At 39.3% G+C, this 72,089-nt stretch overlaps 2 protein-coding genes across 5 annotated transcripts; one reads left to right on the top strand and one right to left on the bottom strand.

The window, feature by feature from the left end:
- The first annotated feature begins 1,060 nt into the window (after positions 1–1,060).
- CCNH (cyclin H) lies at positions 1,061–9,969 on the top strand. 2 transcript variants are annotated; one of them, XM_065656242.1, is made up of 9 exons: positions 1,061–1,201; positions 1,342–1,464; positions 3,469–3,542; positions 3,809–4,019; positions 4,300–4,463; positions 6,094–6,164; positions 7,974–8,085; positions 8,678–8,738; positions 9,779–9,969. In XM_065656242.1, exons 1-9 carry the CDS (start codon positions 1,085–1,087, stop codon positions 9,809–9,811), a joined length of 966 nt encoding a protein of 321 aa, XP_065512314.1. In that variant the 5' UTR covers positions 1,061–1,084; the 3' UTR covers positions 9,812–9,969. The 2 variants fall into 2 exon arrangements, with proteins under 2 accessions (XP_065512314.1, XP_065512313.1); XM_065656241.1 differs by lacking the exon at positions 8,678–8,738.
- A 1,695-nt stretch (positions 9,970–11,664) lies between these two features.
- RASA1 (RAS p21 protein activator 1) lies at positions 11,665–71,621 on the bottom strand. Of its 3 annotated transcripts, XM_065655703.1 has the most exons (25): positions 70,979–71,621; positions 55,451–55,600; positions 52,785–52,920; positions 51,876–51,946; positions 49,172–49,289; positions 48,614–48,645; positions 47,468–47,520; positions 46,612–46,762; positions 40,811–40,889; positions 38,065–38,185; positions 36,160–36,316; positions 33,745–33,832; positions 31,407–31,484; positions 29,993–30,150; positions 29,620–29,696; positions 25,328–25,500; positions 24,962–25,121; positions 24,664–24,806; positions 23,802–23,917; positions 22,511–22,597; positions 20,509–20,576; positions 17,564–17,652; positions 14,592–14,669; positions 13,212–13,346; positions 11,665–12,543 (listed from the first exon to the last, which is right to left on the bottom strand). In XM_065655703.1, the coding sequence occupies exons 1-25, from the start codon at positions 71,413–71,415 to the stop codon at positions 12,460–12,462; spliced, it is 3,039 nt and encodes a 1,012-aa protein (XP_065511775.1). In that variant the 5' UTR covers positions 71,416–71,621; the 3' UTR covers positions 11,665–12,459. The 3 variants fall into 3 exon arrangements, with proteins under 3 accessions (XP_065511775.1, XP_065511776.1, XP_065511777.1); XM_065655704.1 differs by lacking the exon at positions 22,511–22,597; XM_065655705.1 differs by lacking the exons at positions 11,665–12,543; positions 13,212–13,346; positions 14,592–14,669; positions 17,564–17,652 and having other exon boundaries at positions 22,511–22,566.
- Between the last annotated feature and the right edge of the window lie 468 nt (positions 71,622–72,089).

Here is a 72,089-nt window from a genome sequence, read left to right as displayed (position 1 = left end):
ATAAGAGCAGTATGAAGAAAGTTCTGACAACAGGGTATGTGCTGTCAAGAACAGACTGAACAGAAACCTAAGTGTCTGCACTTAATTGTCAACATCGCTGGCCTGCCTGTGTCTAAGATACTGAATTAACTATCAAAAATGAAAGTGTCAACAGGGAAAATATGCAAAAAATATTTCCTGCAGTGTTAGGTATTGATAAATTATGTGGTTTCATTGCTACACGGATGGAAGCTGAGCAGGGAATTTCTGGTTTGATGTCATTGTGCTTCACGATTTTTAAAAAAAAACTTGAAAAGAACCCCGTGAAGCGACGTTTTACAGCCAGGTGTTACTGCAACGTGAGGTTCAGTTCCAGAAGGACAGTGAACTGCTGGAGAGAGTCCAGCACAGGGCCACGAAGATGATGAAGGGAGTGGAGCATCTCCCGTGTGAGGAAAGGCTGAGGAGCTGGGGCTCTTGAGCCTGGAGGAGACTGAGGGGCGACCTCATTCATGGTTATCAATATGGAAAGGGTGAGTGTCAGGAGGATGGAGCCAGGCTCCTCTCGGTGACAACCGATGATAGGACAAGGGGCAATGGGTACAAACTGGAACACAGGAGGTTCCACTTAAATATGAGAAGAAACTTCTTCTCAGTGAGGGTAACAGAGCCTGGAACAGGCTGCCCAGGGAGATTGTGGAGTCTCCTTCTCTGCAGACATTCAAACCCGCCTGGACACCTTCCTGTGTAACCTCATCTGGGTGTTCCTGCTCCGGCGGGGGGATTGGCCTGGATGAGCTTTCGAGGTCCCCTCCGATCCCTGACATTCTGTGATTCTGTGTGTGATTCTGCGAGAGGCGAACCGGGCCCACCGTGCCCTAAAACCTCCGCACCTCCCGTGGGGGCCTTGGCGGTGCCCAGAGGCTGGTTGAACCCGTTCTCAGAGGAGCAGACATTTTGCCTCCGCGGGCACCGTGAGGCAACAGCTTATGGCGGGCGGCGCCCGCTTCCCGCCCAACTACAACTCCCGGCATGCCCCGCGCCGGCCGTGAGCGCGGACGGCGGGAGGAGGAGCAGCAGCCAGGGGGATGTCGCCGGCGCCATCATGTACCACAGCAGCACGCAGAGGCGGCACTGGATCTTCTGCGATGAGGAGGAGCTGGCGCGGAGCCGGGCCGAGGCCAACCGCAAGTTCCGCAGCAAAGCGGCGGCGAGCGGGAAGGTGCGGGGAGGCGGTGAGGGGGAGAGTGGCCCGGGCGCTCCCTGCGCCCCTGAGGGGAGGACGTGGCGGCAGCGGCGGGGACAGGCGGCCGTGCCCGAGCGCAGCCCGTCAGTCCGGCTCCGCTGGGCTTTCTCCTCAAGGTCCAGCCGACCGACCCCGTCCTCCTGGAGCCCCACGAGGAGCTGGCGATCTGCAAGTACTACGAGAAGCGGCTGCTGGATTTCTGCGCCGTGTTCAAGCCGGCCATGCCGAGATCCGTGGTGGTGAGCAGCCGGTCCTGCCCCCCGGGGGGTTCGGGTGGCTTTGGATGGGGCTGCAGGGCTGTCCCCCCTCCGTGTCTCTGGTTCCATCGCTTGCTGCTTGCGTGTCTAGTTCTTTTTTTTTTGAGGAGAAACTTCTTTACTTTGAGAGCGACAGAGCCCTGGAACAGGCTGCCCAGAGAGGTTGTGGAGTTTCCTTGTCTGGAAACATTCAAACCCGCCTGGACACGATCCTGTGTGATCTGCTCTGGTGAACCTGCTTTAGCAGGTGGGCTGGAATGGGTGATCTCCAGAGATCCCTTCCAACTCCAACCATTCAGTGATTCTTGAGAGCATGGGTATCTTTCCCAGTTTTTCGTCTTCCACTGCTGCAGTCTTTTTGTCTCTTTAATGTAACTGCAACCATTTCAAAAACAGGGAGTAATTTCTCAGTTTCATCTGTTTCTTGCGACTGTTACACTAGCATGGATGTGCCGCTCTACTCGGCACTGATGAGGCCCCACCTTGACTCCTGTGTTCAGTTTTGGGCCCCTCATCATACGAAGGACATTGAAGCACTAGAGAGAGTGCAGAGGAGGCGACAAAGCTGGTGAGGGGTCTGGAGCACAAGTCTGATGAGGAGCAGCTGAGGGAACTGGGGCTGTTCAGCCTGGAGAAAAGGAGCTGAGGGGAGACCTGATCGCTGTCTGCAACTACCTGAAAGGAGGTTGGAGCATGGAGGGTGTTGGTCTCTTCTCCCAAGTAGCAAGTGATAGAACGAGAGGAAATGGCCTCAAGTGGCACCAGAGGAGGTTTAGATTGGATATTAGGAAAAATTTCTTCCCGGAAAGGGTTGTCAGGCATTGGAACAGGCTGCCCAGGGAAGTGGTGGAGTCACCATCCCTGGAGGGGTTTAAAAGCCATTTAAACAAGGTTCTTAGGAACATGGTTTAGTGCTAGAGTTAGGTTAGGTTAGAGTTGGACTCAGTGATCCTGAGGGTCTCTTCAGACTGAAATGAGTCTGTGGCTTTTAACTGTTTTCTTTCCCTTAAGCAAAGAGTAGAAACAAACGTAGTGCTGTACGGATTGATGATACAGTAAAATGATCTCACTGTAGCTAAAGGAGGCAGTCCCAAAGCTGGGCTGTCATACAGTTGTTTCTCAAGCTTTGGTGCTTGTTTGGACACAGGGCAAGCTGCTTCAGGCATCTGTGCTGACAATAAACTAGCTTGCAAAGGAAAAAAAAATGAGCTGAGTTATCTTGAACGCAGAAGAGCGCATTTCAGGAGAGAGAGAGTGAGGACTTACAGTGGAAGCAGGGAATTAAATTGTGTTTCTTTTGTCGCCTACATCTGATGTGTAACCCTGATTGTCCCTTGTCAGCCTTTCCTTTTTCTGGCACATGTGGTCAGTCACAGAGATGAAGAGTATCTTCTCTGCAGATGTTTGAAACATAGCAGCAGGCTGACATTACATGCTCTGTGGAGCCACAGTTGTATTTCAGAAGTAGCCCCTGTGGAATGTGTGCGCTGGAGCAGACTCACCAAGTAGTGGTTTTGGAGGACATCTGTTTTCATGCTGATGGTGTTCAGATCAGCTTGAAAATTTGACACTGACTGCAGTAAAAAGTCAAATGTCTTGGCTGGGGTTACTCACAACTTTCAGGATAATTTTTTCAGCCTTCGTTTTTTAAGTTTCATTTAAATATCAGATTTTTCTTACAAAGATATCATAGTCTTTTTGAGCATTGTCTTCCTAAATATGTCTAAAAATGGAGGAAAAGATAACCAAGCCACCATTTTGTAAGGCTCTTGCAGGCATAAATGTATTAAACTTGGATTTTTTCTTGTATTAGAAATGGCATGGCATTGTCTGCATCTTGGTGCCTTAATGTGTTGTATATGTCCATAGTATGTCTTCAAACTTGCCTGTTCTGTTTTGTGGTTTAACTTTTGAAATTTATAAAATTTTTTTCTTAATCCGTTTTTGCTTTTATACTTACTTTTCCTTTCCCCTTTTTTAATTTAGGGAACAGCATGCATGTATTTCAAACGCTTTTATCTCAATAACTCAGTGATGGAGTATCATCCTCGGATAATAATGTGAGTTATCAACGTATCATAAGTTATTCTATCAAGCGGACATTGGAGCTATAATCTTGATATCTGTATAAAGACTTGAAAAAATAACAAAGGAACTCTGAGAGCTTAAAGATGAGTAAAGGCAACATATGGTCACTTTAAGTTTCCATTTGGAGGCTGGCTGTGTTCAAACATAGTGTTTTGAAGATATACATTTTCTGAACAAAATACTTGATAAAAAGATGGATGCTGCATAAGTCAACTATTTCCTTTTTTTCCTTCTCAAGGCTAACATGTGCATTTTTGGCCTGTAAAGTGGATGAATTTAATGTGTCCAGTGCCCAGTTTGTTGGTAACCTTCGAGAAAGCCCTCTTGGACAGGAAAAAGCTCTTGAACAAATACTGGAATATGAACTTCTGCTTATTCAGCAACTGAACTTCCATCTTATCGTCCACAATCCATACAGGCCATTTGAGGGATTTCTAATCGATTTGAAGGTAGTATTGTATTACGTGCTACATACTCCATATACTAATGTAATTCAAATCTCTCGTGGGTTGTGTTAGAAAACTGTATTTCTTTCTTAAAGATCTACTTTCTAAAGTGAAAAGCAAATAGCTGAAAGGAAATCAGTTTAATTGTGGTCTTTAAGCACCTTAGATTACTATTGGAATAAGAAGATGGCCTGCTATTTTTTAGCTTTACTAAATACTATTGAATTGTGAGCTCACGAACCAGAAGACAAGGAACTTAGTTTCCTAAATACTTATTTTTCAGACTCGTTATCCAATGCTGGAGAATCCTGAAGTTTTGAGGAAGACAGCTGATGACTTTCTCAATCGAGTGGCTCTGACAGATGCATATCTGCTCTTTGCTCCCTCACAGATAGCTCTCACTGCCATATTATCCAGTGGATCAAGAGCGGGAATTAATATGGAAAGGTAGTTTTTTCTTTTTTGTTATAGATATGATTTAAACAGTTTGTTTGCTTCTTGTATAGAATCATTTTGTTCTAGACTTTCTTAACTAGTAGAATTGTATTTACTCATTGTTAAGACTCTGATATGTTCTCTAAGTTTCAAAACTGAAGCAGTACTGTCTTTTTTTTTTTCATTTTCAACAAGTGGGCGATAAATGCAATGAGTTGGTGTCTGTTTTTTTATATTCCTTTGGAAGAAGGACAAAAAATTTTCAAACTGATGACTTTGCCCTAATTAGAACAGCATAAGACTTTCAGGTTCACCTTGAAGATAAGAGTGAAGAAAGTGGAAATACAGTAGAAACCAGGAGTATGAAACACGTAAAGAATCACTTAAAGGAAAAAAAAAATATTTTTGAGGTATCTAAAGTTACAGAATGAAATGAAACTACACTGAACTGACAGGTGCTATGCATGTGGAAACTAGGTGCTGCATTTGGTGGTACAACTGTTCAGTTTCCATGGAAACAGACTAATGATAAGGTGCTGTTTTAAATCAGTCCCTTCTTTCCTTTCTGTGGTCTAGCCACGGGTGTTTACAAAGGCATTATCCAGTGCTTTGGTATCATTGCTGAAATGTGTGGTTTGTTTGTTTATTTAAGGACAAAACATACTCTTCAGAAAAACAAAGGAGGTAGCTGCTGTAAGTATCTCTATCTGGAGTGTTTTAATCACATGACTCTCCATGTGAGCATTTTGTGTTTAGAGTGTAAAGGATTTGCTATTCTGAGAGGACAGTTAACCCTGGAGAGCAGGGGTGTCAAACTCATTTTCATCAGGGGTCACATCAGCCTGGCAGTTGCCTTGAAAGGGCCAGATGTAATTTTCAGGCTGTGTAAGTGTAGGAGTAGTTACATCTATACATCTGCTGTAGAGGATACTCCCACACTGTCTCGTTCTTGTGAAACAAGAGAGATTTGAGTATTCTTTGGATTTTTGTATTTTATCCATAAGTGCACTTCCAGGAATGCATAATACTACTTGGTTGTTGTAGATCTTGGTGAGGATTGTTGCTCATGTGTGTTGGAATTTTACCCAGGTGGTGTGTGTATGTGTTAATATTCTTTGAGGAGAGAGGAAGGGCCTGAGAGACTCTACAAGATGGAATTTAGGATTTGCTTTCAGCTGCCAAAGGACTCGGTTTCATCTTGCAAGCTTTGCTGTCTGTTGGTCTATCTGAAGACCACTCTTCTGTATGTAGTATTTGCTTTTCCAGCAGTCTTACTGTGCAATAGTGTGATGTTAGTATGACCCTTCATAAAATCCTAACTGTAAGTTGTCTTAACTCAGTAAGACTTACTTAAAAATGTTTAATTCTGCAGTGTTAGAACTTTGGTTCCATACGTAGCCGGGGGTACTTTTGTCATGTTCTTACAGAAGAAGAATGTTGCGAGTGACAGATTTGCTTTTTTATCACTTTATAGCATTTATGCAAACAGGGTGTTCTTGCTAAGTCTGATCGTAACACATGTAAGTAATAAATAATACACATTTTATTAACTAATGGTAGCTGCCACAAATAGTTATTTTAATAACTATAATAAGTTATAATAAGTTATTTTAATAACTTATTCTCCCATGTCTCTTTGCAGTTATTTATCAGAAACTCTTATGCTGAAAGAAAACAGAACATCCTTAGCCAAGCTACTAGATGGCATGAAATGTAAGTAAACATTGGAGAAATGTGATAAACAGTATCTCTAAAGGAAGAAAATCAGCTTTTTCCAAACAACAAAAGCTTTAAGCAGAAAGGTGTGCTTCAAGTGGTTTTATTCACCTCAGGGCACACACATAAGGTAAGTAAAATGTGGGCGTGTGGATGCAGGGGGAGAAAACACTGGGAGTTACTTTCCTGTGGTATGAACAAATGAAATTAAAAGACAAAAGGCCTGACGTTTTTCAGAACATAAGTGCTATAGTCAAGTGCTAGCAACTGACTCAAAAGTGAGAAATCTATTTTGGGAATGAGATAATGATTTTTGTAAGTCAGGGTGAAATTACTCTTTCATTGTGTCTTAGAAATCACAGCTTCAGGCACATAACTACTTCCACCACCAGAGGGTACTTTTCTAAGGTAAACAATTAGTGTTAAGTGATCTGCCAGGATTTATGCTTCACTTCTGTTTTGCAGCTATAAAGACGTTTGAAAAGATGTCTGGTTTTGCTACTGTGGCAAATATATGGTATCAAGAATGCTAGGATGGTTTAACTACGGTAATGGGGAATGTACTACACTGGTTACTACTTTTTTAATTAAATGAAAAGGCTGGGATATTAAATTACTAGTAAGCAGTAATTTAATGCTTTAATCTAACGCACACATAACGGGAGCGTGTTAGAGTTAAAAATGCAGTCCTGTGGCTTAGCTGACTTTAGTAGTGAATGTACCATACAAATCACAAGGTCTACAAATTCAATTTAAATTGAATTTATAAAACTTAAGATGCTCTTCCCTTTCTCTTCCTGCTAACAAGTCCATTCTTCAGGTTTCCATTGCTGAGATGCAAAGGGAACGCTGGGATCACTTACTCTTCACTTGCATTATTCTGGAAAGTAATGTTAGACCACAAGCAGCTCTCTTGTAAACATGTGATGGCTGGAAGGAAGTTTTGAAGCACCTGTAAATGAGTAGTTTTACAGACAACTGGTGGTAGGGGAAAAAGTCTTGTTTCTTGAGGGTAGCTGTAAATTTAACTTGCATTAACATGACTGAAACCAATCTTTCATCTTTTTTTTTTTTTTAAGTCAGAGATACAATGCTAAATGCAAAAATTACCTGTGTATTTTGAAGCTTGTTAGCAGAGTAATGTGAGTTCTACATTTGTTATAATTCACCTTGAGGAGATCCAGAATCAATGATGCCAGTGACTTGTTTCAGTGTAGTTCCTTGTGCTCAGCTTGTGCTGTACCTTGATGTTATCTAGAATAAATCCCTCAATGTAAGACAATAGTAAAATCTTACATATGTAATATTTGGTCCTCTAAAGCTTGAGTGCTATGTGGGATGAAAGTTTTGTAAGCAAGCATTTTGGGATGAGTTAATACTTTGAATGTCTAATGCTTGCTTTGACAAATATAAGGATTTTACTTTGTAAGCTTTCTGTCTCAACTGTTTGCAGTATGTTGCATGTTACCTTGTAGTGTGTTTTGAGTCTGTTTAAAAACTAGATACAGTGCTTTCAAAACCTTACTGAGATCTGGACTGCCAGATTTCTTAGATTCTGTTTTTTCTGTGTGTACCCTTTTTTTCTTTTTTTTAGTGTAGGTTGGTTTTTTTTTCCTAGTAGAAGCTGCTTGAAAATGTATACTGGGTGCCTGTTGTGATGAGGGAAGGGACGGTAAACTGTTGGCTCAAGCTAAATTATGCAGGATAAGCAATAATGGTAGCCGTACTATTGATTGATAAGCTTGAGTAATTCACAGGGTAGAGGAGAAATTATTTAATTTGCTGAGAGCTGTGTTGTTACTGTAGGCATGAAAAATCTCATAAAGAAATATGAGCTGCCAAGGCCTGAAGAGGTTGCTGCTCTAAAACAGAAATTGGAGAAGTGTCACAGCTCGGAGCTTTCACTTAACACAAACCCGTAAGTAGATACTTACTCTTCATGTTAAACTTCTGCCTTTTTTATTGCTGTAGAAACACTAATTTTCTTTGCTCTGTGCGAGTGATTGAAAACATCTGAATGTACACAGAAGGATGTCTGTTCACATGCTTCACTGTGTGAGCATCTGCTGGAAGCTGAGAACCAAGACTCAAGAGTAGTGCTTTCATTAATGTGTGAGGATGTTCTTTTGTGGTGATTTGCACTGCAAGCTGTAATATTGATTATTTTGTAACACAGAACTGGAATTGCAGGTGGCTTCTAGGGTCTGGCCACTTGTTGTCATATGCAAAAAGAATCACAAGCTTTAAAATCATGTGATTAAAACAAGAATTGTGTAAAGGGTTAATGTTTTCTTAAGTCTTATGCGGATGGCAAAGGACTTCCTGTTTATTTCTTTTCTGCCCTTTTCACTTTAGTACCCATGGTGAACTTCCAGCAAGCTGTTAGTTGAGGCTTCGGTTGTTTTTTATGTCACAAATATGTCCATAATCTAATCTTGTGGCTGAATAAGGAGACTCTGACTCTTAAAAAAAAGTACCTAAACATTTAACTTTTTCTGGCTGGGGGTTAGGAAGAAGAGGAAAGGTTATGAAGATGATGAGTATGTTGCAAAGAAATCTAAAATGGATGAGGTCAGTAAACCTGTTATACTTTTTTTTCATTTTGCCAAGACATAAGTGACATAGCTGCTGAGACAAACTTCTGCATCTGTTCAAATTCTTCTGTGTGATGTTCAGACAGAATCTTTTAAACTTTTCTTTAAAAATGAGCCAGGGCTTGTACTGGCCTGTGGTTTAAAGTGCTCTAAAAACCCCCATCTTTTTGGAGAGAGGGATTAATGCTATAATGCCAAGCTAGAATCTAAAAAATGATTTGAACAAAACTATAATAAAATTAGCATTGACAGTATGTTTTCATAATATGTGGAACCTCAAGCAAGACACTGAGCACACTGGGTAGTATTTCTTAGGAGGGGCATGCAAGACACATTTTAAATGAACCCAGGAATCAGAGTTTAATTGGAGTCTTACAACACACTAGGGCACACTTAAAGAAACTCCTTTAACTGTGCTCATGTTTAGCAGTGTGAGCAAAAATCCTGATCATGGGGAGCAGAAGGAAAGGAAATACTGTTTCACGCTGTTCAGCAGTTGTTTGCCATGACCTTATGTCAGGCAGGTCATGAGAAGCTGAAGGGGAACTTAACATGCGTTTCATCAAGTGATTTCTGTGTAGGCCTTGGGTGAATTCCTATTTTCAGTCTAAGCCAGCCTTTTAAGTCAGCCAGGCCTGACACTGCTCCTGGGTGTCAGAATGGGCTGTCCAGGGTAGGCATGATCCCCACTCTGCTCTGTGGTTTTTCCTCTGCAGATCATAGAATCACAGATTAGTCTGGGTTTGCCAGGGACCTTCGAAGCTCATCTAGTAGTATGGACAAGCAAATTAAATCAAATTAGATTTAAATTTATTACTGATAGCAGACACAGTTCAGAGATGTGAAAAGTCACCTATGTTACCTAAGTTCTCTTTAACTGGCATATGCAGCAGAAGTTACTGACAGCATGTGCAGTAGTAGCATCTACCTGCTGGTCACATGTTGCCTATCCCACCTCACTATAAGAACACCAGATTCACACATTGCCTAAAGCATTGCTTTTTTCCCTTCCCTTAGGAAGAGTGGACTGATGATGATCTGCTGGACTGAGTGTAACAGCGAAGGAAGATGGAATCCTACCGCTGCAGGAACTACTGTTCCATGTCAAGTGTGAATCTGTCTGCTACAGGTTCTTTACTCTGTGTCACAAGGTATTTATTCTGTCAGTTTTTGTTATCTTTGCAATAAAGCATGTGACTTCACTGAAATTTGTCTTAGTTCCATTAAACCTTCATCCAATGGCAAACATTAGAAACATTTCCATGAGAGATTTCATAAAGCAAGAGTTTTGATTCAGCAACAGTTTGAGATCTACCTTCAGCTGCTGCCATGCTGTAATTCCACAGTTATGTTAATCTGGGCAATTACTGACCTGGATAAATATGAGCAGGAGACAGACCGGGTAACAGACCTGCCTGTGTTCCACAGCAGGATCTGCTCCCCTCTGCTCAAGCTCGTCACTGAAGCAGCTGAAAGAACACAGCCATGCCTGTAACACTTGGTACATTTGGGAAGCTCTAATAGGCTGCAGCAACATATTTTACAATGCGGAAAGCAATGACGACACCTTTGTGACTTACTCTGCAGCTGTATCTCAGACTGGGTTGCTGTGACTAATGTACCAGGGGGCAACTGAAAAGAATGAGTCTTGCTAAGGAGGTAGATGTCTCCAAATGTACAGCAAATTCTCTTATCTTTCATACACTGGTTTAGAACATTAGCAATTCTACAATGCACAGACTTAAGTGCAACTTTGGGAGTTTCCTGGTTTCATTCTCAACAATGCGTTTCAAGTAGCCATCCAATTCTGTTCTCCCAAATTTATACTTTTACCATGTTACTCTAGGTACACCCAGCCAACTAAACCTATAAAATAGCCCACTTTATCCATTCTAGTTTTGACAAATCCTTTTACACAAATCAACACCATTTCAGTTAAGTTGTATAGTTAGGTTCTGAACTGTTTGGAAACTGTAAGCAGAGCATTCGGCAGGAGTTCATCACACAAAAAAAAATAGGAACTGGGACTGTGACTTGTGTGACTTAATGGTATACAGAGAGACAACTAAGTAGGGCAAGAAAAAAAAGATTAATTACCTTTTTCTCTGAGATGCAGTTTGATACAGGCTTGGCAGCAGTAGTTCAAGCAGTGGTTTTATAGGACAGTCTAAAAGAGAATTCAGTAATACCAAGTCGTAAACACATACATCTTAACTAAGAGCATCATCCCTGTCTACTAAGTGTAGTAGTCACAAAACTGGGAGCTCTCAGCTGTGGCACTGGGTACCCACCTTCAAACATGTTCCTCAACTGGAGAGACCACGGCAGCACAGCAAGAGCCAACTGCAAACCTCAAAAACATGCACTGATGTTACAGCAAAGACTCAAAGATCAAATCTGTACAATTTGGTGTGACAGTGAATGGGAAAAGCTGTTCTGACAGGCAGGAGATAGTGTGTAGGTGTAACCACCATTTTCATATTGCAATTACTTATTATCTCATTAGTCTTGTCAGTGAATCTCAGCATCCTTTTTTCCGTGTTAGATCACTGCCTAGAAAAGTTACAAATGGTGATGCTGAAATATCCTCTGAATCAACTGCATATTTTACTTTTAATTTTTTTAAGAGTTTTAACATCTACATTTCACCCTGTGAGAGATAATGTACAAATTAAGGCATATGGGCAAAGTAATGCTTTTCTGAGAATTCATGATGAAAAACTGTCAGCTCATCAACATTTCAAAGTACATCACATGTGCAGACACCATAAAAAATTTCCACAGCAGCCAGTTAAGCCAGTTTCCATGAAGAGTTGTTCTGCAGCTTGATTTATTTTAAAAACTTATTTTTCACTTATAAAAATAATATTTAGGTAGACTTACAGTACACAAAAGACCAAACAATACCTATTTTATAAAATGGTTTAATGAACGCATGCATGTCTGATACAATGATCAATAAATTTACTGAATTCAAATTATTTACTGTTGTAAACATTTTACAAAAGCATTGTGATTTATCTGGATATACAGTTCTTGACGGAAGAACTATTCAGACTGAATCAGTGGCACATCAAAAAATAAAGCTGACAAGACCCATTCTGCAATATTCTCTTTCAACATGATTCCAGCAAGAGAAACAGCATGGTATAAAAAGTGTACAGTAAAGATTGTTCCTACCATAACATCAAATTTTGGAAACTGTAAATACAAGTTAAAGTGGTTGAAACAGTCAAAAGTCATAATTATTGTAACCAGTCAGAAATTACAGTAAGAAATGTTATCCAGTTATATGTAGCTGTCAAAACAACACGTTTCTTTTCATGTCAGTTGATAACTCTTCTCCAACAGGACAGCAAAACTTTGGCAATCAGAGGTGCTGAAAAAAATTTTCAAAGTTCAAAACACAGTCACAGCATTTTCTTTGCGGAAGGTGAACTGTCCACCAAGGCTCAGAGGTTGTGAAATTGGTTTCCAAGTGGAAAAAAATGTGCAAATGTCCTGCACAAGTTAGCTTAAAAAAGCTGCTGGTACAATCATTCACCAACAGAATCTTTGTTTTCTTTTTGCATAGTTCACACATCACTGGGAATGTGACAGGGTGTGCTGTTTTTGGCAAGAGCAAGAAGAAAAGTGATACTGGTGTGAGTTGCCGTGTTGGGCATGCTGGATCCATGCAGAATTCAGGTAGAGGGCTGCTACCTGATGTTATTAGACACTGAATACTGATTTTGTTTTTGTTGAAGCAGTTCAGTAATAGCCAAAAGCTTCTTAAGAACATGCTGTAGAAAGAGAGTGAAAACATACATCAGCAACTGGAAAAAGAACAGTCCTGCCTGCTGAAGAAGCATTTTCAGCATTAGCCTATGCTACTAGGTAGTATATTCAAACAACAAAACGAAACGAAACAGCCAGTTCCCTAGTCAACAAGACATTACTGCAAAAGGGAAGTCTAAAGCAGTGTTATGAACTTTGCCTCGCCACCCATGGATCCTTTTGCTGTTTTGTGGTTTAACGGGCCAAGAAAGAGTCCTGCTAACAGACTGACGGGGTTTGCTAGATAAGTTTGCCAAGTTGGTTTACAAATGTACCAGCAAATTAGGAAGCAGAAATGAGGTATCGATAGAAAGCTAATGAAAGTAAATTTAGTTCTCAACCAACAACGAGATCCTAAAACCGATGACCCGGAGAGTCTGTCAGGAGACAGTAATTTTGGGGGTTTAGACTTCCTCTGTAAAACTAAAACTTCCTCTGGAAACTTTAAAAAACCCTCTTTGGCTTTGTTGCATGAAGAAACAAAACTATGGCTAAGTATTTACCTTTACAGCTAATAACCTCCTGGTGAAATACACGTCTTTTAAAAAGTTTATCAGTCATACTGCTAGCGAGAAATACTACAAAAGCATCCTGATAGGAAAGAGTAACTCAAGACACGCTGTCTGTTCTGTACCTGCATTACACCTCGCTCATTACTGAGCGTCCGCAGTTCGTCCGAGTGTGCCACGCATATCTCATGCAAGGCCGCCAGGTCACGGGAGAGGTCAGTTCTAGAGTGTTCTGTAGTGTCTGGAAGCTCCGGAACGTTCTTCAATGAAAAAGACAAGAGCAGATTCAGGATGCTGAGCACCCAGGAAGATAAATTACAGCTCTGCTGACACAACTGCTTTATACCGCCACCAAGTACAGCAACGTTAAGTCTTCCCAGCGGAGTCTCCAGTCCGTCTTTTTATTACAGATTTTGTATTTTCTCTGCAAGCCTGTGTTACGTGAGTATACTGCAATTTCTGCTCCTGCTAGAAGAGTTCTTCCTAAGAGATCTGGTGTTGCTACACTGCCACTGAGCTGACCAGAAAGCTACTGCATACAGAGACTTCCTCTAAATTAGGTGAAATCATCCCTCAGGTGTTTTCTTCCATTTAAATGAGAGAAAAGCAACAACAAAAATTCAGCAAAATCTGTAACTATAAAGTAACTCATTATACCAGTCATAAAATGGTAATGTTGTAATTAAAACAGTAGATTAATCCAAAAGTTATTTTTAAACCAGCAGTTTTCAGAGATCTCATGCAGAATCTGTCATTTAAAGAAAACTGACATTAATACAAACAATTTGCAATTTAAGCAGAAAAAGGTGACATATGGCCACCTGCCTGAATACCACACTCATTTTTATATCTTATAAAACTATTCTGAGATGTCTTGTAGGTCACTGTTACGGGATCAATTCAGGAAGCTCAGCACATCTTTTCCATCTTTGTTTTTAAAATGAATTCTTGGTTTAAAAGTACACATATATAACATGCCATCTTAACTCCTGTTACAGCCGTGACACACAGAACAGTGCCAGTTTGAAAGAACACAGTAACTGCAGTTCACTTTTGAACTACAATATCTAGAATGCATGCAGTGACACATGCGGTAACACATAACTGAATTGCAACGTAATATTTTTTAAAGCAAAAAATAATTTCAATCTGTGGTCAAAGCCATATGATGAATTATATATAGGAATTTTTACTTTAACACATATTTTTAAAGATTTGTATTTTGGACCAGATTTTCTAATCCTCATAGCTATAAAATCTGTTTAGGCCTCTCATATCTACTAAGGCACTAAATTAATAAAGTCTAAGGTAACATTGGATGTTTTTAATTCCATATGACAGGCCAGCAACCTGCCGTTTCTAAACATAAAAGATTTATTCAGTTACAAGCATTCAAACTTGTGTGAGTGCTGATGCATTTTTGAGCTAGTTAATAAGAAGTGCGAATAATTTTCTTTTACAATGTTGCTGTGTAACTTCCAGTAAAGATTTTTTTAACCACTTACCCCAAGCTCATCCAAGAACATGATCATGCGATGTTTGTTGCTCTTGATGAAAGGATTTACCCCTTCCATATATGGCTCCTGGTAATTTTTAAAAGTATTAATTAGAACAAATTAATGCCAATGTAATTGTCATACCTGAAGTGAACACAGTGCAGCCAGACAAATGACACTGCAACGCAAGCACGCCATCTGGAGTGATTTTTTCAGGTGAATTTCTACTATCAAGCGTGCAGCCAGTCAAAAGACTACAGAATTTGGTGTTGTCTTATATTCAGAAGATTCAGAATCTCTGATTCAGAAATTTTCTTGCAAGTGCGTACTGACATGAATTTGCATTAAGATGATCACCTCTCAGTACCTACCTGCAATTAAGAAATGCTCCATTTTCTAAAGGTATAATCAGGAATAAGTGCCCTCTTTCTTGTTCTTTCATTGATGCTCACATTCCAAGTTACATGTCAGACAAATAACTTTGTAATGCCAGCCTGAAGTCACTTTGATTATGCTTAAGTCAACAGATTTGTTTTTCAACCATGTTTTGGCCTGGGAACTGAGACAGACCAGTTGTTGCCAGCATTCTCTTGGTGTTATAATAGAATCTTTATTGAAAGCTGCGGCTTTTTCGTGCAATATATACACTTGATTTACAATGTTAATTACATCTGGCAATATGAAAATGAGTATAAATAGCTCTACTGCAGAAAACACCCCTCTAAGGAGTAAATGTGGGGTGAAAGCAGGTGAGGGGGAAGAGTCAGAGATTGGCAGTTCTTAATTTGTTTCAGAATTGGATAATCTACACCAAACTTGGAATTTAGGCCTCCTTAGTCTCAATCTGAGAGTTAATTACTATATACAGATAGAAGACGTGTGTGGAATGCATTTCAAGGTTGTGTACAGAAGCACACCAGTACTGATGTGGTTGCCAAGCAGTCAGGTGAAGTCTCTCGTGACTGGAAACATCGCACCCATTTTTAACAAGGGTAGGACAGCAGACCCCAGGAACTACCGACCTGTCAGCCTGCCTCTGTGCCTGGAGAGCTCACAGAACAGATCTCCTAGAAGCTGTGCTAAGGCACAGGGTGGACAGGGATGTGATTCACCAAGGGCAAGTCCTGCCTGACCAACCTAGCAGCACTTCTGAGGTGGAGCAACTACATCAGTGGACAAAGGAAGGGCTATGGATGTAGTCTATCTGGATTTCTGTAAAGCCTTTGACATGGTGCCCCCCAACATCCTTCTCTCTAAATTTTGAGAGATATGGATTTGATGGGTGGACTGTTCAGTGGATGAGGAACTGGCTGGACAGTCACACCCAGAGAGTGGTGGTCAATGGTTCAATGTCTGGATGGACACCGATGACAAGTGGTGTCCCTCGGGGGTCCGCACTGGGACCAGAACTGTTTAATATCTTAATCAATGACACAGACAGTGGGATTGAATAACACCAACCTGAATGGTGCAGTTCCCACAGCTGAGGGATGGGGATGCCATCCAGAGGGACCTGGACAAGCTCAAGAAGTGGCCCATGTGAACTTCATGAGGTTCAACAAGGCGAAGTGCAAGGTCCTGCACCTGCTCAGGGCAACCCCAAGTATCAGTCCAGGCTGAGGATGAAGGGAGAAGGACTTGGTGGTGCCGGTGGATGAAAGATTAGACATGAGCTGGCAAGCCCAGAAGGCCAATCATATCTTGGGCTGCCATCAAAAGGAGCGTGGGCAGCAGGTGAAAGGAGGTGATTCTGCCCCTCTGCTCTGCTCTGTGAGACCCCCCTGCAGTGCTGCTCCAGCTCTGGGGTCCTCGGCACAGGACACACATGGACCTGCTGGAAAAGGGCCAGAGGAGCCACAGAAATGATCTGAGGCTGGAACAGCTCTGCTGGGAGGACAGGCTGAGAGAGTTGGGGTGTTCAGCTGGAGAAGAGAAGCTCTGGGGAGACATTACAGCAGCCTTCCAGCACCTAAAGGAGACCTACAAGAAAGCTGGAGAGGTCTTTTTAGAGTGGGATGTAGAGATAAGACAAAGGGTGATGGCTTTAAACTGAAATAGGGGAGATTTAGATTAGATATAAGGAAAAAATGAGGGTAGTGAGTCCCTGGCCCAGGTTGCCCAGAGAGGTGGTGGATGCCCCATCCCTGGAGACATCCCAGGCCAGGCTGGACGGGGCTCTGAGCAACCTGAGCTGGTGAAGATGTCCCTGCTCATGGCAGGGGTGGCACTCGGGGAGCCTGGAAGGTCCCTTCAACCCAAACTATTCTAAGCTACCATCATCACTGTCAGATAGAGTATGTATCCTCCTGATTCTTTCCCGTCACCGAATCCCAGTCTAGCAGTTCTCAGTGGCCTTTTTCATACAGATACTCCAAAAGAAAATGTGCCCATTTTACCACCATGGACACTTCTGTTGCGGTGGGATTGCTGCCTGCCTTTCCTCTCCCACTTCTCCACCCTAACGCAGGAATACCAGGGTACAACTACCAGCTTTTCTGCTGCCAATGGAAAAAATTATGTTCCACATACTTCCACAGTAGGCTTTAGAAAGACATCTGATGAATTTGTCTGCGTTCTCATATTATCAATATATGGCTGCATCACACTCGGTGACACCTACTGGTGTGGTCATTCTCTCATCTGTTATTTTAAGACTGTTACTGGTGTTTTTACTACCCGACTGGAAATCTTGGAACCTACCAAGTCATTAGTACAGGTTTCTAGATAGTTAATGGCTCCTCTTCCCAATTTGCCCAGACTTCACACTACTGGGCTAGTTCAGACCAACACCCTGTTTAGCTCTAAATGAAGAGGGCAGAAGAAATCACAGTAATGAGGCCTTCTTTCTGATGAGGACAAACAGGTGGTTTCAGGCTTTGCACAAGAAAACAGCAACAGATTTTTGCCTGTATTAACAGGAACATTGAAATGTACTGGAAGCATAGTTCTAGGCTGTTCTCTGTGTGTAAAATGATATTCACCTTAGCTCCAAATTCAACCAGATTTGCTAAATTCTGCACAGACTTGGCGACCAGCGTCAGCGTTCTTGCAGCAGTGGGGGAAGGAGAATCTGGTGGGAATGAAAGCAGAGAGTTACTGGCCATTCCGTGTAAAACTAGCAGCAGTCACATGAAAGTAAAGCTCTTTTCCAATTCATGTTTTTTCACAGAATAAAATATTTTTAATATTATAAGAGTACTGCTTGTGGAAGATGTCACTTGGTCAAGTAAAACTTGTATTGCTTTAGTAATGTCTGCAAAAATATATTAGTATAAACATCTGATTTTCTGTAACAGTTGCATACAGAACAAGTATGCAGAATAAAGTGGTATCAGAGACAGGTGAAGTAAGAACCATTTTCGCAAAAATGAAATAGTTCTGTTGAAAGGAGGATTAATTGTTAGAATTAAAAAAAATAGAACTAAAAAAAAAAGGCAAGCTGACCTTCTTTCTTATTTGTGTATACCACGTAAGTGGGCTCTGACAAGTTATATGAATTATACTTCAAGTTAGTGGCATCAGGAGAACACAGTAAACATTACATGCAGTTGTGGCTTGTACTTCTATGGAATTACAGTCACCTGGTATACTTAACATTACACTGAACTCTTTACATTAAGTACTTCATTAAAACTTTCTTTTCCAGCAAGTTATATTACCCAGTAGTATCCTAAAAAATTATTTTTCTCTCCAATTACAGTAAATGGCCTGGGTGAAAGCCAGGTTTGAAGTGTTCCAAAATTGACATGGTTATTACGTAAGCTTTAAATTTTATAATTCTTCATAAGAATGCTATATGCTCTTCACTGTTCCTTCCTTCCCTTCTTCCCCAAAAATCCATTGAAAAATAAGTTATAATTTTTCTTGCATAGCCAGAGCTATGCAACTAATGCCAGTTGTTCATCATATCTAGTGCTAGGTACAGGAGAAACCTTTGAAGCAGCAGCGCTAGAAAACATTTTTAGCCTTGGAATCTGGAACTTCAGCAGAACTGACCTAAAGAAGTGAATTACTTTAAAAATCTCAAAGATGCTTGAAACAAAGGATTTAACTTTTGAAACAAAGATTTTTTTTTTTCTAGTCACTGTTGTCAAGGTGACAGGATTGCTGCTGATACTGAGCTGTATCTGTACACCCAGCCTTCAGGATACTTTTGTCCCTATTATGAGAAGAAGGTATGTTGGAAGCTTTGCTCCAAAAGGAGGAGCGCCTCATCCCTTCTTTTGAACAGCTCTAAAAGCCCTACGAGGAGTCTGTAAATTTACCTTAGCAGTAGTCAAGAATTTTAACTGGACGTACATGAGCAGGACTTTAACACTGACAGACAAGCCTAAAAGGGATCACTCAAATTTACAGGTAACACCTGCAGACACACTGCAACTGAAGTTAGGAAGTACCTAACTTGCAAATTATCTGAAGATAATATAATGGTAAAGAAAGGGTCGCTGTGTACCAGCTGTTTCTCAAATGCTTTCTCCAAAGCACGTATGGAAATGGTTACTAAGAGGAACTTTCTGTTTGACACAGCCCTTCTGATTTAGTGTAGCTTAACAGAAAACATGCTACATTGCCTTAAAAAAAAGCTTTTCTGAATCAGATTCCTGATTTCCTCCTGTTTCCAAATCAGCATTTTACTGGTAAGAATCAAGAAACTGCTAGGGAGGGAAGGAGCAGGAACAATGGCTTGTGCAACTAAATGCCCTCTAGCTTGAGATTATCTTTGCCAAGAAAAAAAAAATGAAAGCAAAAGGTGAAGCATACCACATGGAAACTTTTAAAACTAAGCAACTCAGATGTCAAAATATTTTAACTTCAGAGTTTTCAGTAGTTTATGCCTTTCCCTTTTTCCTCCCACAGAAATTAAAAATGCCCACAAACATTTCTAGGTGCATAAGGCAACTGCCATGGGATAATCCATGCCCAAGGAAAGCCCCATGCCAACAGCGTGTCACCATGGTCTCTGCTGCATGCCACCATCCTCGTCACCCCCAGAGCTGTTTTTGGGAGAACGATGCGACCTGACAGGGCCAGCACAGCTGCTCTGCAATCCTGTTCTCCCAAACTGGAGTGTTCCCTGGTGCAGTTCTAGCTGACCACTCCAGGTGCGCTCCATCAAGAGGGCAGCAAAGAACAGGGAAGGACTTTAGGTGGTGAGGCCGTTCGTTCAGGCCAGCCCATGGGAACTCTCCTGTGTGTGGTCTTTAAAACAACCACGATTGCCACCTCGTGTCTGCACAACCCATCCTTCCTAAATGCCACCCTGCTCTCTCATCCTTAAGATCCGTACCTGAGATTGACTGTACTTAGTGAGTCAACATAAAGATTTCTCCAACGGCTGGAAGCAATCTAAGCAGGACGTTTGAACAAGTTACTCAAGCGTAATTTTCTAGGTGGTGCACCAACGTACTCCAAGCTCTGCAGAAATGTTTTCAACTTTATAAATCTTGCTCATTTAAAACATACCATCGAATTTCAGCCATTAACTTTGGCACTGCATTGTATTCAAAGCGACACCTGAAGATCACGCACATTTTTCACACTGCCAGAATATATTCCACGCTGCTAGACTTCAACTCAAAACTGTATTATTAAATACTACAGTGTATATTTTTCTGACTTTAAAACGAAATTGGAGATAAACACAATCTAACCTTTGAGGGTGAAAACCATATGTGGGGTGCCTTATGGAGAAGTCAGTCAAGTTCTAGTTGAAGATGTCCCTGCTCACTGCAGGGGGATGGACTAGGTGACCCTTGAAGGTCCCTTCCAACGCAAGCCATGCTATGATTCTACGATAAGTGACGCGGATAACATGACTTTGGATGCAGCATTCAAAAAAACTTCATATTTTCCTACACTACACTCTACAGTAATTTCATGTCTCCTACAGCATACAGTAGGAATTGAATTTGAAGCAAACAGTTACCTGAGATGATATTAAACATCCTTGGGTTCAGGATAGCAGGACAAATCAGTCGAAGAAAAACAAAACCACTGAAATAGGAAGAAAATGGTGTTTTAAAAATAAAATTAGAGAATTAATGTAAAATTGTGTACTCATTAAGGATTAAAGTTGGTGTGGATTAGTGTGGAATCTTTTCTACACCAACCAACCAACCAGCCTGCACTCTGTGAATATGTTAACAAATTAACAATATCATGCTATGACTTCAGCTACGATAAGAGCTGAAAGAATAGGCATATTGATTTCCCAATTAAGGTGAATGATTGAAACCATATAGGAAGAACTTAATTGTAAAGTCATACTGAAGCCAGACACAGACCACACCAGCTTCAAAAAGCTCCTGTGCAACCTCATCTGGGTGTTCCTGCTCCAGCGGGGGGATTGGACTGGATGAGCTTTTGAGGTCCCTTCCAATCCCTGACATTCTGTGGTTCTGTGAAAAAGGAGGATCCCTGGTCCCCTTGTTTGCTACAGGAAGGCTTCCATCCCACAGCCACCTGCTCCCTCAGGGCAAGGTAAGGAGGAACACAGGAGCAGGGGGGCAAAGAGAACCTCTCTTTTGGCAGCGACACAGCCTTAGGTCAGCTTCAGCCAACCCATATCCTGGTGAGGGGCTGGAGCACAAGTGTGATGGGAGCGGCTGAGGGACCTGGGGGGCTCAGCCTGGAGAACAGGAGCTGAGGGGAGACCTTCTGATCTCTGAACTGCCTGAAAGGAGCTTGGAGCATGGAGGGGGTTGGTCTCTTCTCCCACGTAACAAGTGATAGGACAAGCGGAAAAGGCCTCAAGTTGCAGCAGAGGAGGTTTAGATTGGATATTGAGAAAAAATTCTTCCCAGAAAGGGCTGTCGGGCATTGGAACAGGCTGTCCAGGGAAGTGGTGGAGTCACCATCCCTGGAGGGGTTTCAAACGTGTTTAGACGAGGCTCTTAGGGACATGGTTTAATGCCAGACTTAGGTTAGATTAGGGTCAGACTTGACTTTAAAGGTCTTTTCCAACCAAAATGATTCAATGATTCTATGACAGTAAGCTACAGTGGAAAAATAATAAGGTATCTGCTACTTTCCTTCACAAAGTAATTGCTCCCACCTAGAAAGCTGGGAACAAAGTGCTCTGTTCTGACTGCAGAACTAGGAACTCATTCAACAGAAACCCAGAACAGCCTTCAGTAGCATGAGGAAAATCTAACTTTCTGCTAAAGTAAAACATCCACCTCACGTTCATCTCGATTTTGGCTAATTGCTATGCAATGAAGTGACATATGGATGAACTAAAGAAATCTGAAGAATTTATTTTTTTCAGAGTGCTTGGACACTACCAGCCAATTGGTCTTCACTACAGCAATACGAAAGTCTGACTGCCTATTGAAGAAGGAAGGACACTTTACCTTGCCTGCTGATAAATACGCAGTGACCATAATGTCCATATTACTTCAAAAATTACATGCATAGTAGTGAGGTTAACACAACTCCCATGTGTCCAAGACATACACTGTTATATATGTTTCTTACTTCTCCAAGAACCAGGATTTACGGGCTGGGAAGACAACAGTTCTTGGCCATATGCAAAGCTCCAGAGGTCACTTCTCTCTACAGGTATCACAAAGGTCAACTGTTGCTTTCAGAGAAGTTTTTCTTTCCCAGCATGAAAAACTATTTTGGATTAGTTGGTAAAACTTGACAAAACACAATAAATTATGAGTTAAAACTATTAAGTAAAGCTCTACCAACCTCTATACTATATTATCTTATTCCGGCAAGGTTTTAAGAACATGATTAACAATTTAGCAAACTCGTAGTCCTTAATTGGGATATTATGCCTCAAGCATCATAAACATCTTCAATGTTTCTGTAACTGAGGTAAGTACTACGCAGTTTTGTCACTGAAAGAAACATGGATAGGCACTCTGAAGTATGTCTTTAACAAGACTTGAAAAGATTATTTTCAGAATAAAGTGACTTACCTAACGACTCTGGTTCTCATGGTGGTATTAGCTGGCCACTTATTTTGAACAGATTTCTGTAGGCACCCATAAATATACCTCAACGTACTGCAAAAGTAATAGCTAATTACTCATTCCATTAAACTTAAAGGATCAAAAAGGGACCTAGACCAACCTCCCACTTGATGCAGAACTAGTATAAATTCTATTGATAATTTAGACATAAGCTTTAAATTAACATTAACTAAGAGTTAAATTATAAATTAATAAATTTATAAAGGTTCAATTTCTAAATTTACAATTTTATATTAAAACAGATTTATAAATAGGAAGAGCAACCTTCATTAATACACAATTCTATATGCAATTCAGTAATCATTAAGATGTTCTTTAAATTGTTTATAACTGTTTCATGTTTAAGTAGTATTTCCATTAAAAAAACCCACAATTTTTAAAGTTTGATTTTTTTCTCTCTTTCCAACTGAACAACAACTATTTTTTCCATATATGAAGGTAAGGTGTTTAAAAGTTAGGCAACTACAGCAATAGTCCTCTCCCATAAAAAATGGGAAAATTGTGGTGTACCTCAGAAAACGCTGAGAACTGCATCATATACTTAAAAGGAGGGCAACTCTTAATGCTAACCTTGCCAGTACCAACACAAAAGAAATACTTATGTGCTACTCTGCCATCTCAAAATTGAGGGTTTTGTTTAACATCTAATGACACAGTGAAAGAAAACTGTTAGTACTACTCACTTTTTATTAGAAGGTTCAAATCTAAACTATGAACACAAGTTATTTTAGCAATTAAAAAAAGGAAGAATAAAACACCTCTGCATTTCCCTGAAAGACAGAAGCAATCTTAGCACAGTATCATCCTACTACTACCTGCTTGTATTTTTAATATGCTGTTAATAATTCCATCTCTTTATCAAGGGAGGAGGACTGGAAACAATTTATAATCGACTTAAACATACATAATTATCTGTGAACTACTACTGTCTTCTACATTTTTGTGGAAATATGAGCTCGATTATTTTTCTTATTCTTCTTTCCCTGACCTCCTGGGTCTAGTAGTTTCTCCTTCAAAGAAAAGCCAGAGGCTTTTGCAAAAAAACACTATTAAATCCTGAAAGTGTGGTGTTTTTTTTTTTTTCCCCATCTATATTCCTCTGTGTGCACAGAGCAACCCTAAAGACAGTCTTATGACTGACTACCAGAAGACAAACGAGTAAGAACATCATTTTAAGGTGCAGTATAATTCACACAAACAAGAAATTTCAAATCTGAACAGAAAAGTGCAAACTTACGGAGGCAGTATCTCTGCAGCCATGAATATTTTCTCCACCAATTCTGAAAGTATACTAAGTAGATGTGCCAAATTAGTGTTTACATCTTCGTTTTTTTCTAACTTTGAGGGATTTAACTAAAACAAAAAGAGAAAAAAAAATTATGTTTCTTCTCCTAACTAGAACTACATATATATTTTCATAATATTACACACTGAATACTACTTCAAAATAAATTAAATATTCTGGTACTGTACAAGTCTTTTACAGAACTCACAAATCTGTTTCAATGGCTACTCAGGAAATATGAAGAAGCAATGGTTTTAAGTTCTAATACACTAGGCTTTTAACAACTCACATTTTCACCATTATCCATCCATATCACATTTTTGTCTCTTTCCATCCAAATTCCTGAGGACTCCCATCCTTTCCACAATTAAGTTACACACAAAAGTTAGAAGGGTCATTTTAAAAACAGTTTCAGGACCAACAATAATCATTTAATATTCAGGAAGTTTTAAATTAAAACTAAAGTTCAGACATTGACTGCTACAGTATCTTGTGTTTAGTAGAAGTTACTTAGGTTAGGACATTCAGTAACTGCTACAGAAGAGCCTACAATTGCTAAAGAATAAATAGATAATTTACAAAAAAAAATTTAAAAAAAACTTTAAAAGTTCTACTATGTATATTGTTCAAAGCCAAAATCTAGGGGAAAAAATCTCTTAATAAATTCAGTTCCTGTATTTCTCATGTAAACAAATTTTACTTCCGAGAGATTAATAAATGTCTCTGAAGCTAATATTTAATGCAAGCATAAAACAACTGGTAGATAATTGTGTCAACAAAGCAAAATGTCTAGAAACATAGTTCAAGGTACCACCTCACAGGACTGCTTGCTCTCCATTATCTTTAATATAGAATCTTTCAGTGCATGGTGAACAAAACTTGTTGCTGTGGCTTTCATGTACTGCTCCATCAGTGTACTTGCTAAAGTGGTGGCACGAAACAAGGTAGTCGCTTCATCTGTAAAAAAAACCCAGACAGTCGAGAAAGAGAGACAATAAAATGCAAAGGAAAAATGTGCTGTTGTTTACACTTTGATATTTGTTGTAACCAGAGGAGGAGGAAAAAAGGAAGGCCTGGAGTTCCAGGAAACATCAGTGTAATTCAGTGCATACCTTCCATGCTAATCTCCCTGTCATTTAGTGTTCGTAACAACAAGGACTCAAGCTTTTCATGAAGAAAAATCTTCAATAAAATGCCAGCCAACAGTGTTCTATCCTGTCCGCAAACATGGGATAAGGCATAGACTACGTGAAGTTCTTTCTGGAGTATAAGCTGAAAGAAAAACAGAATTTTAAAACATTCAGAAGCTTCTCCTAACATAAAACAGCTTTGGAGAAACTAATATTATACATCTGTAGTGATATGCAGATGTCACAATAATTATTATTTAATGATGTCAACCAGCATTATTGAGATCTGTCTTAACCAAGAAAATGAGTTTTGATGGATAAACGAAGCGAAGTTAAACAACTTGATACCTCTTTAAACTCACTGTACTCCTCTTCTGGCATGATCTTCTCCATAGAATATCGTGCTCGAACACGCAAAGATCCTGGCTCAATACCCTTTAATGGTACGTGGGAACTGAGTTGAAACCACTCATCTGTTGCATGTCCTTTTTGTAATCGGCTTAATTGGCAACGCATAAACACTTCAGAAAAAAACATGGTTCAAATAAGTTAACTCCAGCAAAACAGTCTTACTACTGAATTTAAAAAAAGTTCAGTGTCAGCATGTCATCTTGTTTCAGCACAAGAGTAATCAAGATTTTTGCCATCAATATATTGACAGATTCTCACTTCAATGGTTTAACAGACTCCGGTAAACTGAAGAAGAAATATAACGCGTTTACTAAAGGATGTATACACACACATTCAAAAACGCTGCACAAATATCGACAGAGTTTTCTTTGTAACACTCAAGCAGTGAATAAAAATGTGCTACCCTGCAAATCCAGGTAGCAGTCAGAAATTAAATACAGATACAGTACTCAGAATTCACTGTCCTCTTTCCAGCCTTGGGCTCATACCACCACCAGGTCTGTTCCTTGACTGTGTAAATTCTTACTATTTATCATTATCATGTTGTTAGGGCTTTCCTGAACACAGCCATATGTATTTTTTTGTACTAACTCCCAGGTTAAGGCTGTGACAGTTTATGCAAATTACATTAAAAGTGTTCCCGAGCAACTTGCTGCCCAGGTCATGATGGAAGTCAACTCAAGAACGGCCAATTCATTAATTCACCTCTCAGTGGGGTTGGTACCCTGAAATTGCCAAGCAGTCGCATTTTAGTGTCTCAGTCTGGATCTTTCAAACAAACACTCTCTCCTTCCATGACATTAAAAACAAACAAAACAAAACCAAAGCAAAACCAAACAAACAAAACCACAAACCCAAGACTTTTCCTAATTTTTTTTTCATATTTCTGCAAAGCCCACACACCACAGTGCCTTGCAGAAATTGTCAACAGTTCCAGCAGACTTCCTGCAGCCCCAGGGTTGCAATACATAGCAGGATATAAAGAAAAACTTCGCATTTATAATGCTCGCTTCAGGACGTTCCTGTTGCCTATTTCGTATTCTTTGGCACCGATAAACTGATACAAGCTAATGCATTCAAATCAGCCAAGAAGTGTGAAAAACAATTCATCATCACCTGCTACTTGTCACCAGTGTGGATGGGACTATGTCTTTAGGCCAGATAATTGACTTTCCTAGAATATTTCTCCCCAGCATCAAAGCTTCTGTACCCACAACTAGGTAATGAGTTTTGCCCTGTGGTTGTAGTAGCACTTCATACTATAACCTTGCTTTGATTTTAAAAAAAGGCCAGAACAGAAATATCTGTACAAGGACTAGAGAGTAGTTGCTGTCATAATTTATATTCAATAACTTTAAAGGAACAAGACTTTTTCCCATTTAGCTACTTGCACTGAGTTGGTAGGCTACCTTCAGCAAGAGACTGCTATTAGTTGAAAAATTCAGGCTATTTACACTTTGCAATTCCACCCATTTTGAAAGAGAAACAAATACACAGAAAGTCATCAAAACAAACGAGAGCTGATCTCTCCAGACACAGGTAAGAATCCTCTTCACAACGATCCTGATCCAAAAGAATCGGAATATTTTCTATGAGTAGCACTGGTACAGAAAAATAGAAGACTGAGGTTTCTTAATGGTTTATTTGCTAATGAGACTTCAGGCACAATATTTAGTAATAAGACTGTATTTTGATTGTTAATAATTAGAATCTGGGAATCAAAACAAAAAGTGGCTCAAACTTCGGTCTGTTCCAGTCCTCAGACTGGAAATTAACCTGAATCTACTATGAAGCCTTTGTCTAACACAGCCTGAACAAAATAGAGCCATCGAAAAAAACCTAAAAAAATTCTGATTTCTGCTTCAGAATCAAAGCCATTTGAAACCTGGAGAAAGAGGAAATTGCTCAATATATGCACACACTAAATCCTGCCTTTCGCAGCCACAAGCCACTGCCCCCTTAGCACAGCCCATCCTCCTGTAACCTCAGCTGTCAGTTTCAAAAATAAGCTTTGGCAAATACAGAAAGACATTGGCTAATACTTTGCTCTATTGACTTGCCCGCATGAGGTGACCACCTCCAGTATAAACATGTTCCTTTTTCAATATGAACTAATTTGAAATCAACCAGCTATCATGGTGCAAAGCCAAACCAGAACTTCCACTCCAGTTCAACACTGTGCATTGTCCTGAGTGATTTACTAATTCAGTTTGCAGCAGCAGGTGAAGTCTACTAATACATTCTAGGGCTTTATTTTTTTCAAGACATATTATATATTTTTATTTGAATAAATCCTTATGCAGCTTTGAGTTAGAGAAACAAAGAAAAATTTAAATAGAATTGATACTAACTGATGGGTTTCATTTCTCACTATTTGAAATACTTTTGAAAAACAAAAATATGACAATAATTATGGAATACTCAAAATAGGCAAACTTCAAAGACTTCAAAACTCACAAAATATTTTAAAATACTGAAATTAGCCTTCATGGTAGCGTCATTTTGGTATTTAACTTGTATGTTACGATGAAAGAAACAAAGCAGTGAGACCAATAACAGAGTTTTGGGCCTTTGACCTGCATTACCTGGTGAGAAAAGCAAGCTGAAAATGCTGATTTAACCACTAAACTGGGAAATCAGTAGTGCCGGACTCCCTGAGAGTCATGGCTGAAATGGAGAACATTCAGGAAAGGAACCAATTCCCTTGTTATTGAAGAGTTCAATGGTTATTCAGGCAATGCAGCACACAGGTATGTTAGATAATGTCTAGTTTCGCTCATTTTTTCCCCTGCACTTCACATATTTGATAGGGTTGGGGATGTCTGCAGAGATGTGTGTTAATTCAAGTTAACTTAGTCTAATCCTTATCCCAAAATGTAATGACTGCTGGGTGATGCTGTATGAGTGTACCTAACTGCAAGCAAAACATTTGTCCAATCCCGCTCCTGACCTAGGAAAAGTTCTATCACCTCCCATCAGACAGTGCAGCCAAAGCCAACACAACCTCCTTCATCTGGACAGAGAGGAGGAAACTACAGAAAAACTTTTAAAGAAGTTACTGAAGTATCCCATTCAAGAATTAAGAGCTTTGGTGTAAATAGATAATGGGTTTTCCAGCTCAAATGAATAGAAGAACAGTGCAAGAACATGGTCACCAAATCAAGAAATTAGCACTGAGGCATATATAACAGGCCAGTAGCAAAAACTGAAAACTGCAATAGATTATAAATACTCTGACAGGCTTTGGAACAGACAGCTCTGAACACAATAGAAAAAAAAGACAGAGAAATCTCGGAACAAATCTGGAGATGGGTGGGAGGGCATCCCGCCCTGCAGGCAGAGGCAGGGGGCTGAAGGTGCTGCAGAACAAGTAAAGTGAGAAACAAGATTCCTTGAATAAGAGAAAAAAAAAACCCTAAAAACCACATTGTGTGGGAAGTAAAAAAAAAAAAAAAAAAAGAAAATTATCTGTAAGAGCTCAGAATCCACGTTCTTCAAACCAAGACCTTTCTTTCCTTGAAAGCTGACAGATCTTACCAGTGTGCTGTTGCTGGAACAGAAACAAAACCATAGTTAAAGAAATAGCTGCCTAGGAAACACAAGGAAAACAAATTATTGGGGACTTCTGTAGAAGGCAGAAGAAAATATGGAAACTTTCCCATTCAAAGTGACATTGAGACAATTTCAGGTTTAAGCTCAAGAGTGGTACAAGCAAAGACGACACATGAGGTAAAATGGAAAGAAAACAGGGCAAATTTTGTTCAGAGACTGCCAAGACTTTTTTTTTTTTAATAATGAACAAACTACACCTTTCCTCTCTTCTTGTTTCACACCAGAAGCAACAAAAAGCTGAAAAGGAATTCCATTGAATTAGGCTTAAAAAAAAAAATCTGTGGAACTCATTTCATGGAGCAGACTAATACTGACAGCTTCTCTTTCCTCTTGCTTTTTGGTAAGCAGAACTGTTGTATATAACAAAACAGATACTCTAGAGTAGAGCTAGGAAAGCCACCAGCTACACAGGACTGCATTACTGTGAATTTTACTACTGTAAAACATGCAGGGTAACGGAAAGCCAGTCCCAGCTATCCAAAACATACAAACACAGCAGTATGGTGAGCATGAAGATACACTTAATTCTCTTGTGAATGATGTTTGACAAAAGTAATGAAAACCAAAGTATCCATTGCTGAAATACATATATGCATCTTTTACAGAAAAATACTTACATATATCTGGATCTTTACTTTTCTTTGTTTTGTTACTAAGACTTATTTCAAATCTATTAATATCAGATGAAAGATCACTAGGAGAAAAGACAGAAAGCCTCAATTAATACTATACTTGGCTGGCATTTAAGATTATTCTAAACTCATTTCAATCCTGAGTGCTCATTACCAATCAAAGGCACTCATAGCAATAAAGATACTTAGGCGCCTGCATAAAATTCTGCCCATGCAGAATTTGGCTGAAAGGTTGCTGCTTTATAACCACACATACAGTATTTTTAAAGAGCATATGTAAAACAGTACAGTGTTAAGAATCTTAAATGCAACACAATTAACAAGTGAAATTCAGTAATTCAAGAAGATTAAGACTTACTCAAAGACAAATTCTTCAGACCACACAGGGTTCTGCCCTTCCCTGATATGTGTTTTTGCTACCTGGACACTGTTCAGGTAGATGTTACAATATGGGTTAGTAAAATGCTTTACTGGGAGCGTATGAGCTTCTTCTACATGCAAAATAAGACTGCTGACCTAAGGAAAAAAAAAAGCAAACATACACAAAATTTACTTTTTATTCCTAAAACAGAAATGCAGAACACATGAATGGATTGTTTTTTACCCACTGTGTGAAAGCTTAACATTAGTATATGAATCTTGAATACAAATTTCCTAATAAAAAGAGCAAAGAACAGAAGTAATGGAACAATATTTTAAGAAGCACCAGTGACAAAATAAGAGTAACCCAAATAACTACTCAAAACAAAGTTCCAGCCCCATGTTTTTAAGGCATATTGCTTTCTTCTTTTAAAAAAATGTTTGAGGCATTAAAATTTGCAAATACTGACTTTTCTATGAAAAAATTTACTGAAATCAAAGACTGGCACCTTGAGTGAGAGCCATGAACAATTCTAAACACAATGGCTTATTTGGTGCTTTCCTAACAGATTATGTAAAATTCCCTTGTGCAACTCATTACATTCTATTTCTTTAGGTAGATGGGTATTTTTTTCACTTTTTGAAGTAAAGAATTATTTCAGATTGTTGCACTCTTTGCTTTTGCAGCTTGAAGCCTCCAATTTCACCTGATACTTTATCTGTTAATTCACTTAACTTGGTTTATTTTTTTACAATTATCTGAACATCTTAACTACAGAACAGCTGTGTGTCCTGAAAAACATCCTATTTTATTCCTTTTGCTACTGTGTGTTAAAACAACTATATTCAATATTCCTAACATTCAAAAGCATTTGACATATTTTCCTGTTATTCTCCAACCATTACAGACTAAGCCATTTCTGACTATCTGTTGTATACCTCTGAGGAAATTCTCACACATTCAGCATTTTTAAGAGGCCAAGAGAAATTAAGCCATAAGCACGGTTCAGCATGTATTTGTTACTGCAAATGCATAATATTAAATGAGTATTTTGTTTACATGTCACATTAAGTCTGTCAAATTTCTAAAGTTTCCTGTACGTGGTAAATTTTAGAAGACAATACAAACTTCTTTACACTTTTACTCAAATGTAGTCAGAAAATAATACCTAGCAATAAACATGCAGATTGCCTAAGCCACTTTACTTTCTAGGTATGTAGATATTTTAACAAAGTGTAAGTCATTCTCATTGGTTTCACAAGGGTAGTGCGTAACTCCAAAAGGGAAAGTAAGTACATGCAGGATTTACTACTGTTGAAAGGAAAATTCTGATATTTATCAGTATTGTTTTGCAACTAGGAGACAAAACACTCCTCCCCATGCACCACCAAGCCCATAATATCAGCTTCACCTGACGTAGACGTTTATTTGATGTTCCTGGACTGGTTTTTCTTAAACTACAAAACATCTGCAGAGCTTTCATCCAGTCCTAAGAGGGAAGGACACAGGATAATGTAATAAAATAAAGTCAGATACAGCTTCTTGCAGTGAACAGACATATCTAAAAAGCGTACATGATGTTTTCCCTTTAGCTTGGCAAAACCTAAGTTTTCCGTAATTCCAGAGTATGCAAGTTTGAATATTAAAGCAAAATTCTTACCTTTACTGAGCAAAACATAATAAAGGATTTGCAAATCTGAACCATTTTCTCTTTTAGAAATATCAGGCATTACTAATGGATATACAGTGTGACCTTTTCCAATTTTCCAGTCTAGTAACACTACATGAAATTACAAATGCTATATAAAATGAAGCGAAACTTGTTTGCTTCTGAGAAAATTATAGTTAACTAGCCAAACTGTTCTGATCATTCTCTCCAGTACTTCTGTATGGCAGTTGTAACAAAAACTAAAACAACATTAACAGAGAAACATAGAGCATATATTCAACGTTCCCTGCTTTGTCTGCTCACAAATGCGTATAGCAGAGTGGATGGATTCCATTTTGAACAAGGAAATAAACAGGTTGTCTAACACCAAACTGACTGTAGAACCTTTGTGTGTATTTTTTTTAACAAATAAGCTGCTAAGAGGCACTGCGAGCTCGCCGGGTCACCTTGGAAAAAGTCAGTGCAGCGTGAGAGAGTTGCTAACGGAGGAGCTCTGCAAGTGGCCTTTGGAAGGTGGAAGATTTGTTATAGCCACATTCTCTTACAAAGCACAAAATTTAGGTTTTGACCAAGAGCCTTAAGCCTGTATCTCAAAGACCTGCTACGTATTCTCAAAGTACAGTTTTAAAATGTCATTGAAAAAGCCACAGCACTGTCTCAACCCTACCCTTCACAGTATTTAAAGTTACAGGAACATGTCCTGCAGCTGTTCTCAGCTGGACCACTTTGCAAGTCAGGTTTCAGCTTTCAAAACCTTCCACGAAAGGAAAAGCTTTCAGCTGTGCATCGCAAAGCTTCAGTAGCTCGTTTCTGTATTCTCAGAAGGAGCAAGTGAAGAAACAATTGTCTCCTAAATATCCCAACATAAATATTTCCTGGATGCACAGTATGCCTCTGTACTCACTCATGGCAGGAAAACCTTTCCCGTCAAATGTCAAATCTTACAGCAGCGAGAACGAACACGTGCCGCAGTGAGAACAACGACAGCAGCACGTGAGGCTGCGGCTTACATTTGCTTTTGTTTTGTACACAACAACAAAAACAACATGCACTCCATAGGATGGCACAGCTTTCATATTTATTTATCACACAATAAGAGAGCCTCAATATGCAAATAAAACTATTCTTCTAATGTTACAAAGTAAAGAACGCTGAACTTTCTCAAAAGAGAAATATCTATAAACTTTTCTGGGCCAAAGCCGTACTATTAAAAAAACCAACTGTATTCTGTATAAATGCAGTGAACAGCCTGTTAAGCAGATCAAAACCAAAAGCAGATTACACAAAATGTTCAGGGAACAAGACAGGGTGTTCTGTCTTCTACACATTCTTAATTCCTTTAATTTCTAGAACACAAAAGACATTGCAGATGTGACAAATGTACAGTGATGAATGTGGAAATCAAGGTATATATTCTCAATTACTGTCCAGCACACTGATTCTCAAAGACAGTACAAGTTGTGTGACAAATGGTACATCATTCTGATGTCATCTCAGCAACTTTTACAAATGTGCATTAATTTAACAAGAAAATTTGCACTTTCCTTTACATAGAGGATAAGAAGAATACTTAATTTATATAGCCTTCATGCTCTGGTGAATAGCAGTCTATTATGAGTACTCTAAACAGCTTTAATTCCACTCAAAATCAAATGCAAAGCTTAACTTCTGATGGAACAAGTATCTTTCGGGGCTGTGGACTTTCAGAGCTGCAACCTTAATAAATAAGGACATTTTCTCATCTCATCTCCTGCTGGTGATTCAACTTGAGAGAGTTAGGCTCCTATCCTACCATTCCTAATCAGCAAACATAACCACTAGAGAGCTAGCAACTAAAGGATGCCAACTAATGGAACTTGTCCAAATTAAAACTCCCAAGGGAAGGTAACAGAGGTGCTGGATTTTCAACACAAACCGTTCCCCTTACAGATCCACTTCTACTCTATTTTAACAACTGCTAATGTAGACACAGCCACTATTTGTGATACACATGCAAGCTGCTTCAAGGAGGACAATATCATTAAACACCACAAGACAAAAAGTTACTTCTTAAATTATATTTACCAACAAAAACTCTCACCTGTGCTTGTTCTGGAGTTTCGCCCGCGAAGTAGAAGATGTAATGCTCTTCACTAAAGTGCTGAACTACTATCTGAAAACAGTTTGGCCTTAAAAATAAACAAAATAAATATAAGTTTTATTAATCTCTGTAAAAATAACAGACACTTTCACTTGTTGATCTGTGCCAAAACGAAGTTTACACTGAACTAATACATTTCTGCTGTCTGTAAGGATCATTGACTCAGTTCTTCCTTCTGCACATGTAGCATCATCACGCACAGAAAGAGGAAGAACTCCAACTAGAACATTCCCCAGTGCTTCAAAACTCCATTTGTTTTGAATGTATTATTTCATGTTAAGAAAACAACAGTATTGTTAATTTGTTTTGGAATATTGAGAAACTTTTAGAATGGCCTATACTGCACAGGCGTGTATGCTGACTTACAATCAAGGCAAAAAAAGGCATCTGGTAATGGACAAGTCAACAAGGACTTCTCCTAGAGATTTGAAAAGCAGGAGAGGTTCAGCATTAGTTCCCAACCAATTAATCTTACATTAAGGATTTGTTCTTCCAGGAGTTCAGGAAACAATATTAACATAAGGAATTCTCTATCTGAATGTGTCCCATGGTTCTTTTGAGTAATGAAATGTGTATCAGATCACAAATCAATCATTGAATATATGTGACACAAACCTCTACAACCCGAAATGCAATTATAGTGTCTTTGCCATTTTGTGTACCTCACTTGCCAAAAAGTCAATTAAAAAAAAATAGTTTTGTTAAATTACAAGCTACTTAAAGCACACACTTCACTCATGATCTCCCACACTGTGCTCAAGAAAATTTAGTTCTCCCAAACCCAGTGTTTACATGAAGTATCGCACTTCTCTTGCAAAGGAGTTTCAGTCTCCAGTTCCCCCCCAGATTTCAGCGCCTGCAGAAGCACTGACACAGCAAAAGGGATGTAGCCAGGTCTGGGGTTAATTAAATCATTACCACAAAAGAATCATGCAAAGCTACAGCCTTCAACATACTTCTGAGACAAGGGCAAATGCAGTTTTTACTCAAAATGCAGGAGCAGCTTCATCTCAGCTGCAGCTCCTCACTAAGAGTTTCTTAAGCTGGTGCGACCATCCATCTCCTGCCACATTTAGTGCCACTTACTGTCCAACTTTAACTTACAGCACAGTGTTTCTTAAAAGCTGTTTAAGAGACAGTCATGGTTAACCAAAATATTGCTTGTTTACAATATACAGCAAAGCTTCCTGTATAATTGCCAACTTACACACGGAATCTTTCAGTAGGGTTTTTTTATTACTGTTCTGGTACCCTTTACCTAAATTTATGCTCCTCATTCCATTAGTTTAATGAGGTTTTTTTCAAAATTATTTTAAAAAAACCCAAACAACGAAAAAACAGCAACACAACAGATCAAACAAAAGCACCAGTCCTGCATCTTAAGAAATGACACTAATTTTAAGTGTCTCGAAGTTCTCTCACACAACTAAGTTGACTATACATATTTTTTAATATATTAAGATCCACAGGATAACCACAATTTTTATCTAACTCTTGTAGGAGTAAGTGAACCTATTTCTTCCACATGATGTTATAATTCAGGACAGTAGAGGCTTTTTTTTTTAACTATCGATGAACAAATATGTAAACTCTTTCTTGTTCGTTACTAACAATATTGAAAAGACTTTTGATTCTCAGCTTCTTTGCTGATATCACATCCTTCAAAGTTGATGAATTTTGAATATCAAAGTATTACAGTAAATAAGATTTGATGTGAAAATTGTCTCTGAAAACAGTAATTGTGTGAAAACAATTTCTGAGGCTGTTGACTTTTATGAACTAGTATACTGCTAAATTGGTCTAATTTAACAATAGTACTTGTTATTAAATAGAAAAACACTTCAAGACTCCATCTAACCAAGTTTGATTTCAAATACCTATCAAAAAAATGCAGATATTTTGGAATTGACAGAATTCTTTATCCTGTCAATTCTTCGTTCAAAAGGATTAAACTCCTCAGATTATAATCTTGAGTGTCTGTAAAATGAAACGTGGAACAATTAATGCACTCAATATTCCAAAGTGACAACGCAAAAAAGCTCAAACCATCATCACATCTTATTTCACAATAAAACTTTAACACTAAACTCTAAAATTTCTAACTAGATGTTGTTTATGTACAGTTGCTAGCAATCGAGTTGCCATGGCTAAACGAGTTACTATTCACCAGGTACATCTGCCTACATATTCTCTTGCACTCCACACCAACTACGGGTTCTCTGTACGAACCAAGAGCCACAACACAAGCCAGGGCTACTCGCTTGCTAGTGACATGTTGCCCATGTCTTGCACGTGTCCCAAACCAGCAGTGGAGTCTCCCGCTGCACATGTGAGAATTAAAATCCAGCGTCCTACCTGCCAAACAAACTGTCGTGTACTCCGTAGACAGAACACACGCTAAGGTCTATTAGTCCTTTAGGTTTTGTGGCTCGTTTTTCACTTTCAAAATAAATAAGCTGGGCATCATTTCCCTCTAATATAAAGTACAAGTTCTTCCACCTCTTTCCTTTACCTGTTGAAAAGTCAAGCAAAAAGTTACAATACTCTTTAAAAGAAACTATAAATTTTGTAAAGGCAGGAAACAAAACAGGGGAGTAACATTTTTGTCAAATTGCAAACAGAAGAACAATGTATAGGTAATCACACTAAAGTTATAATATCAGTACACATATTCAATTTTTTGCAACATGTGGCTAAAACCAGACCCTCTTCAGAGATGCAGGTAGAGTTGCAAAAGGTTCGCCAGACATTTTCACTAATTTCCAGAGAATTAAGCAAGTGCAGATAAGCTGCTTGGACAGTGAGTTCCTGGCAGTGTTAAGACTCTGTATCTACACGGTTTGCAAATAATGATGCTCTGTTTCCCCATTTATTACAATTTTAATTAAGAAATGGACTCTCACCATGAGAAAGTTACTCCCAAACTCTGACCGATGTTTAACAGATTGCATTACAGCATCTAAAAGCAATATGGCTGAAGAACAGATATGGGAATACGCTATATGCAAACTTAAATCAGAAGCATGCTACAAATGCTACTATATCTAAGAATTTGTCTGGTTCCACTTAGTTCAGAGAAAATGTTCTCTGAACTACAACACAGTAGGAACTTTCTGCAACTAATTAATGTATAAGGCATGACACCATTTAGGGAAAAAAAAACCTTACAGCCTTAATTTTATACTCTGATCATCACAAATCCACCATAGGCCTCGATAAAGGAGTAGCAGCACTGTTATGAACAGACAAATCTAACACCCAGTTATTACACTCTGTCACCTAGATGGAAGAGTGATTTTATTGAATTTGTTCCATATGCAGCTTTGTGCATCTCTCTACACCTACTCAGTACCCTGGTTTGCACATTTAAAGTATCTCATTATCTCTGTTAGCTAATGGTTTTCAATAAATTCTTATTTGATTCCTCACTCTATGACATCCCTCTACACATTCTCTCAGAATCATCCTTCTCAACAGAAGGGATGATTTCCTTGTTCTGCTCAGAGGGTCTACAGTTTGGAGTGGTTTGAGTTTTTAAATGTCTCTCTCATATTTAGCTATATTTAAAATCATACCTTCTCACTTTCAGTTGGTGTCCAGATTACTGACTGTAACTCACCCTTCTAGTTAGGGGCTCTGCCATTTGCCTACATTTTACTATCGATAGGTTTTCTGTTTCCATTAGTGCTGATTTTTTAAATAGTGGAAATGTAACACTTGGTAAGGGACTAGCTTACTCAGAACTTCTAAGACTTGCTCAACAGCAATTCTTCAGTGTTGAGTTGAATCAATATGTATTTGTGTGTCAATGTATTCCTGTGTGTTATGGTGACTGTGTCAGTGTTAGAACCCTAGAAAAGTAGCAATGTATTTTGTAGAGCAGAATATACATTCTAAATTTAAAATTTGAAACACGCCTAACTTGGAATAACAAAACTAGATCAGCTGCACTCTCCAATGAATGTAGAGATTTATACTATTCTAGCTCTCAGGGGAAGTTCAGGATGGACATTGGGAAAGGGTTCTTCACTGGGACGGGGGTCAGTCACTAGCACAGGCTCCCCAAGGAAGTGGTCACAGCTCCAAGCCTGTTAAGAGTTCAAGGAGTGTCTGGATGATGCTCTTAGTCACATGGTTTAGATTTACATAGTCCTGTGAGGAGCAAGGAGTTCGACTCGATCCTTATGGAACTTGAGATATTCTGTGATTCCATAATCCATATCTGCATTTTTTAAGTACCAAAAAATAAACATAACTCACTTTTTTTCAGAAGATAACCCTTTTTCACGATATTTTTATAAAAAGCATCCTTTGTTTTCCGACGAATTGTATTGTAGATTTCTTTGCCATCCAGTGTATCATTAAGCACTTGTTCTTGGTGCTGGTAAACAGGTAAGAAAAACGTATATTAAGTTTACAAATCGCCATTAAAAATTGCATACTATGAAGCTCCAACCAGCATCATCTTACTGAATGCTACCAACTCACTACTACTGTTCTCTAATGCATTTTAATAAAGCAATATTATTTTTCATACGATACCCTTGGTAGAAATGTAATACAACTATTTGCATATTTCCATAATTATCAAAGAAAAAAGTTTTCAATAAAGACCACTTTCTACAAAGTACCATTGCGTATTTTTCATGCTAAATAAAAAGCAGGATCTTTCATGATGATTTCTATTAAATTTATGCAATTCTTTAAAGATTTATCTAGCTTCTACCTGTCTTCAATCAAAGCTTTTGGGACGGAGTAATCATGCATAATCTCAATTAAAACCGACTCACTCAAAGTTGCACAGTCCCTCATTAATCTCATTAGAACTCATGTGTCCTAATTGAGTAGAACTCAAGACAAAAAAAAAAGCCAAAACAGGAAACAGAAAAAGGATAAATTCACACATAAAACTGTAGGATCTGGAATGCAAGTAACAAATGAGAATGGCCAAAAGCCAAACCAAGTTTGACCTTGCTGAGTAAGCTGATCGGCAAAAGTTCTTTAGCCGTAAGAGAACTTGAAAAGCAAGACTGTCAAGCAGTGAGAACAACATCGAGATGAACAGTAACGTATGAACTGTCTTATATTAAATATTCCATTTTTCTTCCAGCTTATATATCTACAAGAATTATGATCTGGAACAAAAAAAGATGAAAACTACTTCGGTAATACCAACAGGAATTACACGACCTACAATGGAAGCAACATACAGATGTTTATGAGTTCAAGATAATTTCCACAACATAAGGAGCAGTGTGCAAAATAACAAATTTGGTGACAAATACTTTTAAGTGTATTTCATATTAGACACAGGAGGTCAATCAGACTGACGTTAAAAGTATGCAAGACTTTTTGAAAAACACAGAACGTGACAAAGCTGAACATTAATTGTACCAGTGACCACTAAATTTTTAAACAAAGAAAGTCACAAATATTTCTGAATATGTTAAAGGAATTTGAAGTAGTCTCACATGAAAAATTAGTCAATGCAGAGATTATTAATACAGGAACTGTAAGTACATACGCAAAAAGGTAAAATGAAGACAATTACTGCCACGATTCAAGAAGAATGATGGAGCATGAAGGAAGTTACCAGTGAAGCTTTCCGAGAAGCAATCTCAGTATTCATATTTGCTTTTTGTCCCAACCACATTTATTTGCTTGTGCTTGGTAATGGGAAGCACTGATGATCAAGACAATTAGCAGTATACAAAAGGTCATAAGAACAGTGTGTAAGTCTACTAGTACAACAGAAAAGTTACATCTGTTGATACTTACCACTAGAAAACAGAAAATGAGAAACCTGAACAGCTGTGTCACTCACGGGAGGACTGAGCTATGAGATAATGTGGTTGTGACAATGTGCTGGGTCTGGCAGGGATGGAGTTAATTTTCATCACAGCAGTCCTTGTGGTACCGTGTTTTAGTTTTGTGACTAAAACAGTGTTGGTAACACAACAGCATTTTGGCTGTTGCTGATCAGTGCTTGCACAGAGTCAAGGACTTCTCCATTTCCCACTCTGCCCCCTTTTCTCCTCAGCGAGGTGGCTGGGGTGGCAAGATGCTGGAAGGGGGCACAGCAGACACAGCTGACTAAAGGGATATTCCCTGCCATACAACATCATGATCTGCAATAAAGCTGCATGTTTTGGGGTGGTGCAGGGGTTGTCTTCCTGGGTGACCAGTGCTCAGAGACCACCTGGAAATGAGTCTGCTTGTGGGAGGTGGTGAGCGATTGCACCTGTGCTGGTACATGACATTTTAGAAAAGGAGAGCTGGCACCAAAATGGTTGTCAGCATGGCAACTATGAGAACCTTACAAAGGGACAGGATCAGCTTTAGTACACTTAGTGAGCTACAGGAAAAAAGAAGAAATGTTCTCATATTAAGAGATCTCACAAAGGGGAATGAATTGACCATAACTCTATTTAGGGAGGAAATTAAACTTCTAAGCACTGAAAGTCTGGGAACAGAGAGGCAACAAAATATACATGTATACTTTATAACTAACTATAAGCTTATGAAAAGCTAGATGATGTGGTGTGGTTATTACTGGTGGTCTCTTGGAATGAACTTCTGCTACGGGGCAAGAGTGCTCCAGAACAAACCCTGCAATCCCTGCCCTGCAACAATCCCTGAAGCTTTTCCATGCATACAGCCTTCCTCTGGCAAAAGAAAAACCCCAGACACAGGAAACAGAAGGGGCAGCCTGGTTCTCACTAACACGGGACTAAGGTTGAGCCAGGGACCAGAGCAAGTGGGACAGGGCAGAGGATGAACACATCAGGACAGAGAGAGCTTACCATGTTTTATATTGACCCCTTGGTAAGGTAACGCATTTGAGGATAAAACTAAAGAAACACATGCTAAAAACATTAAAATAGGAGATGATACTGTTTTACTATCATGGGTATCTCTGCTGTAATTCAGTTCCCATACTATAAACTGATTTGATGATGATTATGTCTGTGTCTTCACCAACAAATGCCCAGAGATGAAATCTTACCTGCATGGGAACAGGGTCTTTAAGGTAATATCCCTCTACAATCTGTTCCTTTCTATAGTGCTCAATGATGTCAGCAATACTGTTCCAATAAGAAAAAGAGGATTAAAATGTTAAACAGGTTAGATTTTGCTCTGCTTGAGAATGTGCATAAAACCACAGAAAACTTTCTCACAGTTTTAATAAAATCAAGTGTTAAACATCATAATCTCATTTGTAGCAATGAGAATTTACTAATATACTGAAGTCAAGAAAGTTCACAAAACTGTACTCAGCATGTATTAACTCTAAACTCTGCAAAATATTTTAATTAGTTACTTAAAATGCTAAATGAGGACACTGCTTCTACCACAGTCAAGTAGTGCATGTGCATTACCAGCTCTTCAACCAGGCTGAAAATTGCTATTTCATTGCAAATAATTTTCGAAGTCCCAGAGTAACTAGGGAAGGGGAATGGGAGATGCCACATGTGTAGAACCATTTCCTTCTAGGAGGACAGGAGTGGAAAACAAAAGATTTGTAGCAGAGCTTATACAGATTAAACTCAGAAATCACTGAGCTATCCTGCTAAATTAAATACTCTATCGATAACACTCCTTTACAGGAAAGCTTGCGTTTTAATCACCAGATTCAGATAACAATTGCATTTGGGAGGCTGAGAAGTAGTGATAGATACAATCGGAAATTCAAGACTTTCGAGTTACTCTAACTTATTTTTGCAGTTACTGAAATTTACACCATAATAAAGAACAGCAACATGAACATCAATAGAAATTAATCATTCATACGCAAAATATCAACCTAAAAAAACCCCACCAAAACTAAATAATTCAGCACAAAAAAAATAGTGTGTTTTCTCACTTCACACATACTCAAGCTGTGTGTGCACAGATAATAAACAAAGCATGTAGCAATGAAATCTTTGACCTGTTACAACTGGATACAGTTGCGTCCACCACAAGAACAATATCTGATACTCTAAGAATAATCTCGAAAACATTTAAATAAAGCAATAGCAAGATTCGCCTTTCTCTCGCTCATTCTAAAGCTATGAACTAGTGCACACTTGATAAAACAATCTTCCCAAAAATATTTTTTCTTTTTCTGGTCTGTAGATTGAAATGAATTTTTATTTCACTACTGCTGCAATCAAATGGTTTATTTCAATTTTTAGCAAGATGCAATCTGCATATGCCGTTTTCTGCATAAAAATTTAAACTTTGCCACACTACAGAAAATAATGATTCAGTCATTATATTTCGCATGTTCAATAGGTACCACAAACACCTTGTAGTAAGTAAAACAGCATTACATGATTTTACTCATTCATCATATCAAGAATACCTTGACTGTCAATGCCTTCTCTCCTTCCTGGGTTAAAAATGCCAGCAGGAGTTCCTCAATATTAGGAGCGGGTGCCTAATTTCTTCCAATTTCGTAAAACAGGCTGAAGAATAAACTCAGTTGTATTTGAAAACTCCCTTTTGTAGTTAATATAGCCTAGGACTTTCTGCCTCGATGGAGTGACTAAGGTCTTGGCTCTGCAGCCCTCTCCTCCCACAAGCGAACTCGATTCAGACGGTCACTTGTGCGTTCCCCTACCAAAAGCCTGAACAAACCCAATGCTGAGAACACAAAGATACCAGGTATCTCCAGACAAGTACACTACAGAACATGGAATCTGCAAGCGATCGGAGTTATCTAACGAGTAAGACGTCAAGCGTGAAATCAGACTGACCACAAAACTTATCTAGGGGACAGGAAAATGAAAACCAGCCTTTTTCAATGTCTGACAGAAACAAAACTCCTACTTGCACAAAACGCATCAAGGATGGTGTAAGTAAGCATGGATTTTGAAAAAGTTTTTAAACTTGGTCTGACATACAGAAATAAAGATGGATCTCAATACTACATTACAGTAACTTTGGTGATATTAAAATGCTCAGCATATGGCTTGTTAGGTTCCCCAGATCTCAACTACTTGGATGATTTTAGAAGTATCTCACCACCAGCAGCAGTATCACTTTTTTTAATACTTAAAAGAGTGAATTCAGAGTTATTCCAACAGCTGGCATTTCAAATAACAAAGAATCCAGAAAGCAGAACTAAGCAACACTACTGTTAAATTACGAAGAATTAATGTTAAACCCACATTCTCCAGCATATCACAATACAGATGAGTCCGCCAGTTGAAACAAAATTATCTTTGAATTGTCTACTAATTTTTCCAACTGTGCTGTCTCAAATTCAAGATAATTTGAAAGCTCATTCAGTCTCTCAACTACTGGGCCAATGTTTCTTATCATCTCCTGTGACACAGAATCACAAAGAAGACCCCCTGATTTTACAGGTTTTTTTGAATGCTACCTGTTATGTAGGTTGAATTTTAGAAAGAAGGCAGATAAAAACAGGAGAAATGGCCTGGTATGCCTTTCCTGCCACATGTTCTAAAATCAGGATTGAAACATTACATAAAAACACTTGTGAAACTTGCATATGAAGTTATTCACAGGGCAGCTGAGCACAGAAAGCAGTTCTGGAGAACACCTAGGCCAAGTCCTCAGCTAAAAGCCAGCTCAACAAAGCCAGGTTGCTCTGTGCCCTTCTTCAATCACATCCTGAGCATCTCCAAGGATGGAGACTCCATACCTTTCCAGGTAACTTGTTCCAGTGTTCGATCACCCTCACAGTACACCCACAACTGCACATCTTTGGACTGAGATCTCATTACACAGCTACAAAAATCAAGACTGCATGCAGCCTGCCTGTGGTGGAGTAAATTTTCTTCCCAGCAGCCCACGCAATGCTGCGTTTAGATGTGCAACTGAAACACTGTGTTGATAGCACACCAGTGTTTTGATTATCGCTGAGCCACACTTGCAGTGTCCAGGGTTTCCTTTTTCCCCTGCAAGCAGAGCAGGGGTGGGCACGGAGCTGGAACAGGACACAACAGGACAGCTGGCCTGACCCAGCCAAAGGGATATTCTCTCCCACATAACCCCACACTCAGCAATAAAAGCTGAAGAAAAGGGGGAGAGAGAGTGGGGTTAAAAGGCCTGACCCCAGCCAACAGATAAACACCCTGCAGTGCTTGCTCATCCCCTGCCCTCAGTACAGGGGAGAACACAGGAAAAAATAAATGTGGTGAAACTCTGTGGGTCAAGATAAAGAGAGCCTAATAAGTGAAGGAGGGGGGACCTGTGATGCAAAAGCAATCACTCGCCACCCCTCACGAGCAGACTGATCCCCAGACAGTCTGAGCAACATCAGCCTTGGAAGACAAAACATCCCCTCTGTTTCTTATTGCTGAGCATATCTCTTTTTGGTCAATCTGGGCCTCTGGAAAACAGAGAAAGCCTCAACACTGTGCAAGCACTGCTCAGCAAGAGCCACAACACTGGTGTGTTATCAACACTGTTTTGGCCACAAATCTGAATCGTGGCACCACACAGGCTGCTGTAAAGAAAATTAACACTACCCCAGCCAGGCTCAGCACAGCCACCAAGAACTGGCTGTGACAATTTTTCCATGAAAATGTTTTACAAGGAATAAACAAAAAGATCACAAAAGTTAAATGCTTTACTGAAGTCTGGGGGAAAATATTCCTTTTTTTATGTAGTCAAAATAATTTCCCCGATATGTATGTAATATAGGTGCTATACATTTGCCTTTGAAGTGGAAAGATAAAAGACTACAGGGTAGGCTGTTCTGCAGAACTGATACATGAGAATGAAATAATGAAAGCAGACCTCAGCATGACAGACTGCAAACACGGCCTGTCAGTCATACTTATCAACAGAAATTTTAAGCTATTTACATACGGAGTGTGGTGCGAGCACAAGCAAAAGGAAAAGGCTGGTGGAAAAATAAGTCTTCCTGTGCAGCACAGACTATGAGATTCCCGAGACGTACCCAGAACCTCTTTCCCTATGATCACACAGAATAACTTCTGGAATACAAGCAGCAGGTTATTGTGGTTCCAGTCCCACGTCTGGATTCATAAAATGTATCAGAGAAAAAAAAAAAAACAAGTTCTTTCATTTTGTGGTTCCTTACTATCCCTCAGCTTCTTACTTCTGTATGGAAAATTGTGGTCTACAATTTATTGAGACTACAGCTGTAATCAAATCAACACTCTGAAAACAAAGAGCAGATTGATTTCATTTTTTTTTTACCCCAAATACCATCACAAAACCTGTAAGATAGTATTTAATATACTCTCCTACCAAACATAATTCTGTAAAGACGTGGTCTAATAGTAGTATCAGATTTCAAAGGAGATACCTTGAGAGCATTTATGGAAACAGCTTAATATGTGACTGAATGTGAGCCTGGGAATGTAGCAGTAATCCACCAAAACGTGCAACAAAAAGTAAGCCTTTTAAAGCTGTGCAGATCCTCTCGCACTGAGGAAGATCTCTGCAAACTATTGAAAAAATTAAAATATTAAAATATAAAAAAAACCTAAAAGCATTTTGTCATCATTTAGTGCTGCTTAACTGTAAGATCTTGTTTTCCATTCAACACCATGGAAAGAACCTTCTTCAGATAAATGTAATTTATACACATGCCTCAAGTGAACCCAGCACTGTATTCTAAAGTGATCTCAAGCAGTAACTTACTTAATCTATTAACTTTCTGAAGGTATACTATTCAATGCCGCAAAACCATTTGAGACTATTCAGAGCTCCAGTAATTTGCTCGTTAGTTTGACATTTTACCTAGGGTGGGGGCTCCTGGTCTATCATCCTCCTAATAAGCCATTTAACTAGAAAATGGGCAAAAGATAATTTACCTTCATGAGAGGCTGAAACTGCAGCTAGCTTGGTTTTCAGTGAGGATGTCTGGAGGCCAGACTGATTAATGCAGAAGGTATTCAAGCAGCCTGGGTGGGGGATATGCATAGGTTCATAAGGTTCCAATTGTTTAGCCTCACACCAGCATCCACTGAACTTCTTAGTTAGGAGACCTCGACATTTCCTCAGACACACCAGCTGCTGGATCTCTACCCACTCAGAAGCCAAGCTGGAAGCGAGAGAAATTCTCTATTGGGATGAAGAATGCCCTGGTTCTAGGTGAGCAAGTCTGGAAAAGTGCTGATTTTGTGAGGGAGGCAACAGCCTCCGTTAAAAAGCGGGAGATGAGTTTTCACTACTGAGAAGTCTTGCATCTACAACTCTAAAACCAAGATTATCAAGGCTGGAGCTGTATTGATATCTTCTCCCACAAAAGGGAAAACATATCTCCTGTTATTTCTTATTCTTTTTGTACAAATAACTTTTTTTTGTACCAATGGCAAACCAAATGCATCCCAAGTTTGCTCTAAATGAAGTGATCTGTACTTCTGAACCAAGTATCACACATATATTACAACACAATTTAGTTTTTCAACAACAAAAGTATTTTTCGCTGTTCCTGTAAATACCCATTTCTATTATTTGAAAACCCTATTGAATTTCTCAGATAAAATTAACATTTTTGTTTTCCCTTTTCAAATAGACAAGAATACAAACAGTAGCTTCCATGACAGAGCATTCTCTTAGTTACAGATTCACAGACGATACATACAATCTACCATTTATAGTGTGAAGAAACTAGTTTGCAGAATGACAACTCTTTAAAATAAACAAGGTACGCTTAGGCTTCTGCAAGCTTTGAGAATTTGCTCAGTTACAAGTAACTACTAAGCAAGTTAGGTATGAAAACTACAGTCTTATAGCAGTAAATGATTATCAGGAGCAAGTTATATAAATCCTTTACACAAATATAAAATATGCACGATTCCTCTTAGCATTAAAACTCACCTATTGTAGTATCTGCCTCCCATCATAAACTGATTGTTTGATGTCGGACATATTTTAAAACGCTGAATATTTTCACTGGTCCGAAAATAAAGTGAATAATCACCAGGTGTATTATCTGAAGGCCTCACCAGAAAACTGCACACCTGACCAACTGAAAAGATATCATAATATTGTTATTTTTCTTAGTGTTATATATGAGTCCTTGTCAAATCTATTTCCACATAAATTAGCAAAAATTGCACATCTGAAATACAAAGTCTATAAGGTAAGTTCCAACAGTGACCTCAAACTAGACGAAATAGTAATAAACTGCCAAAACTAATGCAAAATGGTTCAGCCTAGCCACATTTTTGCCACCTCTTTACAAGAGCATGCAAAAAAAAAGTTGGGCAACATGTTTTCAAAAATTAACAATTTCTTTTCTAATATTTGAAGTATGCTATTTCGCAAGATGAGTCAGAAATCTTGATGTTTTCATTTAAAGAAATATTTGCCCTATGAAAGGGCTAAAAGAGTTTGCAATATATTTTCCTTTAGGTATATAAAAGCATATTCTCTACAGCTTTATGATGAAGACATCAGTAAGTGAAATAATTTATTATGCATTTATTAATTTTAAAAATTATTTCAATCAAAAATTATGAAAGCAACTGTACTTGAGAACATATTCAATACTCAAAACCACAATATTTTTTTCAAATGTAGTTTTCTACCAAGGTGACAACCACAGAGGCTGGTCAGACTAAGACACTCATATATGTTCACATATAAGAGGAAGTTTTGCCACACTTTAATATGAACAGGATCACTTTGTGCTATTTCACTACCTCTGTATTTCAATCGGAAATACAAGTACCTGTCATCAGCAAATTGTAAGCCTCTTGTTTGGAGATCTTCCCATGGAACCATCTTAACAAAGATGAAGAGAAAAATTAGAAAGCAAGAATACCAGCTCTCTTTTTTGGCTGTGGTGACATCCAAGGCTCTGGCACCTATGAATTGATCTTTATTTAAAAAGACCTAATACATATAGATGAGATAATCATTATGTTGCTCAATGATTCTGTTCTACCAACAGCATGAAAAAAACTAACACTAACGAGTATATAAATCAATTAATTTCAATAAAAATGTCCAACACTTGAAGTTGCAGTTCAAATTCAGCTGTGTTTAGAGATGAAAATGAGTTGTCTAAATGGTAGATAATCTGATAGGCATAATTTGAAGTCAGTCTCATACAGCAATTTACTTGAATCATGAAATCCAAAGCTCAAACAAGGAGGTTAAACACTGTACAGAGAAACTCAAACTGAATTTTGCCAGGAAGTGAGGAAATAAAACCTAGTTTTGTCAGTTTATTGAATACAAACTGCTTTGAGCCCACACCTTGTACCTTCTCAGAGTTCTGTGTCAGAGCAGTGTCCTAAAATACTTCAGCAGCCTCTGCCCAGATACTTATGACTATACAGAACAGCTTGACATGCTACAACAGCTTAGTCTGTCCTTTAAAGGAAAGCTAAAAATATGGCATTTTAGGTACCAGAAAAGAACTCCAGTATAAATTTTGGGACAATCCCCTCCCTCACCTGGCTGGCAATGCTGTGCTTGATGCACTCCAGGACATGGTATCATACTTTTATTTTTCTAATGGTATTTTGCTCTCTCCCCAGAATTTACAGTTGTGCAGAACTGAAAAAACTTTACCTCTAAGGCAAACACTACATTCACAAAATACTCCATTGCACATATTTTGGCTGAAAGTGACCCTACAGGGACTCATTTAAGATTTTAACACTGCAAAACCCATCAGCAAAAGGCATACCTATTACAGGACTCTTTCACATTAATTATCCACGCATCTTCAGCAGCTAGTATAGAAAAAAGTCTTGAGATGGAAAAAAAATAAATCTCTTTCGTTCACCTTCCCCAAAGTTGGGAAATCTCATAGCTGAAGTTTACAAATAGTTATGATTGCTTTTAATAACAAAACAAAAATCCTTACATTTTGCCTTCATGTGGATCTTCTTCTCTTCCCTAATAAGAAAATTAACATATTAAGTGCATGACAACAGTACAGCTCAGTTCAAAAAAAAAAAACTTCATAGGTTAAGACCTTCTGTAGAAAAAAACATTAAGAAGTCTGAGACATTTTTGATCTAAAGGGCTTACTGCAGTTCTATGAAGTCTCCCTCCTCATTCACTAAGTGGAAATTCAGCCAAAATATGTTATTTCAGAGAATTGCCTGTGACATGTTTCAAGTTGTTCTTTAGAAGTGGTAACTTCCTAAAATCTCAGCTTTCTGGAGGTTAACTCGACCTAGTAAATTTACAGTACCGTTCATTTGTACTTCTCTTTGGACAACACATGAATAAGCACTTTTTGGACACTGAATTAGGCTTTAAGGTTTGTTTAGTACTTTAAAGCTAGTAGATCAAATTACTAGGTTTAGAAAAGCACATAACTGGAAAATGGGCAATTAAATGTCACTAGTTTTGGTTTATTTCAATATTATTTTACCAGAAAATCTCATTTAAGAAATTTGAGTATAAAATTACTTACCACTTCTTCTACCAGGTCTTCTACAATAAGACCTTGTTCATCTGTTCGTAGGTTTGTAACCCACATCCAACCATCTTCCAACTCATTATGGACAATAAACATGTCTCCTTTAAGGAAACTGAAGAGAGTTACAGCAAGATTTAAATCAGAGATAAAATCATAATACAAAGTTTAATGAACACAATGAATTCTTGAGTATAATTTAAGCAAAATATTTGAAAAAAACTGTTTATGAAAAAATGCATTAATTGATACCCCAAGCACACCATGTGCATTTTTCTTCACAGTTTAAATTGCTACTATATATGAGTATTTATACTTTCAATTTACATTTAGTATCTAATACATATTTCAGTCCTGTCAACTTCAAAGTGCACTAAGGATGTATAAAACACCACAACCATATTAAGAGATAGCAATATTGTTCTTTTATCAAGAAGGATTAAATACTAAATGTAAGTAAAATAGCAAGAGATACCCTGAATAGTCTATAAGAAAATAATACTCCTTTCATTGAAAACTAACACTGTATAATGCAAGCCTATGTAATACCTATTATTTATATTCTCACATTTGAAGACAAGTGTTACAAAGAGCGTACAGAATAGCTACCAGAGAAGCCACGCAATTAGCTACAAGAAATGCATAAATGAGAAGCATTAACATGTCTAAGGGAGTTTCATTTCTGGAAGGTTAGTGTAATTTGCTCCTTAAGTGTTATCGCAAACTCAGGTCACAGAAAAACCTTTTACTGTAGTATAGCAAGACTTCTCAATCAAGTTTGATGACACATAAGGGTACAGGAGACAGCAATAGAGTATTGAAGCTCATTAAATACCATTTCAGTCCAAAATTACATTGCAATTTTCTGTGGCATTTTTCTCACTTGAGGTAGGCTAACCAAAAAGGTATTAATTTGAGCACAAAGCAAACACCAAGAATTTTAAACCAAAAAACAAAGCAGTACTGAAAACACGGAATAAATTCAGCTGCGAATGAACCTAAATCCTAAAAATGGGCCACAGACAGCAAGAGCACCCTCCATCAGCTGTATTACAAAGAATAAATTACTGCATGGAACACAGGCTGAAATTAAACCTGTAATATTTCAAACTTTCTAAATTTTAACTCTGATATCAAAAATTTTAAGTCAAGATTCTCTGAAATGCATAAAGTCTTCAAAAGCATATTAATTTCACCCAAAACAAACTGATAAGCTTGGTCCCAGCTATGCCACAAACAGAATTATTTTAGCCATGTGGACCTCAAAAACCAAGCAAATAATTTCGCATTTTAGCTGTATCCTAAAACAAGGAGAAAAGGTATCATTTTCTACAATTTTTGATACGATACCGAAGTAATAAAATGCTTTTTCCTCTTAAGTGGGCAGGTGCAATACGACACTTCATGGACTCAATCTATCTTTTTATTCTTACACGTAGTAGGAAGCTTTACTTGCAATATGCAGTTAGTGAGTCCCTTCCCTCTCTTACCACCTTCTTCTCATCTGCTTAGAAAAACATAACCTGAGAGATGAATATCCTTACAGAGCTCTTCAGAGAGGTCAGACATGACTAGACTGTGAGCCTTGGGATAGATTTTCACCCCAATGAGGATATAAAGCTCTCATACACCTTTCTTTATTTCTTAGGCTAATACTCCTAAGAACAAGCCAATTCCCAATTCAATTCGGGTGTTAAATCAACTTATGAAACCAAGTCTCATTAGACAGATTAGAAATTACTACAAATCTCATTCAAATCCTCCTACTTTTCCATCTGGAAAAAAAAAAAAGGCAGTATGAATTCCAAGTACTCAGCACATCCTCTTCTGTTGGGTACAAGACTGTTGGTTTTGTTTCCTTTCACATAGTATGTCATGAAAATGCAAGAAAAGTGGGGACTACAGACAAGCCCTAAGAAATTATTGAGTTACCAATGTTAGAACAAGAGTAACAGTTAACAGTAAACTATGAGAATAGAAGAGACAGGCCCGCAATTCAGACATTTTTTAAGATCTCTAAATTATGGGAGATTATACATTTAAAAGTATTATTTGTTTGATACAGACTCTTTCCAAAAGGAGGGAGGGACAAGAAGGGAAGGGAAAATCATCCTTGCTCATTTTATGGATAGAGAACTTAGAAGACATAGTCACCAATTTCATAAACACAGGTAAGAAAATAAATACTAGGACATCAAAGGCAAAGCTTTTTTAACATTGCACCTTTTTTCTTATTCCTGTATCTTATATTTATGAGTAGTCAATGCTCACATTGTCTTTCTAGTGGTTAGAATTGGTTTGGCTTGAACTATTTATCTGCTATTAGTTCTGCAGTCAGTTCAGGAAAAAAGCCTAGCTTATTTATTTCACGTACTCACACGAGGTATTTCTGCACAGAATTCTTTCATTCACAAATTTGCGCTCTTGGAGAAAAATGTAGGGCTTTATAAAATACAATTCAAAACCATAACATTACTATAAACCTAATGTAACTTCCCTTACAATTAGCACAAACAAATATATTGGGAATAAAAAGTCTTATTACTATTTCCAACAACAAAAACCAAGAGCAGCAGCATCCTATAACATCACCATGTTAAGTCCAGACTGGACAGTATTTGTGTATGAACACACACTTAAATCATTAGTATTTATAAATAGTCTTGACCATTTCACAATTGCTACTATTATCAAAATGTACCTTATTTCATCAGTTTCTGGCACTTTGGTGTAAGGTAGAATTGCTCGAACTCGCCTTCTGTCCTCCACAGGCTACAATTTAAGAGAAAAGAAAAGAGATAATAGTTTTCTCTCTTTTGAGTGTAGAATCCTTCCCAGTGTTATGCTATTCTGGTCATAGTCACTTATATCCCCCTTGCCTATTTTAAATTTTCAAAGATCAAAACCACTGAGAGCTAGAAAAGGGTAACTGACAGTTAGCAATGAAAGCTCTCATTTTGTTTCATCTTGTAGCATGATACATAATGGATATTTATCATCTTCAAAATAAACTACCAATAAAATAATTCCCATAGAAGTATACTTTTAAAATTTATTCCACTCAGAGTAGAAATTTCCAGTTTAATATTGAGAAGCAACTTTATTTAGGTTTTGGGTTTTGTTTAGGGGTGGCACTATGCCATGTTTTGTTTTATTTTAATTACTTATATTGTTTTAAGCATAGGCATGTGAAAGAAGCCACATTTTCAGAAATCTTTCAGAAATTTCCAGGATGCATATTTTGAAACCACTGTTAGATACAGAAAATATCACAAAACAGTACAGGCTGCATTACAATAGTGCTCTTTGCTAGCCAAGAACTGTGCATTTTCATCTGTTTACTTGCAATCCTATTACTACACTTGGAGATAAATGCAACATCTGACATCTAGCACTCTCATTACACATTTTCATTAAATAGCAATTTTTTTTAATCATTACTTTGTATCAGTAAGAATGCATTTTTATGTTCTTTATAGTTCAACATATGCTGAACCTGTCTACAACTACAGGAAACTTGCTACAATGCTTTTTTCAAAGACAACTATGAATGGTGATTAAAGATACTAATACTTAAGTAAATGACACTTAATAAAATTTTACTACTTGCCTCTGGAGGTGCTACAGGAAATAAGAGCTTTTCCCCTTTCAGCAAACAGGACACATGACTGTAATAACCAATTAGGTCCGAGAGTGAAGCAAATCTACGTCCACCAATGTAATAGTCTCCACACATGGCAATAATCCTGTTAATTAAAAACCACAAGCTTGACAGAAGAAAAATTTTTGCCTTTTTTAAAGAAAAAGGAAATTAGGATAATTAGTTTTTAAAGCAGTGTCTACATTCAGGAAAATGCAGTATTACAAGTTCTCTATAAACATGTAAATCAATCTTAGCTAATGAATATTTCATCAAAAATTACAGATATATATCATATGATACACCAGTTTTTTAAGACTCTAAAGGAAGTGCTGATTCACAAAAAACCCAGTACATCTGTCGAAACTAAACGAAACTACACAAAAAAGTAATAGTGAATGTCCTGGAGACTGAAATAATGCACTAGTAGACACAACAGCATTATTACTTGTGTCATGCAGGACATACACCTTTTATGACAGGCTTATATAAATTCAACAAACTAGTAAAATATTTTAACAACAAATAACTTTGATTTGATTATACAATGCTGAAAAACACTTTCAAAAATTAGTCAGTTTCCTACAGTTAGTTTAACATCCATATTAAAAGATAAGAAATTACTTTGGAATAATCAAAGTATCTCCTTATACTCAATTTAAGAATTGGCTAACTAATGAGAAAAAAGCTTACAAAACCATTTCAAATTTAGTGTTTCACATTATTATTTCAAGCTTAACTGAAACCTCTTCAGCACACTAAGCTTGCAAATGCAAAGAGACTTCTGTAATCACAGAAAAGTCTGAAGGACAAGATTAAAAGACAAATATTTTCCTTCAAAATATTTTGTGTCACTGATTCACCAAAAAAGGTAACACGCCAATGAAAAAAATATTCAGTTTTGACAGATTCATAAGCTATAAACCTATCTTATGCTTCATGAGCACGTACGTCTGTATGCAACTTCCAAGAGGCACCAAAAGAAGCAACAGAGCTTAAGAAACTTTAAAATGTTGGGATTTCAGTTGCACAGAAACCTATGAAAAGTTTAATGTGAAAAGTAACACTTTTAGGAAAAAAAATATGAGGGACACTTTTTAGCAATGGAAGTTTCACCCATGCTGGGTCGGCTACAGTTGGCAAAGATCAGGCTTTGGTGGAAACATCAGTTCTGCTCTGTGGGACACAGAAGAACCATCCCTACATTTGTTTGAAATTAACGCTGCCATTCCCGAGGTTGACCAGGTTCCTGAGTGTAACATTTGCCTATCTAATAACAAACTGAAATATGCACTTACCAAAGAATGAAACTTAAAACATGTGCAGTCTCTGAAGACCAGTATTAACTAACAAATTAATTCCCTTTGGATATTTATCTCCATGTGTTTTACAGATGTCAGAACTAAGGATTCTCTGTGGTTTGAAAATATTGTAAGGAACCCTTCCTTAAAGGAAGCCAAAATCATTAGACTATTTTCTATCTGAGATGCCAGAAACACTTTTATGAGGGGCATGAACCAACAGCCAATTGTGTGATACTGGCTTCAAAAGAAATTATTAATAATAATCCAGGACTCTAAAATAGCACTAGAAAGCAAATATTAGCAGAGTTTACTTTTCTGCTACTGTGACACAATAAGCAGTTCCCAAACAAGTCTGAGCATAACTGAGAAGCTGACATTGATAGCTCAGATGGCAACTCTCAGACATGAGATACTATTTGTGTGCTACATTGGCTGCATTTAAGAGAATTGTTTCAGAGGTCCTGATCCACCATTGACATAAACTTCATCACACAGCAGATGCAACCAAAAACTCCCTCCATTTGTAAACCAAACACATAGTGGCTCACATGTTGATGTTCTGGATAATTCCCACTTTCTGAAGTCGAAGAATTTGCTTTGAATTAGTTTGTTGCTATCAAGACAACTGACAAAGATTTCTTCTACTGCTGAAGAAACATTTGCTTACGTATTTTGTGAAGATGAACATTACACTGCAGCACTCCACTACCTGACTAACTTTCAAGCTCTTCTCAGAATACATCTCATTTAAAATAAAGAATAAATGGATTTTCTAATGTACTCAGTTTGGCAATGGTAAGAGAATCCTAGTTACAACTTTGGATACAGAGCTACTTGTATTTAGAACAACTAATTCTAACACATACTGAAAGCTGTTTCCAGCAAACCTCGAGATTATTAAACACATAATCTCTTTGTTTCTTCTTAATTTTTTGTCTTCCCTTCCACAAAACTTAGGAAGCAACCAGATGTGCTAGCACTTTAAGTATGTCCTGTGAGCTACAATGGCTACTATGGAACAGATTCAAAACAATCTCCGTGACTGACTAATGAAATCTGAATGTCGCTTTAAGTCTATTCACAACTGCTTTAGACAGGCTTCGCTATCCAGATTTTGTTGGTTTCCTCACATTTTTGTTCTTTAGCCTATACAGTAACTTGAAAGCAGCATATTTTAAAACAATTAAATGTGAGTAAAATTCCATACCATGCAACAATAGTCAAAAACATTCAGTTATAATACAATGACTGATTTCTGTTTGTACTCTATTGTGTTCTAAAACCGAAAATAAACAGATTATAGTATTTTAAAATAAAACATTTAATTCTCACCTAAAATGATTGACATTTGTTTTACTAAGGAATGAAAGCACAAATGAACCTGGTCGCCGATCACTCTCTCGAATAAGGTAACTTCCAGGTTTCCCTGCTTGTCGAAGACGTTCTTCTGCAATTGTTCTGTCAAGTTTTCCGTGATACCACCTGAAGAAAGAATAACAATGGGTGCCCTTAGAATTTAAGATTTTTGTTTACTCTCACAAGAACAGACCTGTGCAATTAAAAAAAGCTTCCAGTCAAAATTGATACAACTCCAAACCTTTGTTTCAAAGTTACCACATCTTTACAGGTTCAACTTCCCAGTTTGGTTATTTCCAATAAACAATATTTTTTTAAGACAGATTAGTTTTTCAGATGACCTGCTTTGCCCAATGAACCATCCCAAGGGGTGGAGGCTCTATCAGCTTTTCTCCCCTAATGTGCTTGCTTTAAATAAACAGAAGCAGAGGTGACTCATCAGACCTGGAAGATTGTTGTATTTTAAACCTACAGAGGCTTTGCTTCCAGCTGGATTTTCCAAAAGCATAAATCGAGAAGTGAACTGTAACAATCAGTTTCGCAGCTGACAAACACGGCTACCACTGCAGCAAAGCCTGCTTTGGAGCGACAGGAGTCACCAGACCACCACCCAGCCCGAAAAGAGTCTTTCCTAATCGCAACATGTACCCTATCAATTAAAAACAAGTGCAGATGTGTGGCAAATCACAGACTGCAAAATATGGCAAAGACGGACTTCAGTCTAAACTAAAGGTTAGACTGTTACCATTCACTAATTCACTAGCCTTATCTCAGTTTATTTACAAAACTTTTGTCAGAAAACTCTTTCTACTACAAATGACAACTATTAAGATTTTTTTTTTTCCTTGCGGGGTGAGAAAAAAAATAAACTAAGAAACCCACACCATCGCCACAAAAAACAAGCAGCAATGGCGAGAGCAATTCAAATATAAAGCCAAGCTTTGTTCTCATCACTTTCACAACGCCACAGCATTTTATTAGCTCTGCATCCATCAAATGACTGCGGTTAACTCAATCTTTAATTTCTACACTCAAGAAAACATCAGCTTCCACCAAGCCGCTGTTTTAGGCAATTTAAATAATTTACCACTTCTGACCATCTGCATTTTAGTTCTAACAGTTCATACATGTCTTGCAAGAGTCACGCGAATGCGTTTTGGAAGAGATGTACAAACGACCTTTTGAATTAATACATGCAAGAATGCCAAAAAGTACACAGATAAGTATTCTAAAAAAACCCCAACTGAATAGCTGAGCTGTTGATAAGATCTGATCATGAGCATTTTTGCCTATTAAATGGAAGGAAAAGTTTTGAGATCTTTTATCAGTACAAAGATAAGACCAAATTGATAAATGTCATGAATACCAGCAGAAGCAGTACCAGCGTCTAAAGTTTATCCTGGCAAAGCTGTGTCCTTGCTAGCATAGCTCTCCTTTGCTTCTCTCCCTCATCCTGACCGAAACAAGTCAAATCATTAAAAAAAAAAAGGCTGTCTCGTCTGTTCCACACAGAGCACTTGAGGCTGCTACAGGATAAGTTATGTTAGTGAGACCCAGTCTCATCCCATCGCAGAGCAAGGCAGCTTCATGGATAGAAACCTGTCACTTAAAGATGGTCTGCAAAAAAATGATCGCGGCACCCCTGCCACGAGGGTCCTTTAGGAAATGAAACAAAAATCAAGACTGTCTGTTTTGAAGTACCTAGGATGACATATTCCACTCGTCGGTGTGCGCAGCACAGCTGGAACACAAGTTTGTTCATTCCCAGTAAATGTCACAACAACCCGGCTTATGGATAGACCGACTTTGACAAAGTAGGAAACTCCCTGGAGACCCAAGAAACCTTCCTGATCAAGAAATTGTTTGAAACCAACATTCCATGAAGCCTATTTTAAATTAACAATAAGTTCACTAAGCTTTTATTTGTTCTTATTTATCACCCACTTGAGAAAAATAATCTTAACTCTATTGAGAGAAACATTGCCTTACAGTGCCAAACTTAGAGGCATACATTCTAAACCGGGAAGGTGGGAGTGTTAATGAAAAGGCGAATTACTAATTAAAAATATACTAGGAAAACAAAAAGGCAGGATTACTTGCAAGCAAAACATTCAACTTTCCTGTCAGGCACCGGGATTTCTTATAATGATAGCACAAACTTGGGCGCTCAAATTTTAAGACCAGAAGCTGTGAGTAAAGAGGACGCCGGCCTTGCTGGTGACAGCAAAGCATATACACTGGTATATCCTACATACTGGAGATCACTAACGCTGAACAGGCTATGTAAATTCTCTCCCATTGAACAATTTTATATCAAGCATAACAGGAGACATTTATCATCGGGTAAAGTAGAGGCAAGGCTAAAAACTATTTCTTGCCCTATTTCAGAAAAGGTTTGTTTTCTGAAATCAAAATTTCTAGTTAATGTCTTGGTACAATTAAATTCAGTGTCACTGAGCATATATTTGAAATATTAACAGCTGATTGTATTTTATAACTGACTATGCCTTAGTGTAATGCACGAATTACACCACTAGCTACAGAAATAAGCATTTAACTGCCAACTGATATGAAGATACAAATGGCAGTAAAGCAGTCAGTATCGAGCAATGATACCAGAAAACAGCTCAAGTAATACCCCCAGAAAGCCTCTTGAGATAGCACGCATCTTTAACAAACAGGATACACACTGAAGTACAAGCTTTTAAGACACCATTAGGAGTATGCAAAATGCTTGTCAGGAAATAACTGCATTTTACCAGTCTCATCACTAGGCAGAACCACTTTATTCAAACAATACACAGCATAAGAGTGTTGAAAGACTTCATTTTTAGAAAGACAAGGCTTATATTCCATCCAGCTATCACCTGTTTTCAGTATCACATGAAGATGCACTCTGCAACTTTGCATAATTATCTTCAAGTAGTTCGACAGTAAATAGTAAAGACTATTTTACAAAATTGCAGTACTTGATCTGATTTAAGGATATCAAGTGCTCAATTAAGGAGTGGCATCATCTTGTTTTTAATACTTCTGTTAAAAGGTTATGGGATTTTTTTGCTTTGAAATACACATCCATAGGTCAATTTTTTCTGTGAATATTGGCTGATGTACTAAGCACCAATTCATACTAGTGAAAAATGTTAAGATCACTTACACTGTATTATCATCAGTTACAAAGGCACATCCATCCAATACTTAGTGCTATCCAAAGAAAGTACAACAGAAATGACTAAATGACAGAAGCTGCCCTACCCCTTGTAATTTCATGAGAGAATAAAGAGTGCAGAACACTGAAGGATAAGAGCAGGTAAGTTCTGAGATAAAATAAATCCCAAATCCTCTGGCTTTATCCCTCAATCAGTCATCTCGACAAAGCCCAAGTTCAGTGTTTCTGCAAAAATACATCACAAGAAAATACCTTTCCCTCTTAGGAGACTCTGCACCATTTCGAGTTTTATAGGCGAAGATCAACGACTTCAGTATTTTTAACAGGTTCAAGTTTACTGTGCTCACAGGTAGAAGCAACTCTTAACCCGATCTCAGTTTACATCAAATACAGCTTCTGAACAGACATAAAATGGAGTTCTACAGTGCCCTACATGACTCATTAAAGGAATTACGGTTTGGATAGGAGGGTACCAAATAAAAAACCTGGCTTTTAAATATAAAGTTGCCCCTGTGGCTGTGACTTATCAAATGCATGCGCTGAATACCGTAACTCACTGCTGCTTACACGTATCTCTTCTATCATTGTCAAAGACAAGATCCCTGGCATTTCTAGTCAATTACCGCTGCTTGCTTGTCTAGTATTTGTATTTCTATTGTATTTCTTTTGTATTTCTAACATTAACTTTGCAAATTTTTAAATACTGACAATCCACTATTTTCACAGTGCTTGGAGCAAACATAATTAAATGACATTCTGAATCACAGATAGTGCCCTGACAATACAATAGGTACTATGACATGCATTGAAAGAGAAAACCTAAGTAGCCCTGCAACAGATTGTTATGAAGTGGTTAAACTATAAAATGTCTTACTAACTATAGATCACAATTTAATTGGTTGTTTCCATGACTACCCATTTCACTGCTGTAACAAACTTGCAGAATTGTTACCTAAATTGCAACCTTTATTTTGCTCCTAAGAAAATACGAAGAATAGGCTTCCATGTTTCACAAACCAGTCAGAAGCTCTGCAAGAAAATATTCCCATCTGCCAGTTTAAATCAAAAGCAGCATGTTCAGAACTCCAGCCCTATGCATCATAATCTTAATTACAGCAAACAGACAGAACGCAGACACAACATCACAAACAGATTATATATACACACAAGCAACATGCAGCTGCATAGGAGAATGGTCCAACACTACACAGAGCCACAACAGCCACAACCCAAGTCACAAACCTCATGAAATGAGTTGCACAGGAGTTAAGAGCTGTTAGAATCACAGAATTATAGAATGCCCTGAGTTGGAAGGAACTCACAAGGATCATCGAGTCCAACTCCTGTCACTGCACAGGACAACCCCACAGTTCACACTGTGTCTGAGGATGTTGTCCAGTCTCTTCTTGAACACCGTCAGGCTTGGGGCCGTCACACCTCCCTGGGGAGCCTGTTCCAGTGTCCAGCACCCTCTGGGTGAAAAACCTTTTCTAAATGTCCAAATGACCTTCCCCTGGCACATGCTCCTGCCTTCCCCTCGGGTTCTGTCATTGGTTGCTAAAGAGAAGAGTTCAGCACCTGTCCCTCCTGCTCCCCTGCTGAGGAAGCTGGAGCCACCATGAGCTCTCTTCTCAGTCTCCTCTTCCCCGGGCTGAACAAACCCAGTGACTTCAGAGGCTCCTCATACGGCTTCCCCCCCAAACCCTTCACCAGCTTCGTACCCCTGCGTCACCTGCAGCCTGCAAAGGAGAGCTCCTTAATTTTCCTCTGCTCCACGGAAGATGCTGGGTACCAGACACCTCATCACACCAGCCTCCTCAGGCCCAGCCAGCACTTTGTGCTGTGAGCAGGAACATGATTACACAGCATCCCTTCAGCAAGCTCATGGTACCTCAACAGGACTTTTGGCCCCCAATGTGGACACACCACGAGGTCCACACAAGCCACAGGCTGTTCGCAAAGAGGTAGCAGATGGTGGACTTCCAGGAGAAAGTACTGAAGGGGAGTAGAAGTGCTTTTCAGCAACTTAGTACAAATGTAGATGTTGACAATAGCTGCAGACCTCTCTATTTCCATCCAGAGAGAAGTTATGGCACACAGGAAAAGGAGTCATCAAATGCCACAGCCACTTACTCAAAGCTCTTCTTAGCCATACCTTGCTGCTTCACAAAACTCCTAAGAAGAATGAAGAACTTCCAGCAGTCATAGTCAGAGCTCCTCTCCTATCAATTCAGTCACTACCTTCATACCTTTCACATATTACAGATTCTTGTTATCACCTCCTCAGACTACATGAGCTCTGCTCCCATTAGAAGCAAGAGACAGCAAAGATTATTACCTTGAACTGGGAAAATCAACTTCAAATGGCACTCAAATCTCAGTACAGTTTCATGAAGAAAAAGGAAAAATTAAAAAAAAAAATAGAATAGAAACAAAACAAAAACCCCAATCACAAGATAGCCTGTATTCTTATTTGTTTCTTCTTATCCTGTTAGCACCAACCATTCCCTCTCAATCTTTCCATCTGAAGACTTGATACTCCTAATCACTGTTCAGGTTGCATTTCAGTCTTTCTAGTTTCTCTCAGGCTAAAATGCATTCTTAATCATTTTTATCCAGACTCTGCCTTTTAATACTTTATCCCTCATCTCTGTCAGATTTGTAAGGCTGCATTACTTCCTTTATGCACATTGTTTGTAGCGATTAAATTGTTTCACTCAGACTTTACTAAATTCATACCCCTCTCCTGTCTTGTTAGTTACTATTCAGTACCTACCAATTTTTGACCAAGTCTGCAGTTCTCCACACCATAAAGAACTTCCTGCCAGAAAAAGCTCTGCAAAGATGTATCAACTGCTACACCTTAGTAAAACACAGGAAACTAACTTGAAGCCAAGAGTAATTTGTCAAATATGAGTGAAACTGAATGTTACATACTCTTCTAGGAAAGGGAGAAAGCTGCTTTATCCCTCTTACATCCCTATGCATTTTTCTAAGAGGTGGTATGGTTCACATAAGCATACCCATGTAAGTCTAATGAAAAATAATTCTACTTTCCTCATTTGACTGTTCCAAAAGCCCTCAGAAACAGCACATAGAAAACTGAATCATGCTGCATTTCAAGACTAGAGACAAGCTAATAAACCTGGAAAGTCACTACCAGAGGCAACCCTCAGTTTGTGCCAACCTGTTAACCAAGAGATTTGCAGAGCTCCAGAAAAGTCATTAAAACACTTTCTGCAGAATTTACGTCAACTCTCGGCTAGAACAAAACAGATCACCCAAAAACCCCGGTACGTCTTAACAAAAAGACTTTGCCAAGACGAAAGAGCAACCAGGCATACAGTCAGGAAGGAATACATTTAAATAACTGCACTAAGAAACATTCTGAAAGTTTCAACTGCTGTAAGCTTTAAGAGACAGAGGTGTGACAACGGTATAACACCACACATAGCTGAAAGATTTCTTCCAATCCTACTTGACATATATTTACTGAAAAAAAGAATGATTGCCCATCTCATTTTTGCAAGAGCCACCAATAAGCTGGTGAAATATTGCTAAACTGACTAAAAAATAATTCTTGAAACAGCTTGCATTTTCTTACTGAAGACACAGCTCAGGAAGTGAATTCTGGAACTCATTGAAGTTTTTAGTGAGAAGCTTCCAGTTTTTAAATGCTTCCTACTTGTGCCCTCAGGTCAAAAATACGCCTTTTTTTATTTGAACTAAGAGTAACTACTACAGAAACTATGTTAACACAGCTAGACAAACCAAGAGATACTCTTTGGCAATAATTAAGGAATTTCCAAGATGAGGTTCATCTTGTCTGCCACTAACTTCACTAAACATACCAGAGGCTCCTTTGCCTCGCTCCTCCTTCCCCTTACACCTCACCCTCTCTAACCAAGCACAGGTTTTTGTTTTGTGCCCCACTCTCATCTCTTCTTGCAAGCTGGAATGCCTCTCTAGAGAGGTCCATCGCATCCATGGGTAGATAATTGCTCCTATAACAAGAAAACTCTGACAGTTATACACTAAGATAGGTACAATACCTGAATTAAAGCATGTCCAATACTTCCCATGCACACCAGTAACAACAGTGGGGAAAAAAAATCTGTTTCTAGACTTGAATATAGAATGAGACGGTTACTACAGAATCTTGGGAACATTTTGCTTTTGGAAGAGTAAAGACATTTCTCTAGCATCCCATTTATGGCCAAGGAGTACAAAGAACAAAAAATCTCTCCAGAGATGCTTAGAAAGCACAAAAAGCTTACCCAAGAAAAAGTCCAGGGAAAAGGTGTGGTTTGAACAAGATAATGCAAGCAATGCCTTAATATTCTGGATTAAGCAAGTACCCAAGCTTGAATATTTAATGTCTTCAGTGCTACTCTACTAACAGATGGCAATATAAAAAAGGAATTGATTGATTTATGGTTACTCTTAAATTTTATATAAAGATGATGCAATTTAGCTATAAAGTAACCATGCAAAACCCGATGCGTAAGCCAGAGACAGTATATGCTTCTGTGCATGTCCTACATATGGCTGAAGATTTACATACATACACATAATTGTATGTAAAACAAGGGGTTGACTAAATTGGAAAAAAAAAAAAAAAAAAAGGCCAAGACTTCAGAAAAACTTCTTACCTAAATCTACACAGAATTATTATATGATTCCTGAACTGATTATCGAAGGTTGGCTAAACCTAAGTAGTTTCTGGAAACTAATCCACAAAAGGGAAGTTCACAGAAGAAACCCTTGTCCAAATATCTATAAGTAGCTATTAATAAGAAAATCATAACAGCACCCCGGCCAAGACAATGACAGTAATCCTTAAGAGAAAACTGTGATGTTTTAAATATTCCCATGTAGCTACATACTCAGCTTCTTCAAATATAATTACATACAACCAACATCTCAACACTAACATTAACTAGACAAACTGACAAGATACGAACTGTGTGGATGGTCTGATCTGAAAGGTGGAAAGGAAGTGGGCTGATGGGTTGCACTGAGTGTGGTGACCAGCGGTTAATTTAGCAATACCAGCTTGTGTGCTTCAATTTGTACACATTAATAATTGTAGTAAAAAGATGACTTAGAAGGAAAAGGCAGACATTCCAATCAAATTTATTAACTATTTAGGAAGCACTGTCAGCTACCTTAGAAAGATTTCATTTAAAGGGCAAATTCTTGAGCTTTTATGGAAGAAATTAGGAGATTTGCCAACACAGGAAATAATGAAATAATCAATTTACCCACCCAATGATTTCTTCTACTTTCCTTTAAAGTCTGCTCCATTAGCTTCTGCCACTGACGTTATACCTGTCTACTTCAAGTATCAATTGTCAGCAAATAGGTCCTGTAAGACTGATTCTCAACTAGAAACAGTATATTCATACATATACTGAATCAATTTAAGTTGGAAGCGACTGCTGGGGCTCACGTAATTCAACATTCCCCCCCTGCCCTGCTCAAGCAGGGTCAGCTACAGCTGGTTGGGTGCTCAGGGCCCTGTTCAGCTGGGTAACGAATATCTCTGTTGATGGAGACTCCACAACCTCTGCCACTGTTTGACACCCCCACAATAAAACAATAAAAGTCTTTAGAAAAAGTTCAGATGGAATTTCAAGTTTTTGAATTTGTTTCCATTGCCTCTTGCCCTGTTGCTGCACACCACTAAGGACAGTTTGGCTCCCTCACCTTCATTGCTTCCCATCGGGTATTTATAGGCACAGATAAGACCCACCCAAGCCTTCTCATCTCCAGGCTGAAAAGTCCCAGGTCTCCCAGGCTCTCCTCAGTGAACAGGTGATCTAGTCCCTTCATCATCTCATTGGCCCTGCTTCACTAAGTCCACATCTCTCCTGGCGAGCACAGCACTGGATCAGGCATCACAGATGCGTTGCCCCAGTGCTGAGCAGAGCAGAAAGATCATCCTGCAACTGCTGGCAACGCTCCTCCCGAAGCAGCCCAAGACACTTCAGTCTTCTTTGCCATGAGGGTGTGTTGCTAGCTCTGTCCTTCCCTGCAGAGCTGCTTTCCAGCTGAGCAGCCCCCAGGTGTGCCTGGGGTTATTTCCCGCCCAGTGCCAGAGCTTTGCCTTTTCTCTGTTGAACTTCACAAGACCCCTCACAGCCCAGTTCTCCAGCCTGTCCAGGTCACTCTGGATGGAAGCACACCCACTTGGTGTTTCAGCCACTCCTCTCGGCTTTGCACTGTCCACCAACTTGCTAAGGGTGCCCTCTGTCCTAGCATCCAGGTCATTAATTAAAACGTTAAACAGCATCAGCCCCCCAGGTACCCCCTGGGGAACACCACCGCTGATTTGCCTGCACCTGGACTTTGTGCGGCTGATCACCACGCTCTGGGATTAGCCGTTCTGATAGTTTTCCTCAGGATCATCCATCCTGATGGTTTTCCATCCAGCTCACTGTCCATGTATCTAACCCGTACACTGCCAGCTGGCTCTGAGGAGGTTTAGAAGACGGTGTCAAAAGTCTTACAAGATTTGGGGTAAACCCACTCCTTGTGTCCCCGAACCAATGATCTCATTGTGGAAGGTTGGTTAAGCGTGACTTCCACCTCATAAATCCATGCTGACTACTCCTCACCACCTTCAACACAAAATGTAATTTAGACTCATGTGAGAACTGAAACTTTTTTGTGCTCCAGAGTGATAGAGCAGATATTAAACATAAAACTAAAAAATACTAAAGACCAACTGCAGTCCTTATATAGTATATAAAAATATGTAAAACAGGACAAGTATATAAAACTTTTCAAGCACTGGCAACATTTTATTGGTACTGACCACACAGAGGAACACAGAATCATTTCAGTGCAATATTTCTATGCAGCACAAAGAGTGGCTACAAAGAAGGTGGAGACTCCCTTTTTACAATGAGTCCCATGCAAAAGATGAGGGGCAATGGGTACGAGTTACTCCTGGGGAGATTCCAACTGGACACAAGAGGGAAATTTTTCACTACGAGAACAATCAGCTATTGGAATAATGTCCCCAGGGAAGTGGTGGATTCCCCAACGTTGGACACTCTTAAGATTTAGCTGGACAGGTGACGGGCCATCTTGTCTAGACCATGCTTGTGCCAAGAAACATTTGACCAGACGATCCTTGTGGTCCCTCCCAACCTGGTACTCTATGAACGTTAAAACAAGATGCTTTCTCCTCCGTTCTACTGTGCCTACCAGTGAGACAAATTCCAAGGTTTTGTTGTTGTTGTTGTTAAAGGAGAACGAAAGATATGAGAGAAACTGGAAAACTGCTATGGGAATCCTAAGAATTTATTGTTGAATGGACAAATGGGGTCCTACACTGCAGAGGCCCATGCCCCACCATTAAAATCTGTGTTCCTCTCCAGCCACAAAACATTAAGATAAGAAAATGTAAAGAAATGTGGCAAAATATTATGCCTTTTAATACAGTAGGCCAGTAGATGAAGGCTTAAGTCCCACATTGAAGTTCTAGGAGTCAATATACAACACAAAATAAAAACTAGATAAAGTGCAGGTCAAGAGACTCTATTCACAGTTTAAACAAAATGCCATCATATGATGCTAACTAGAAATACTGACTGAACTACTGAAAAATCCTCCTCAAACTTTTTCCAGCATCAAATGCTGTTCTATTTCTTGTTTCCTTCATCTGAAGCTTTCACTTATATACATACCTAATATACTCAGTTTACTTACTGCTTTGCTTCCTATATACGGTTAAGTACGATTTTGCTGCTGTTAACCATCCATTTAACTCAGCACTTCTAACGCTACACATTCACTCAGAACTAAAACCAGATTTATATTCAGGTCTATTTTGTAAGTGGCCAAATCAGTACACTACCCATCAACTTCAGTAAAATAATGTGTTTCCCTTCTGTACAGAACAGGAATAAATAAATGATCTAAAAAATAAAAGTTTACCTGCTAACCACATTAACTGCTATACCCAAAAGAAGCCTTATACACTAAGATCAAGTTACACCACATTTCATTTTTTATTGTTTATACAGCACCTAACGGAACATGTCAAGATTATTTCCCCTTAGTTTTCTGTTCAACAGGGAAAGGGACCTTAAACCACTATTTAGAAAAAAAAAATATTTTTGTAAGCTATTGAAATAAACAAATGCTGCAAACCCCTGGATTTTTCACCTTTGACAGACTTATCTCAAGAAACTACAACTTCACACCACGTTCAGGCAGAAAATTATCTACTTTCATGCAATTCATGCTTACTTAATATTTCTCTGTCCACCTCTCTAAACTCAGCTATTTTTCTCACTATTATGTTGCCTCAACAGGCACCAACAGTGACTGCAAGAATACATCTGCTTCAGGTAACATTTGTTTTAACCAGACAGTATTTTGACAGCCTATTTCATTTTGTATGGTTGATAGCTTTCGATTTCAACTGATTTCCATTTCAAACTGATAACCACTGCTCAAAACACACAGTATGAGAAATGTCAGTTTTGCTGCAATATACTGGAATCACTTCTGCCACCTTAACGCTGGGATCTAAAATAATCTTGTCAACCAAGACTTTAATCAAATACATAAATAACTGATCTATTCCATATACTGCCAGTCTACAACCAAATTAAATAGCATTCAATCATTAATCCAAAAGCGTTTCCTTACACTCCCTCTGTCAGGGAGCTCTGCAAATGAGGTAGAAGGCATGGAGGGGAAAAAAACCCCACAGAACAGAGTTGCACGCTTTATTTCCTAGTGCCCTGCATCTCCCACATTGAAGTATGCTACAATATAAGCACATTCCAGAAAAATGAAAAATCACACACACACACTGCACAAACAAGTCTAAAGTCAGTTTCACTCAGGAACAAAGAGGATAAAAATCAACCCTACTTGGGGATGTTAAGCTTGTGAATAAAGGAGAACCTGCTACATGCTGACAATCTCCTCCCACTGCTAGAAAATTGAAGAAAACACACTAAGAGAAGACACATTCCCCTCTTCCTTAGGTATGTGGAAAAAAGAAGAGGAAATTAAGTGTATTAGGTGCTCGCTAGTGAAGACGAACACATCCTGACTGCCCTGAACAAACTATATTTACAGCATCCTGATGGGAAGTGCAGAACTTGCATCTGCTTCACTTCCCATCTCTTCAGGTTAGTTACTCTAACAACCATAACAGCAACTATAATACGGTATTTAAAAACTACTCATATTGGGGGAAAAAAAAAAGAAAAAAGTCTAGTCTTTCTAACACGTTTACAGCCTGATACTTGCAAACTGGGAACTCAGATTTTGATTGTCTTGTGTGTGGTTCATACTTTTTTTTAATTTGCAGAACAAGTTAGGAGATGAAAAAGCGGTGAAGTTGTGTCTAAATTCATGCAGAAAGCTTCATTTCATTTTATACTTGAAAGTCTAATTGGAATATGAACTTGGAAACACCAGCAGCACTTTTACGAGGTATCTTTCTTTGAGTCTGTAACCCGACCATTCAGTAAATCCTGAAATGTGATGCATGTCCATGGGAAGGCAAAGAAGACTAGTGAATCCTTACTGTTATGAAAGAAATAATGCCTTTTCATTCTTATACAGGACAATAGTAACTTTATATCACATAAAGCAAAGCCAGGAGTGAAGAACACTCTCAATTTTCTGATGCACACACAATATATTGTAAGCAATTAAGACAAAGAAACAAAAGCATTTGACAGAATCGTGGAATTATCCATCAACCCAACCCTGCACGCCTCCTGTAAAAACTGAATGAATTAGGAGGAAGTGGGAAAGGGTGGAGCTGGCAGTCGTATTTAAACAAATGGAACAGCAGTTTTGTAATCACATTCCACTGCAGAAATTTAATCCAAGTTTAAATTACAAGATCAATTACAGCTTTTAAAGACTTATATTGGGCCTTTTCTCATATAGGATGTTAGATAATATTGATCTTTGGTTTTGGTAATAAAGAGTTCAACTCCACAGAAGCAGATGGTATGACTACAAAGAAAGGGCACTTGCAAAATAAAACAGCAGGACTGAAAGGATACAGTTTAGTATTGACATATGGCTAATTTAAATGACTTAGCAGAGAATGGTAAAAATACATGCTGTATAAAATAAATAAGAGATGAATGAAAGGTAAGAAGGCTTCTAATTATTTTTATCAGCCAAACTTTACTTTTTTTTTTTTTAATGGAAAAGTCACACACCAAGGATAAAACTACAAGGAAAACTGTTATGGAGGTACAAAATTCTGAATCGATTTTTTTTAAAGTATTTTATTTCTTGGATGTGTCTGTATTAAAGAATCTTCAAGAGAAGAACACTTAACTACAGAACAACGCCCTGGTGCTGCAAAAAATTCAATGTCTCCTTTGTCTGAATAGGGTAAGTAGCTTTGTCAACCAAAACAAAAATCAGGGCCCCTGCAGTTTTCCCCTAGCATGTACTCCTTGCCAGAAATCAAACATCCTCTTTCATGACAGTTACCATCATGCTTGCACATGACTTAAAAGATGACATTCTGACTGCAAAATCCACTCAGAATTGTAGATGTGCTAACAATTATTTAGAATCCAACAGGTGATTATTCATAAATAATTACCCCACTTTCTAAAACTATTTCAAGAAAGCCTGCTTTTTGGCTTTTTCCTCCGTTCTCTGAGGAACTTAGCCGTGTCTAACAGAAGAAGCAGAGAGAAAACCAGAGGAGCAGAATTCTGTACCTCACCAGCTTGGCACACAATACTGAAGAAGTAACTCTGCTTTCATGTGCTTCTGTTTCCCTCATTATCCTTTGTCAAATCTGCCTAATCCTCTTTCTAGCTCGTTAGGGAAGTATACAAGTTTAAGACTATTCAAACGCTGTCTTCACAAAACAAGGCCTTAATGTTTACAAACTTCCACAAAAGTCTAGAAATTTAAAGAATAAAGGATTATTAGGAAGCCTGTCAAGGTTAGAGAGATTAGTTTAAAACAAATCCTAGAATGTTACATTTTATGTCCTCCTTACAACTGCAATGACTCCTGAAACCCTGGAAGCAGATGAAATACTGCACAAGTTAACTCTCTGTCAGTGGAGTTAGCAGAGAACGTAAAGAACCCAAATTCAGATGGGTTTTCAGATTAACTTTCTGACCTCTATCTCAAATACATCTACAACCCTGTACCTCAAAACCCTAAATTACTGATATACTCACTGCAACTTCAGAAACAACATATTTGTAGATAGCAATGAAAGGTGTTTAAACAACTTTATTCTGAGAAGAGTACCTGAAAAGGGGCTCTTTTCTGTTCTAATAGAAGCCTCGCAAGTGCTTTACATAAACCTGTAGACATTCTACAGTTAAATCCAAAGGTTGTGTTCAGAGCACTTATTAATTACATGAACTCTATATAAAAATATCTGATCTTATATTTCACAAAATATAAACAGAGAACTGGTCTGTCTCTAGTGCAAGTTTCTTTCCATTACCAGAACTTCAGGAACCCACATTAACCTAATGGATAGATATGCATTATAAAACTTAACTGCAGGTTTACAGGTTTTTTTTTTTAACTGACTCTTCTCTCCAAACATAACAAACACCTGTGTGCTACTTGTTATATTTGTATACGAAATGGGAAAGCTAAAGATTACTGGCTTGTTTTGAGGTGCTTTAAGTGGAAAACCATGTAATACCAAATGATGACACGGTGTATCAATCATAGAATGCCACAGATAGCATTTTTGTTAGGGCTTGTTGTTTTTTTAAATGTTTATGGCTCCTACGACAAAGGCTACGGTGCTAGCAGAGATTGGAAAAGTCTCCCCAACAGGTAGTTAAACCACAACCGGAATAACTCACTCTTCCTGGCAGCTTGCAGTATCGCTACAAAAAAAATTGCAAAAAAAAAAAAAAAAAAAGAGGAAAATAAAAACATAATTGGGCTCGACCAGAGCGCCTTTCTTCCAGGAGGGGACCCTAGTTACGACCGGGGTACCCCCTCCAAGTGCAGAGGGGTGAAGCCGCTGCTCGCCCGTCCCCACCGCGGGCCCTGGGACGCGGGGCGGGCGGCGGGTCTGCCCGCAGCGGGACTCCCGAACCCGGGCACCCTCCCGGCGGAGCAGCCTTCCTGCGGGAGAGGAACGGGGAGAGGCGGACGGGGGTGCGCGGGGGGGGGGGGGCGGAAGCACAAAACTTCTGCGGGACTTCGACGGCACTTTGACACGCACGCTCCACCGGGATAAGATGTGGGGCCGGCGCCGCGACCCCGCTCCTCGGGAGAAGGGGGGGATGGAAGGGGGGGACCGGCCGGGCGTGGTGCGTCCCGGCGGGGCGGCGGCTACTCACTGGTTGGTGGGGGGCGCGTTGAGCGGGATGGCCACCTCCTCCTCTTCGTACTCCGGCCCGTCCAGCGAGTCCCCTTCGTCCACAGTCCCCAGCCCCCCGGCCAAGGGGGGCGGCGGTGGCGGCAGCGGGGGGAAGGCGGCGGTGCCGGGATCGCTCGCCCGGGCCGCCTCCGGTCCCTGCCCCGGGCCGGCCGCCGGCGGGGCAGGCCCCGCGCCCAGCTCCAGGAGCCCCAGCACCGAGCACAAAGCCGGGCCACCCGGGGGGCCGGCGCCCGGGCTGCCGCCGCCGGAGCCCTCCGGGAAGGGACCCTGCGGCCCCGGCCCCTTGCCCCGGCACACGGCGGGGTAGTGTCCCGGCTCCGCGCCGGCGGCGGCACCCGCCGTCCCGGCTGAGGTAACCGAGCCGCCCTCCTCACCCCCGGCCTCGGCCGCCATCATGTTGAGCCTCGCCCCCCCCCGTCTGGCTGCCGCACGCCGGGGAGGTGGCGACAAAGGGGCCCCGGCCCCCCCCCCCACCCCGGCGGGGAGCGGAGCCGGGACGAGGGCAAAACTTCCCCGGCGGAGACGGGCTGCGAACAATACCCGGCTGGGCGGGGGCTGGACGCGCAGGGCAGCTGCGCAGGGCCCCGGCGCGGCTGCCTCGGCCCCGGCGGCCGCCAGGGGAGCGGCTGCCGCGGCCCCGCGCTCTCACCCCGCCTCCGCCCGCCGCCCCGGGAGCGCGCGGGAGCGGGACGGGCCGCCCCGCACCGCGCCTGCGCACCGACCCCCCCCCCACCGGACACACGCGTGCGCGGGTGCGCAGCGGGGGGCGGGAGTAAAGCGCGGTGTTCACTTATTGCAGAAAAATAAAGGAAAAGGCCCAAATGTCGCGGGCGGGCGGCAGGTGCTGCGGGGTCCGGGAGCGGCTGCGCGGGAGCGGTGTGGTTCGCCCTGAGCCGCAGGCGGGGCCAGGCGCGGTGCCGCTGTGCTGGCGGGGTTTGCTCAGGGGCCGCCGTGCGGCCCGGCCGGTCCCCCGGTTCGCGGCCCGGCTGCTCCGTCCGAGGGCCTCGGGGGCGGGACCCCGCCGGGTGTGAGGGGATCCGCGGTCGGTTCGCTGCTTTGGGCCTGTGTGC

This window comes from Caloenas nicobarica, chromosome Z (genome assembly GCF_036013445.1).
Source record: "Caloenas nicobarica isolate bCalNic1 chromosome Z, bCalNic1.hap1, whole genome shotgun sequence".
Lineage (NCBI taxonomy): Eukaryota > Metazoa > Chordata > Aves > Columbiformes > Columbidae > Caloenas > Caloenas nicobarica.
This window is presented reverse-complemented; position numbering and strand designations above follow the sequence as displayed.

Bases quoted from the DNA above. Each gene is read 5' to 3' on its own strand.
- CCNH (XM_065656241.1), top strand. From the start codon at position 1,085: ATGTACCACAGCAGCACGCAGAGGCGGCACTGGATCTTCTGCGATGAG. The intron at 4,464-6,093 runs GTAGTTTTTTCT...GTCTCTTTGCAG, and splicing joins GCGGGAATTAATATGGAAAG to TTATTTATCAGAAACTCTTA. The intron at 8,086-9,778 runs GTAAGTAGATAC...CCCTTCCCTTAG, and splicing joins CTTTCACTTAACACAAACCC to GAAGAGTGGACTGATGATGA.
- RASA1 (XM_065655703.1), bottom strand. From the start codon at position 71,415: ATGATGGCGGCCGAGGCCGGGGGTGAGGAGGGCGGCTCGGTTACCTCA. The intron at 51,947-52,784 runs GCAAGTAGTAAA...CTTAAATTGTAG, and splicing joins TTCCTGTAGCACCTCCAGAG to CCTGTGGAGGACAGAAGGCG. The intron at 33,833-36,159 runs GTAGGACGCTGG...TTTATTTTTAAG, and splicing joins CACGACAGTTTGTTTGGCAG to GCCAAACTGTTTTCAGATAG.